Below are 72089 nucleotides of genomic sequence, written 5' to 3' on the forward strand. Positions count from 1 at the left end.
TTAAATTTTGAACTAAATTTAAATTCTAGCTCTAATCCTTAATAGTCATGTGATCCTGAATGACTTTCTTCTATGTGCCTGAGTTTCCTTATGTGTAAAGTTGAGCTATAATACCTAGAGTACTTATCTCAGAGTTTGTTATGGAGAAAGACAGAAGAGCTAAAGAAATGGGAGCTATTATAATTGTTATGTCTTCCTTTACCAGTATTGATGGTCAAGGGTCACATCTCCTGGTTATAGTAATGTAAAAAGGAATTGGATAAATATCAGCAGCAACATTTCAGCTGACTTTTAATAGGAAAGAGTGATCCTGATCCTAGGCCTTATATTATTGAATCTAAGAAAAACCCAGAACCTAAATAGAGGAACTGATACTTGCCAAAGACTATGGTGGTTACTTAGGAAAGAGTTGAGAACTCCCTCTTGGGTTCATAGTGAACGTTTCCCAAAATTAAAAAAAAAAAAGTTTGCTTAAACTGACCTTTCTATCATAGGACCGATTAAAGATGGGAACTAAGGATAGATACCAGACACATGCTTCCATTGTTATGTGAGACTCACAGGTGAGGAAACTCCTACTAGCAATTCAGGTCAAGATGTCCTCTGTGACTTATAGTCTTAGAACATTACTTGGAGCCCAAAGAGATTAATTGAATTGCCCATGGTCACAAAGACAGTATGGGTCAGAGGCAGGACTTGAACCCAAGTCTTCCTAGTGGATGCTAATCTTGCAAACTCACCAACAGGATTGTGAATTCACCAGTATGCTAGAGCCAGGTTGAACCAGCTTGCAAGAGTTGATAGTTATTTTCAGTGTCAGCATTTGCACCTCTGAAATCATCAAGCTACAGATCAGAGCTTGACTATTTAGGCATGAGAAAGTGATGCAGAAAATGTTAATAATTCAGATTAAATTTAAAAGTATGTTGTTCATATTCTTCCTTACCCCCGCTCCCAGGGAATCACTTGATCGAAATTTACCGTTGAACCCTTACTATAATCCCGATATTCGTAAAGGCTTATAAATAAGACTGAGGTTAACTTGTCCAACATACCTTTTAATGTGGCATTTAAGTTAACTGGGAAGGATCTATCTATGAGGTACTGTGAACAGAGGTCTAGAATTCAAATGAGAAGGAGCTGGGATTAGATTCTGGCCATTTACTACTTGTCTGACTTTATTCAAGTTTAATTAAAGTCTATTTAATTAGGTCATCATTTGTTAGCTGCCTGATATGGACCAAATATTAGACACTAGGTGCTGGAGATACAAATACAAAGACAAAACATTCCCTAACTTTGAGCACTTTATAGAATGTTCTAGAGGGGAAAAAACAACACATACACTGATAAGCAGATAAAATATTACTGTAGACACACATTGGGGGCAATCAGGAAAGTGTTCATGTAGGAAGTGGCACTTGCCTGTTTCTTCATCTGTAAACTAAGGAGATGACCTAGAGAATTTCAGAGATCTTTACCAGTTTTACATCTGTGATTGTGTGATCATTGCAGGGCATTATTGAATCCAGCTAGGTTCTGTCAAACCCAGAGAGGGTTCTGTCAAACAGTGTGGTGAGGGGAAAAATATTAGACTGAAAAGAACCCGAATTCTAGTCTAGAGTCTTTCATTAACTTACTACGTGACCTTAGGAAACTTATTTCCGCTTTCTGGATGTAGTTTTCTCATCTACAAAAAGTAATTGTTAGACCAGATTGATTGATTAAAACAATTAAGTGCCTTAAGTGTACACCGTACTGGACATTAGGGATATATTTAAAAAAAATTAAATATGCCTGACCTCAAGGAGTTTACATTTTATTTGGGGAAAACAATAGTGTAATTCAAAGTAGATACAAAGTAATTTATGCAGGGAAGGACCCTGCAGCAACTAAGGAAGAGAAGCTAAGCCAATTTTCTTAAAACTGTGAACTAACCTATAATATATTTAGGCTCTTTTTTTTAAAGAAGGAAACCTAAAATTATCCCCTTGGTTTGTGAATCTCTCTTACTCTGAATACATTATAAAGCAAGGGTTCTTAAACCAAAGTCTTCAGCCTTTTTTATTGATAGCTGTATTTTAATATTATTGATCTCTTTTACAATCCTATGTATTTTATTTTGCACACTGAGGCATACTCTTCAGTGAATGGGTCCCAACGTATCACCACACTGGTGTCCACCACACATACACACACACACACACACGCAATGAAGAACACCACTCCTTACTAGCCCCCCTCAAGCCAACAAGTACTTGGTAACAAGAAACTCAGGCTTACCTCTATATTATATTCAAATCCTGAAGAATAAATCTATGGTAAACCATCCACTACCAAAAAGGACACCATATCATCTCTAACTGTGAAGTTCCTGTACTTTCAGGGTCTGTGCACTGACCTGGTGTCTGGAGATATTGTAAGGTTCTTAGAGTGAGTAGGAAGTATTTATAAGGTCCTATGCTCCAGTCTGATTTGAATCATTTTCTCAGGGGAGATCACGTTCTTTGAGAAGACAGTTATTCATGTGAATGCTCTTAGAAGCTTTTGACTCTTGTGACTTCCTCTGCAGAGCAAGTTCCTTCCAGACTTTATGTAAATTCGCTGGGGAGAAACATAATGAAACTGATGCTCTCTATCTCTCCTCCACCCCCAGGGAAATGGGTTCCCTGGTATAATCTGAAATCCTACCACTCTTTCTAATACAGGAATATATTGGGGAAATGGTGGAAATAAGTGTCCGTTTTTGCCACATCCCACCTTTAATATTAAAAAAAAGTTTTGAAGAAATGGTGGTTTTAGATAACAAGATAATATATTCTGTGTTATTGTTGGGTCTATTTTAAGATGCTAACAAGTGGGGATATTGGGAAAGATTTCACAAAACAGGAAGAGTGGAAATAAGCCTCAAAGAAAGTCAAATACTCTGAGAGGTAATAATAATAATGATTACAATAGGACAAGAACAACAACTATCCCAGCAGAGGAGATCAAAGTTACGTAGGAATATGAAGAAGGAATGTCATGTCAATACTCCTGTTGGCTACTGACATTATAACAAGGATGTTTTCATTTAAGCTACAGAGAATTAGCTTACATTCTAAATACCTTTATTCAACTACAAAAATGGCTATTTATATCCACTTGCATTAGTCTGTAGAATATTAAATAATAATAATAGCAGGATCACTACTTTTCCTAGGACTATTTCTAACTGAATCCGACCAAAAAGATGAGAAGAATGAAATGATGATGAGGAGGAGGAGGACAATAATTAGGTAGAGAGGCTGTCTGCTGTAGCCAATAGAGATCTTGGCTCAGATTGTGGCAGATCTAGGTTCAGGTCTTGCTTCTAACACATATTGGCTCTATGATGCTGAGTAAGTCACCAAACCTTTCAGTGCCCTAGGTAGCTATATGGTACTGGAAGCTGAAAATTCAAACAACAGCAACAGATTTGCATTGGTAGAGGTATTATCCTTATTAGAAGCTTACATTTCACAGATAAGATTATAAGTCCAAACAGACAAACAAAAAAGGTAATGTTTAAATGACATTGATGTAGAAAGGAATTGATTATAATCTCATTATATCATTTCAGGCACTTATTAGCTATTTGACCCTGGGTTAGTCACAATGTCTTTGAGCCTCAGTTTAATCAATCATAAAATGGGTACATAAATGCATTTGCATTGTAGATTTGTTGTGAGGATCAAAAGAAGCAGTAAGTGTAAAGCAGTTTGCAGACCTTAAGAGCATTATTTCAGTGGGTTGTTTTATAATCACCATTATATTATTATCAGCAGCAACAGCATAGAAACTGACTTATGAACATGTTTACAGGCCAGAAATGATGCATCAAGTTCAAGAAACAGCAAGTTATCTAATTTATCTAGGAAGTAGAGTTTGTGAAGGGGTATAAGATGTGTTTTTTTATTTTTCTTTTTTGTATCATAAGATGCAATAAAGAAGGTAGGTGCAATAGAAGCAAGATTATGGACGGATTTAAATTCCAGTCTGAGTTTACAAGAGGCAATGGAGAGCTACTGAAGATTTTTGAGAAGGGGAGTAACATGGTCAGATCTGTGCCTTAGGAAGATTATTTTGTCAGTTGTATGGAAAATGGATGGAAAAAAGGAGATTGGAAGCAGAAAGGCCAATTAGGAGGCTATTGTAATAGTATAAGAAAATGGTAATAAGGGTTTTAAGTAGGGTAGTATTCATGTGACTAGAAAGTCTGATCTTGTGAGATGTTATGGAGGTAGAAAAGCTACTCTTTCACAGCTGACAGCAACAGAAAGGAAAGATTCAAGAATGAGTCTAGTTGAGAACCTTGTTTACTAGAAAGATTGTGATACCTTCAATATAAAAACAAAGTTTTGAAGAAATGGTAGTTTTAGGTAACAAGATAATATATTCTATTTTCCATATGCTGAGATTAAGATGTCAGTGAAATATTCAGGTGGAGATTTTTAGCAGGCAGTTGGCTATTGCCAATCCTGGAGTTCAGAAGAGATATCTGGATGAAATTTGTAGATTTTGGAGTCATCTGTGTAGAGATGATAATTGTACCCACTGATGAGATCATGAAGAAGGAGAGTGTAAAGAAAATTAAAACAAAGATCACATAGGATAGACTCTTGGGTAGTAGCCATACTTTAGAAAATATAATATAGATGACAATCTAGCAGAGGATTCTAAGAATTACTGAACAGGTAGTATAAAAGTCAATGTCCTTAAAGTCAAGGAAGCTGAGAATATCCAGGAAGAGAGGATGATTGGCAGTATTAAAAACTGTAAAGATATCAAGGAGAATGAGAACTGAGAAAATGCTACCAGATTTAGTGCCTAAGAGATTGTTGATAATTTTGGAGAGAGCCTATTCAGTGTGTTGTTGGCATCTGGAAGATAGGATGATAGGGATTGAGAAATGAATACAAAGTGAAATATCATGGGTGATGACTATAAATGACTTTTTCTAGTTGTTTGGCTATGAAAGAGAAGAAATATAGGTTGATGGTTTGAGGATGGTGGGAAGGGAATGCAGGGTAAAGATTATTTGAGTATGAAGGAGACACAAGCAATGGGTAAGGAGTTAGTAGATAGGGAAAAAGAGAACGTGATAAAAGAATAAGTTCATGGAAGAGATAGGAGAGAATTGGATCCAAGTTACAAGTGGAGGCCTTGATTTGCACAAGGAGAAGTGCCTTTCTACTTCATGGATGAAAACAACGGGAGAAAGAATGGAAAGGCTAATATTGACCGTTTTTATGGAGTAAGAACAAAGAAACAGTAGAGTGCAAAAATATAATAGAAATTGTCAATTATATGTTGAAGACTCTGAAAGTAGAAAAGGTAGGTCTGAGCAGGAGAGGGAGGGACCGTTGGATTGATAATAGTGGTAATGATGAAGAATGCATTTTAGGGGAATGAGATGGGGTAAAGATAGAAGGATAAGAAATTAAGATCAAAGAGAAATTTCAGAATTCAGTATTATGGAGGTAGCACAGTTACGGCCAATGCTGAGGTATGTGGCTGATGTAGACTAGATGCAAAACATGGGAATTGAAAATCTTGATAGATTTGGGGGGCAGGATATTTGAGTTGGCATCTGTGTAAAAATGCATGTGTGCACATGAGGGTAAAGTTTGGGACAGAGGGGAATACAATGATGATTGTACTGTCCTAAGAATTATGGGTGAATGACCTTCCTTGTCTGAGGCTTGTAGATGACTATAACAACTATCTGGACAAAAGGTTGTAAATGTATTATGTGAATCTCAGGGGAGGAAGATACTGAGTGATGACAGCTGAAGCAAGGTCTGGAAATAAATGGTAAAAAGAGAAGGACATTGGGGTGTTTCCTCTTTCTCCCTGCCCAGTTTGTAAAGCATGAGAAAAAGAACTTGGTTTGGAGGAAGATGGCCAGGGAAGTAATGTTTTCTAAAGGGAACCAGGTTTCTATAAAGGCAAGAAAGAATGTCAGAGGAAGAGATCTAAGATAAATGGAAATTTGGTAATGAAAACATGGATATCAGAAGGCACATGGGAATAGAATGGCTAGAATTATTGGGACTGGAAATGGGGGAGGACTGAGGTTTGTGGAATAAGAAGTACCAAGAGTCAGTAGCAGGAGAAGAATAATTATACCTCAACATATGTATACCTCAACATATGGTGACTAAATTAAAGAGAGGAAGAGAGGAGACTTTGCTAGCCATGGCACGGTGTATCAGCAAACCTAAGGGGCTAATCTGGCATAATAGCATTTATCATTTGATATCGTCCATGAGGTTTTCTTGGCAAAGATACTGGAGTGGTTTGCTGTTTCCTTTTCCAGTGGATCACCTTTTGTCAGAACTCTCCATTATGACCTCCCATCTTGGGTATCCTTACGTGGCATAGTCACAGTGTTGTTGAACAATGCAAGCCCCTCCACAACAAGACAGTGATTTAGGAATGGTTCATAGCATGGGGGAGGTAGAAAGAGATAATAGCATGTGGTCTTTTTTCCATAGCTTAAATATCACTTAAAAGAATAAAAAGGAAGAAAATAATATTCATTTGTGAAGGAATCTACATTTTAATTAATGGAAACAATTCATATAGGAGAATTTAGCTCCAAGGCAGTTTAAAAAGTTTAATATTTTTAGGGTGCACAAACAGAATAAATAGAAAGGCCCAGTAGTCCTTAAACAAGTAGGGTAAATATCTATGCCAAGGGGTCTGTAGAGCAATATTGTAGGAAATATGGCAAAGTCTGATGCTTCCTAGGGTGCAATGCTCTAATGAACCCCAGATCTGTTGGGAAGCCAAACCTTTGTCCACAGGGATCATTTATTCTGATATTAGGGAGACCCAATCCTTACTCTAGATGAGTTCATGATGGAAAATTGAAGATAGAACCAATGGGGATTTGCAGACATACAAATATGAATATACATACATACATATATACACACACATATGCATATGTACACACACATATATATATATATATACACAGATGACAGAATAAAACGTTTATGACCAGTAATATATGGAATACATGATATATATATATATATAATATGAATATATATATGTATGTATGTATCCAAACAGTTAACTATAAACTATATTATAAACATAGAGATGTTTTTCATTTTGTTTGTAAATACCTCTCTTGGGGCTTACTGGCCAGATTTCTTTCTTAAAGACCATTCCTTATACTCAATTCACCCTGTCTCTAATTGATTGGACAATAGGTCCTTGCCCAAGCACCACTTAATTGTTATGTTTTGGGCCCTCCTAGCTCAGAGTGAATGTAAATAGTAACTGTTTCTCTTTTGGCCAGCAATCCTGAGGGTCTTCCACTCCCCGTTTGATTTTTTTTTTTTTAATTAAAGAAGCCATCTCTTGACTCACTTCTTAAACAGGCCTATTCATTGAATGGGTGTTGCCTCACTCAAAGTGAGGATCTGAAAAGACCTTAGCTTAAAGAGGCCAAGGTCTCCCACTACATCCTGAGCCATCTCCAGTGGTCTTAATAGATATCTGGCCACTGGACCCAGATGGCTCTGGAGGGGAAAGTGACGCTTGTGGCTTTGGACAGCCTTCCCACACTCAAATCCAATTCAATTGTAAGTCATGTTATTATCTTCCTGATGTCATGGTCATCTCAAGAACGAAGGATAAGGGTGCTTGCTTCCACAGCACATATACTAAAATTGGAATGATACAGAGAAGATTAGCATGGCCCCTGCACATGGATGACATGCAAATTCGTGAAGAGTTCCATATTTTTATAAGGTAAATTATCTCACATAAAGCAGACAAGAAAAGACTTTTGCAGTGGAGGGGAAGTGGGGGAATGTGAAAGGGAATGAATGAATCTTATTCTCATCAGATTTGGCTCAAGGAGGGAATAACACACATACTCAATTGGGTATGGAAAGCTATCTTACCCCACAGGAAAATAGGGGGAAAAGGGATAAGAGAGTGGGAGGGGAGGATAAGGAGAGGAAGGGCAGATAAGGGGGATGATAAGGAGAGGAGAAGGCAGATTGGGAGAGGGGGTAATGAGAAGCAAACATTTCTGAGGAGGTACAGGGTCAAAGGAGAGAATAGAATAAATGGGGGATGGGATAGGATGAAGGGAAATATAGTTAGTTTTCCACAGCATGACTAGTATGGAAGTGTTTTATGTGACTACACAAGTATAACCTGTATAACAAGTATAGCTTGCCTTCTCAATGAGGGTGGGTGGGGAGGGAGGAAAGGAGAAAACTTGGAACCTAAAGTTTTAAAAACAAATGTTAAAAAAATGTTTTACATGCAACTGGGAAATATGATATACAGGCAATGGGATATAGAAATCTATCCTGCCCTACAGGAAAAAAGAAGGGGAAGGGGATAAGAGAAGAGAGTGGGGGGAGATAGAAGGGAGGGTAGATTAGGGCAAATGGGGAGAAAATGTGGAACTCAAAACCTTGTGGAAGTGAATGTTGAAAACTAAAAGTAAATAAATTAATGAATCTTAAAAAAAAAAAAAGAATGAAGGATAATGGGCAGCTAGGTGGTGCAGTTGATAGAGCACTGGCCCTGGAGTTAGGAGGACCTGAGTTCAAATGCAGCCTCAGACACATAACACTTACTAGCCTGTGTGACTCTGGGCAAGTCACTTAACCCCATTGCCTAAAAGAAAGAAAGAAAAAAAGAGAGAGAGAGAAGAGAGAGAGAGAGAGAGAGAGAGAGAGAGAGAGAGAGAGAAAGAAAGAAAAAGAAATTGTACAGATTCCTTAAGAATCTGGCCTGCTTGTATTGGCATCACAAATATACGGACTCACTAGAAGTCTGGCCCCACTTCTATTAATGTTACAATAAACTCACTACTTGGACTGAAAGAAGGCTTGAGTGGTTGAATTCTTTCAAGGCAGACCTTCTGCCCTGTACCCTTGCATTCTAGGGTTCCTAGCATCCCTAGACTGAAACAATGACATAGAGAGAAGCAAAGCTTATTGGCAGAGAAAGGCCAATTAGGATCTCAGGTCCCTTGGGATATTTAACACGCAGGCTAATTATGAAGATAATGAGCTCTCCCCCTGGATCAAGCTTCCCTACTAGGTAAATGATCCCCACCAGGATAAATCTTGCCCCCTTATTAATACTTCCACCCCAGAGTACAATTGGCTTAATCTTTGATTTTCTGGTGCCACAATGATGACAAGACAAGACAGGACTGTTGTCTCCTCCATGCTATATAGATTCTGTAAGTAAAACAGTTGCAGATGTGGTTAGATGACAGATGGAATATTGTATAGAAAGATAGTGTTGAGCTTAAGATATATAGGTTCATTTTAACTAAGAAAGATACACTTGACATGGTGGGCTGCTGGAGACTGAAATGGGCAACTTGAGTTAGGTTTTAAAATCTTGTCTTCCCTGGAAGCCTGAACAAACATCAGTGATATTCACCTGCATGTCACTGTCCTGGTAGCCTGCCACATATTAGTACAGTAATTTATGGCATGGTCCAACTAAGTTTTCATCCTAATGGTAATAGTTTTAGACCATGTAGTTTTGCTCTGCTCCACAGCTAGAGACAAACACGTATTCTCAACTATTTCACCAGTACTATGCCACTGTTCCCAAAAGTTTGAAGGAGAGATTATGGATACTTCAATGTAGTCTATCTCTACTTCTAGAGATGAAACTCAAAGATATCAAGTTCTATTAACATTGGGTTAGGCTTATCAGCTTTATATAGTAAAGAGTATGTCAATAAGATTTAATGGTTTAATGTGAGGTCCTACTTAGGATGAAATGAATGGAAAAGACAACATATTTAGGATTCTAGGGTCCCAGGAAATCCTAGGGGGAAGTATAAAGAAATACATTGGATGGGAAGAAGGGGAGCCCGTATAGTTGAGTCCAAAATCTCTTTGTGAAGGTTTTTCTTTTCTTAGTATTACTACTGCTACTACTATTAGCTAATATCTATATCTATATATCTATATACATATATAGATAGATATACATATCTATATATAGATATATGTTTCTATGTATACGTATACATATACATATATGTATGTAAATGATGAATCATATGTGTGTACATATGTATGTATGTATGTATACGTATATATACACACACATATATATATATATATATATTTATGCTTTATCATTTACAAAGGACTTTCCTTATGATAGCTTTGTGATTTTTGTTGTTCAGCTGTTTTAGTTGTTCCTAACTCTTTGTGACTCCATTTGGGATTTTCTTGGCAGATACCAGAGTGGTTTGCCATTTCCTTCTCTAGCTCATTTTACAGATGAGGAACTGAGGCAAACAGGGTTAAGTGACTTACTCAGCTAGTAAGTGTCTAAAGCCAGATTTGAATGCAGGAAGATGGGTCTTCCTAACTCCAGGCCCAGCACTTTGTCCACTACGTGCTGCCCCCAATATTATATGTGTGTGTATATATACATATATACACATATACATACATATGTATGTATATGTGTGTATATGTATGCATGTACATATGTATATGTATATATGTATGCATGTACATATGTATATGTATATAGGTACATATATACATATATGTATATATATGTATGTGTGTGCATGTGTGTGTGTGTATATATATATATATATATATATGTAAAATGAGGTCGAGGGGTGCTAGGAACCCTGAAATGTAAGGAAGGGTACAGGGCAGGAGTCTGCCTTAAAAGAATCTGACAACTCAAGCCTTCTTTCAGTAAGAAACAAGATTTATTGTGTCACCAATAGAAGTGGGCAGGATTCCTAAGGAATCTGTACGTTTGATGAGGATGGGGACAGTTGGAAATAACCTCTAGTGCCCAAATAGGCACAATAAGTTAGTTAGACTCAGGTTGAGTGAAACAGTGAAACCTTTAATATGGTTCCCTAAAGAAGCAGGTGTGGAACTTGAGATGAGCACACACACCCTGCAGAAGCAAGAACAAACCTTATATTCCTATTTCTGGTCACAAGTCCCTCCTAGCTGACTTTCATAGGTAGAGGTCAGCACAAGTCACAGACTTCCTGAAATACCCACCACATGTTCCCCTAGGTAAGTTTCAAGCGTGCACAATCTAAGTGAAGCTTAACCTTTGTCCTCCTTCCAGCTTCTTTAATCAAACAACGAGTTTCAGCTGGTTTCTGACCCAAAGGTACTTTCCTTTCAATTTCCTTATATGGAAATATAATTATTTCTTACTTTTCACAGGACTGATATTTTTGTACAGAAAAAAGACTGAAAAAATCTGGATGGGATCTAGGAGTGGCAAGTAGCCTGGGGAGGGGTCGGGGGTAGACAATGGAAGGAGGTAAGTGAAAGGGCAGTTAAAAGGATGGTTGACTGAGATGGGTCAATTGCCTCAGGCAAAAGCCAGGGATCTGGGTTCAGGGGCTGGGTTCCTGAAATTTTTGGAAAAGTTCAGGGGCTTTTCCTTTTATGGATCCATCATTAGCACCCCATCATATATACATGTATATATGTGTACGTATATCTATATCTATATACGTATACACACACATACATATGTATATATATATATATATATATATACACACATATATGCTTTAGCATTTATAAAAGACTTTACTCACAATAGCCCTGAGATATTAGTATTATAAATCTTACTACCCTTATTTGACAGAGGAATCAGACTGAGAAAGGTAAATTGTCTTGCCTATAGTCACACAGCTTATAAGAGTCAGAGATGAGCCTTAAACCTTGAATTCCAGTGACCTTTCCACTCCCTAACTCTCTGACAGCCTCAATCCACTGTGGTACTATCCTCCTGGCTTCAATAATACTATTCTTACCTGATCCTCTGGAATACTCTCAACTACCTGGGCTAGTGAGTAATGACTAGTTTTCAACAATTAATCTTACAGAGACCTGGCTGGGGTACAAACTTTATCAAGAAATTAAGAAAGCAAATAAAGGCACAGAATTTATGATTGCCAAGATTAGAAAGGCTTATATTACTCTTCTGCTCAATCCTTTCTGGCCTTGCTATCCATGTGGCTTGAAGTCCTCATTAAAAATCTCCAAATTCTCCTTGTTTGTCTATAAAAGCAGCTACAGGAGAGAGAAGACTGGAATAAGTCTTGTTTTCCTCTACTTTTTGTCAATTGAGATAGTGGATAGTTAAGATGTTATAAGCTGCTCATGGATGATCTGCAATTGGTAATGCTCAGGAATAATTCTCTCTGACAGACATTATGTACCAAATGGCCTGGAAAATACTGAACAGCCCCTTCTGTTGGGATGGAGGTTAATTAAAAGCATTAGGAGGAAAGGAGAAAATGCTATAGGGGAGAAGTAAATTTTTAATCATCATAGTTTTTGCCATATTGAGTATCCCTGAGTATTAGATGTACATATGCATTAGTTATTGAGTATTTGTGTTATGGGTATGTACCATAACATGCTAAAATATATCTAAAATAAAGTGTAGAAAAGGTAATAATAGCTGGCATTTATATGGCATTTTGAGGTTTGCAAACCACTTCACATATGTTATCTCACAACATCCTCATGAGGTATATGCTCTTATTATCCCCACTTTAAAATGAGCAAATTTAGGGTGAAAGAGGCTAAATTACTAACCCATGAATACATAACTGATAAGCATCTGAGATGATTCACCCTCTGGTTTGTCTGACTTGAAGTTCAGCACTTTATCCACTAAGCAAACTTACTCCCTTTAAGGTAGAAATAGAATGAGCTGGGATCTTGGATTGGCTCAGGTGAGGTCCATGATCCACCTATTCTTTGGTTGGCGTTCTTACGTTGAATTTCCATTGTGAGATTCCTTATTGACTCAACCTAGGGCAAAGCTGGTCATGATTAATATGACTAACAATGTGCACCATAATGAAGACTGAGAGGGAGGTGATAATTCTGAATAAAGTGCATGGGAAATGTGATTTTTTCCTCTTACTGGGCTCAGCCAATATATGAGACTCTGACCATAGTCCCATATTCTGCCTTGGGATCTCAACTCAAGTGGGATGTAGAGAACTTGGTGAGAGGTGGGAGTAGAGTTTTGGTGAGAGGCGAAAGCTTTGTGATCCTTATGAAGAGCCATGACAGGTAGTGTTGTATAGGAGATAGAGAGCTAGCTTGGAATCCAGAAAAAGATCTGGTTCCAAGTCTTGCTGCTGATGCATATTCTCTGTATGATGATGAATATCTTGTCAGGTTTGTGGAGAAAGAACACAGGTTTTGGGATAGTAGGCATAGTTTGTTGTACTGCTGTTCTTCACCACATGGAACTCTTTCAAAGAAAGACTAAGATTTCTTCCTAAAAACTCTTTCATTTCTGAACAATTGCCAGCAACTTCTCTACAAGGCATGCTGGACTTTTTGGGAAGCTTAATTGAGAGCAGAACAAGGACAAGCACTTTATTTTCTCTTTTTTTGAATACTCCAGGATCATCACATGGGACCACTTGCATTGTAGGTGAATAGTTTCTCTCTTTTTTTCCTTCAGGATTTGAAATTTCAGCGGGGAGTTTTGCCTCTTCTGCTCAATATGCCACCTTTTATTAACACCACTTCTTCCCTCACCTTCTTTCTCACTGGTGTTCCTGGACTGGAATCCTTTCACAGCTGGATCTCCATTCCTTTTTGTTGTCTTTATGTAACTGCCCTTTCAGGGAATAGCATGATCCTCTTTGTCATCATCACTGAACCAAGCCTCCATGAGCCCATGTACTATTTTCTCTCCATGTTGTCTACCACAGATTTGGGTTTGTCTATCTCTACCCTGGTCACCATGCTAGGCATATTTTGGTTCAATGCCAGAGAGATCAGTTTTAATGCCTGCCTGGCCCAGATGTTCTTCATTCAACTCTTCACAGTCATGGAGTCCTCAGTACTCTTGGCTATGGCCTTTGATCGCTTTGTGGCCATCTCTAACCCATTGCAATATGCCATCATTTTAACAGAATCCAGAATTGCCCAAATTGGAGTGGCAATTGTCACACGGGGGACAATCATACTTATGCCAATGGTCCTTCTTCTTAAACGCCTGTCCTACTGCCACAGCCGTGTGCTCCATCACTCTTATTGCTTCCACCCTGATGTGATGAAGCTGTCATGTACAGATACCAAAATTAACAGCGCAGTAGGATTAGCTGCCTTGATCAGCACTGCTGGGGTGGATTCCATATTTATTCTCCTCTCCTATGTCTTGATCATTAAAACTGTTCTCAGTATTGCGTCTCCCATGGAGCGGCACAAGGCTTTCAGCACTTGCATCTCCCACATTGGAGCTGTTGCTATCTTTTACATCCCTCTTATCAGCTTGTCCTTTGTCCACCGGTTTGGGAAGCAAGCCCCTCCTTATGTGCACACACTCATCGCCAATGCTTACCTGCTCATACCCCCAGTGATGAATCCAATCATCTATAGTGTGAAGACCAAGCAAATCCGTAGAGCAGTGCTCAAAGTCCTACTTCCAAAAGGGTCCTAGGTGTGACTAAGGATTCAAACCCTTCAGTTCTACTCTTTATGGGAAAAATTCAAATATGCTGTGTCCAATCAATTAAGATGAACTTTTTTTCATTTATTTGGGGGACAACAGAATTCAACTCACCTGCTCAGTAAGGCATCAGCAATATCTCAAAGTGAGATGGAGAATAAAAAAATATATGTCAGTTTCACTTGGTTTAGCTTCACTCCGTAAAAGACAATGTGACATTACCAGAGTAATCAATTTCTTAGTCAATCTGTGCCATACAGGACAGGCAAGTAGTTATAATGTGTGATTTGTTAAAAATTAAATTGCTCATATTTTTCTTTCCTGTTTCCAGATTTTCATTCAACAATCTTCCTTCATATTAGCAAATAACCATTTTTGACAAACGCCACTCTGTAAAAGTCACAGCTGACCTTTTCTACTGAAATGCCTCCAAATTTCAATCAGCAAATATCTCCTGAAAACCTGTTGTGTTCAAGGTGCTGTGATTATTGTGAGGAAATGTGATGTGTCCTCTGAACTCAAGGAGCTGAGCTATATAGTTAGTTGAAGTGGGGAATGTAGGAGCTGAAGAACAAGGGTTTGAATGCTGGCCCTGTCATTTGGAACCTATGTAACCTCAGGCAAATCACTTAATCTTTTGGCTTCAATTTCCACATCTATAAAACAAGAGGGATATGACCCATTGTTCCCTTCTAGTGCTAAATGTATGAACTCTAAATTGTGTGTATATTGTTATTATTATGTAATATTATTATTATTATTGTACTATATTATTACACGAGGTTTGAAGTCTAGAGTATGGATTTAGAATGACTATTCTGTTTTTTTTCCTTTCTTGTTTTCTTTTTATTAAATAACACTTCCTATTTTTCTGTCTCTTGGAGTAAAATTAATTGGTCAAACACCATAATATATTGATCTTACTGACAATCAGACTTTGCTCAGGTTATCCAACCATCCATCTATCCATCTATTCTCTTGTTGGCAATAACACATATTTAAATAGCACTTTTAAATTTAGAGGACTTTATTCATAAACATCCTAAGAGGTATACAGCATAAATAATATTAGCCTTATTTTATAGACAAAGGACCTGAGGTTAAATGACTTGCTCACAGTCACATAGATTTAACTCCACATCTCTTGATTCCAAGTCCAGTATTGTGTCTACTATACCTCACTTTACTAGCTAAGGGCACATAGCTAGTAAATATTAGAGTTTAACTAACATTTATTAAGTGCCTACAACATCCATTGAACTTCACCAATAAATGGTCAAAGAATAAGAACATCTAGTTCTCAAAGGAAGAGATTCAAGTTATTTTCAGACATATAAGACAATTATCTAAATTATTAATAATTAGAGAAATACATATGAAAATATTTCTGAAATTTGCAAAAATCACACACATAAAAAGGAAAATTACAATCGTTGGAGGCACAGCAGGAAGGTAGGCCCACTCATGTGTAGAACTAGAATATGTAGGTTCATATATTTAGTAAAGCAATTTGGAAAAAAAAATCTCTAAAATATGCATATTCATTAATATCCTGATACAGCTTCTAGGCCTATATATGAAAGAGATGGAAGAGCAAAAGGATCCATGTGGTCAAACAATATTTACAGCAGCTTTTTCTATTGTTATAAAGAGCTGGAAAGTATCCATCAATTGTGGCATGGCTAAACAAGCTATGGTATGTGAATGTAATGGAGCCTTATAGTGATATAAGAAATTTTGAAAGGAATCATTTCAGAGAAACTTAGGGAGACATGTATGATCCAAAGCAAAGAGAAATAAGAAGAACCAGGGGAGAAAAATAATGATACCCTAACAACCTTGTAAGGAAAAAGAGTGTTGAAAGACTTATGACTCTGTTCAATGAAATGATAAACCATAATTCCAGAGGACTCATGAGGAAGCATTCCAATTCCCTCCAGATAGAGGGATGAATGACTTAAAATGCAAAATGACACATTGGTTTTTGATTTGCTAATTTGTTACAAGGATAGTTTTATACATGTGTATATATAGATACATACATACATACATATAGATAGATAGATAGATACATAGATAGATACATAGATAGATACATAGATACATACATACATACGTATATATATATATATATTTTCTCATTGAAGGGTTTGTTAGGGAGGAGAGGTAGTGATATATCTACTTAAAAAAAGAAAAAAGAGGGTCATTGGTACACTTCAACAGGCACAGAAGAAAGTTAAAGATAGATAAACAGGACAGTTTTGAAAGTAACATGTTGAAATTTTACATATCTATACATAAGTACTGTATGTGTATATACTCACACATGCATAAATGCACAGTGCATATACATATATGAGAGATAAACATGTGTGTGTGTGTGTGTGTGTGTATAAAACCAAGCTATACATAAAAGAAATTTGTAGTTTTATATATAATCCCTCCTTTTTATGTTCTGCTTTCTACATGGAATTATTCTCTCTGCTTAGACGTACCTTGTGAAACAGTGGCTAGAGCATCGAGTTTGGAGTCACAAAGACATAAGTTAAAATCCTGCCTCAGATACTCACTAGCTGTGTTATTCTGGGCAAGTCACATAACCTCTGTTTGCCTTAGTTTTCTCAGCTGTAAACTGGACATAATAATAGAAGTTACCTCACAGGATTGTTGTGAGAATCAAACAGGATAATATTTGTAAAAACATTTTCGCGCTTTTCCTGGCATGTAGCAGGCACTACATAAATGCTTATTCTCTGCCTCCCCCACCACTGCTTTTTATTGTTTTAGAAATTCTGGATTTTAAAAAATGTAGCAATAACCGGTACTGAGGACATATGCAAAGATAATAAAACACAACTATTGTCTTCAAGGAACTTATGGCCTAGTAAAGAGTTGCTTTACAGAAGAGCTTTAAACCTTTGTTGTATCATGGACCTCTTTGTCAGTCTGGTGAAACTACTGGACCATTTGTCATAATGATATTTTTAAATAAATGAAGGAATCATTAAATTACTGTTAGAAGTTAGTGAAAATAGGGGCAGCTAGGTGGTGCAGTGGATAAAGCTCTGGCCTTGGGGTCAGGAGGACCTGAGTTCAAATCCAGCCTCAGACACTTAACATCTACTAGCTGTGTGACTCTGGGCAAGTCACTTAACCCTGATTGCCTCACCAAAAAGGAAAAAAAAAGAAGTTAGTGAAAATAAAAAGATAATCTCTATTCACATTCACAAATCTCTTCAAATCTATCTATGAACCTGTTAAGGATATATTAACCCAAGATTTAAGAACTCCCATTCTAGCAGCTTATATAATTCCCTTTCTTCTAATTTTTTCTAAATTTTTCCTCACTTATTCATTCATCAAGCATTTATTAATCACCTACTCTGCCATAAGGCATTGTACCAGGCAAAATAATCTTAATCCGCATGTCTAACCTTTTCACTCCAGTGCTAAAAAACAAACAAAACCTTCATTATCTCTTGTCTATAAAAAACTGACCTGGGCATTCAAGGCCTTTCACATTCTGGATACAATGTGCCTTTCAAACATATCATAGTCTTTATTCCTTCACATATTCTGTGGTTCAGATAAACTTAATGGCCTGCCACTCAATCTCACCCTGACCTTTACCATTATCCTGGGTTATGCCCTCTCTCAATCCTGGAATGGTCTTTAGTTTTCTTTTTTTTTTTTTTAATCTCATCCTTTTTTCTTCCCCCCCCCCCAGCTAGGCACTGGGGTTAAATGACTTGCCCAGGGTCACACAGCTAGTATTATGTGTCTGAGGCTGGATTTGAACTCAGGTCCTCCTGAATCCAGGGCCAGTGCTCTATCCACTGCACCACCTAGCTGCCCCTTGGAATGGTCTTTTCCCACCTGTATATTTGTCTCAAGCCTTCCTTTCCTCAAGGTCTAACTCAGCTACCATTTCCTCTATGTGTCTACCACAATCATAACAAGTAGAAGAAATTTCCCTTTTCCATAATCTTCTATAACCTTTTATTGTTTGTTTATTTTAAACCACATTTAACATAGGCTAACTTATATTATTCACTTGGGCAGCTAGGTGTCTCAGTGGATAAAGTGCAGGGTCTGAAGTCTTCTTCCTGGGTTCAGACATTAACTGTGTGACCTTAGGCAAGTCACTTACCCCTATTTGCCTCAGCTCCTCATCTGTAAAATGAGCTGGAGAAGAAAACGACAAACCACTCCAGCATCTTTGCCAAGAAAAACCCAAATGTCGTCATGAAGAGTTGGACACAACTGAACAACTTCTATTATAGTTATGCAATCTCTTCTAGTCTAAACTTCCCCCTACTGGTTGATAAATTCCTTAAGGGAAAGGACTGGACTATAATTGTCTATATCACTGTATCTAGCAGAGTGTCTATCCTGTTGTTATTGTTCAGTCTTTTCAGTTGTGTCTGACTCTTTGTGACTCCATTTTGGATTTTCTTGGCAAAGACACTGCAGTGGTTTGTCATTTACTTTTCCAGCTCCTTTCATTTATTTATTTATCTATTTATTAATTCATTCATTCAATTATTTATTTATTTATTTTTGAGGCAGTCAGAGTTAAGTGATTTGTCCAGGGTCACACAGTTAGTAAATGTCTGAGGACAGATTCAGACTTCGGAAGATAAGTCCTCCTGATTCCAGACCAGCACTCTAACAACTGTGCTACCTAGATGCCAATGTCTACATTGTAGGTGTCTTTTAATGAATGTTTTTGAGTTGGTCAAAGATTTTGTGAAGCACTATGTGCTAGGCACTCTGATAAGCACTGAGGATACAAAGAAATACAAAAATATGGAACCTGCCCTCAAGGAACTCACACTACAGTGGAAGAATCAACAAGGAAAAAATATGTATATATCCAAAGATTTTCAAGTAAATGAATGAAATGATGAATTAGGTAACTACAAACATTATTATCATTTTATAGATGAAGTTCAGGATGGAACCATTTCAATAGAGAAAGCAAATGAAGGAGGAAGATAAATGGCCTGGTAGTCAGTAGATCTCCATTATAGCATCAGCTGCCAGTAAATTTACTGAGTGATTTTGAAGGAGTCACATATTTCTCTAGTCATCTTTTAGGAAATCAATGATGCTATACAGGCCGTGGCAACTCAGAACTCAGAACAGTTTTTAGAATTAAGTGAGATAACACAACATGTAGAGTAATTCAGGAACTATAAAGTATTGGAAAAATGGAAATTTACTTCTCTCTCTCTCTCTCTCTCTCTCTCTCTCTCTCTCTTCTTTCTCTCTCTCTCTCTCTCTTTTGTTTAGGCAATTGGGGTTAAGTGACTTGCCCAGGGTCACACAGCTAATAAGTGTAAAGTGTTTGGTCTGAGGCTGGATTTGAATTCAGTCCTCCAGACTTCAGGGCCAGTACTCTATCCACTGCCCCACCTGGTTGCCCCAGAAATTTACTTCTAAAAAAGGCTAAGGCAGAGCACTTTGCCATTTACAAGTAAAACAAAATTAAAAAAAAATCTACTTTAACATTAATTATAACAAAAGTCCCATAAAACCTTTTAAATTGAACAAGTTAGGAATGACTATGCTGCCATCACTCATCCCCTAACCTATTTTACAGGTGTGGGAATTGAGCCTCGTCCAACTGCAATGGGTTGATCAGGGAAACACAGCTATTAAGCGATCTTTGGAAAATTGTAGAGGGTAGGATAGATGCTTCAGGATTCAGGAAAGGCAAACTCCATGTTTATTTTTAAGAAAGGACAAGAATGGAGTACAAAAACTATAGGCCCATGAGCATGACTTCATTTCTTGGTGAAATTCTAGATTGTCTTATTTAAGGGATGATAAGTGGACATCTAGGAAAGGATTAATGTAGGAATGAAAAAAAGAAGAAGCCTTTATGATGTGCATACTATGTGCCAGTTACTATGTCCCAGTCCCTGTGTGAAGCATTGAGGGCTACAAATACAAGTAAATGAGAATTTTACTTGGAAAGTGAGAAAATAGCTTAGTAGGGGTTCCAAAAGAAAAAATAAAAGGCTTCACCAAGGACAATATATGCCAGATTAATCTAATTTTCTTAGGATTATCATACTGATAATATAGGAAAATGCTATAAATGCTACATGCCTAAATTTTGCGCTTCATAAATTATTTTATTCCATCCTGGCAAAAGTGGTGAAGAGATGTGAACTGGATGATTGTACAATTAAGTAGGTACAAAACTGGTTAAATGGCCAGATGCAAAATGTAATTATTAATAGATTTTATGTGAACTTGGAAGGAAGTGTCTAGTGAAGTGATCAGGGGATTAATATTTGTCCTTGTGTAGTTTAACATTTTAATAAATAATTTTATTAAAAGCATAGATGTCATGCTTTCCAAATTATCAAGTGGCAAAAGCTGAGGATAGCTAACAATGATTGACAGGATTCAAAAAAGATTTTTATTGCAAGTGGGTCAAATACGATAAAGTGGAACTTAACATTCATTTGCCCATTCAACAAGCATTTATTAAGTACCTATCATATTCCAGGAATTATCAAAGGAAAGACAATAAAACACATCAACTCCTCAAGTAGCTTACATTTTATTGGGTACAAATGTATACGGAAAATTGAATAGAAGGTAATGGCTGGAATGAAAACACTAGCAACTGAGGAAATCATAAGTGACCCCCTGAAGCAAGTGATATTTGAACTGGTATTTGAAGGAGCTAGAGATACAAAGCAGAGGTGAGGAAGGACTGCTTTCCAAGTATATGGGTATATATAGCCTGTGCAAAGTCAATGAGAAGGGAGGTAGAATATCACGTACAAAGAATAGCAAGCAATTAAGTTTGTTTAGAATATAGAGTCCTGGAAGGATAGTAATGTGTAATAATCTGGAGAATGTCCACAGGCACGAAACCAAGATGGTGAAGGGCCTTAAGCTCATGCCATAGGACTCAAATGTTGAGTCAAAGCCTTTGGTTATGGTTTTGGCACTGGTACTTATAATTTTTGTGAGACTTGGTAAGTCATTCTCCTCTCTGAGCCTCAGTTTTTTTTAATCTGTAAAATGGACAATAATTGAAATAACTACTTAATAGATATGTAAGCATTTATATAGTACTTTATTTTACCCTTTTAGAATGCCCTTAATGTAATTATCCTTTTGGAAACCTGTCACATTGACACTGAACCAGATAGAGTGCTATCCTGGAGTCAGGAATACTCCAGTTCAAATTCAGTCTCAGATGCTTCTTGGTCAAGTCATTTAACCTTTCTTTGCCTCAGTTTCCTCAATTCTAAAATGGAGATAACAGCAAGTACCCATCAAGGCTGTTATAAGGATCAAGTAAGATAATATTTATAAAAGTGCTTAGCACAGAGCCTGGCACATAGTAGGCACTATATAAATACTTATTCCCTCTTTCCCTCCCACTATTGACAATTAATCTGGTCATCCAATCAATTCTATCTATCTGAACAAATCAAATCTATCTAATTGTATCTCTCCACCTTCTCTCTCACACACACATAAGAAATAGGATAAAAATTTTTGCCAAAAGCTAGGTCAAATATATCTACAATATTCACATCATCTACTTGTTAGTAATCCCATGAATAAAAAAGAAAATGAGGTTAATTTGGCATAATCTGTTCTTGATGAAGCTACACTCCTTTGTAGTCACAGCTTTCCTTTCTATATGTTTGTCAATTGTCTTTTTAATGAACTTTTCTTCAATTTTCCCAGGAATCAAATATTCTAAGTCTTGTTGATTTAAACCCCACAACTTTCAGATCCATCTTCTTATTCCTATTAACACAGTCATCACCTTATTCCAAGTCTTCATCTCCTCTTGCCTGAACTATTGAAATAACCTTCTAATTGGACTTCCAATAACAATAGACCTGACGTCTTATCAATACTTCCTAGCTCAGGAGTCCAATTGGCCAAATCTTATATTCTCTGATCCCACCATGATAACAACATAAGGAAAGTCTGTTTTCTGCTCCATCCTATGTAAATTCTGCATGTAAAACAGCTGCAGATATTGTCAGACCATAGCTGTTTGAGAAACATTGATGTCTTCCTGTTACCTCTAGGACAAAGTGCAAACCTCTTAGCTTTGCATTTAAAACCCTTCACAAATCTGGCTCCAACCTATCTTTCTAGGCTTATTGCAAATTACTTTTGCCTACAAACATGCCTAAATCCTCCCTATTCCAAAATGGAAAAAAAAATATTCACTAGGTCCTAGTGTTACATTTACCTCTTGTCCTATATGTCTCCTTCCCTGCATTGCAAACCCACCAAGGCAGTCGTCTACACAGAAGACTCCAATTCTTCTCTTCTCCTTGTCTTTCAAACTCTCTGCATTATGGTTTCTAAACTCATCATTAACCTGAATCTGCTCTCTCCAAAGACACCAATGACCTCTTAATTGCCAAATGTAATAATTTATTCTCAGTCCCCATCCATCTTGACCTCTTTGAAATATTTGACACTAGTGAGCACTTTCTTCTCCTAGAAACTTTCTCGCCTCTGGATTTTTGTGACCCTGCTCCCTCCTTGCTCTCCTATCTGCCTGACTGCCCTTCATGGTTTCCTTTGCCATGTCGTACTCACTAATTGGCTTTGTTCTTGTCCCTTCCCTCCTTATTTTTCTTTATATACTCTTAGTTGATTACCTCTGGTTTCCAAGAGTTGCATTGCCAATCTATATGGATTACTCCCAGGTTTATATACCCAGCCCTAGTCTTTTTGACATGCTCCAGTCATATATCAAAAAACTGCCAGTCAGGATTAGTTCAAACTAGAAGTTCCATGGATATCTGTAATTCAACATAACCAAATTTGAACTTCTTTTCTCCCCAAACTCATCTCTCTCATGAAATTCCTTATTCTTATTTCAGATACTACCATTTTTCAACTCACCTAAGTTTGTAATCTTTGTGTCATTCTCGACTTGTTGCCCTCACTCAGCTCACAATCAAATCCGGTCCATAATTAAATCAGCTGTTCTGTCTCTATCTTCCTTAAAATTACTGAAGTTATTTTCCTAAAGCACATGTAACCTCACTTGAACACTTGATTAATAAACTCCAGTAGCTCTGTGTTACCTCTAGGATCAAAATATGTTTTTTCTTTATCATTTAAAGTCTTTCATAGTCTGGTCCCTTGCTGCCTTTCCAGCCTTCTTATAATTTACTTCTGTCCAAACATTCTATGATTTTGCCATACTAGAATACTTGCTATTCTTTATAGAGTACACCCTATCTCTTGTCTCTGAGGTTTTGTACTGGCTGTTCCCTATGTGTGGAGTATACTCACCCCTCACTTTTGCATCTCAGAATCTCTGCCTCAAGTCTCAGCTAAAGTGCTACCTTCAACATAGAGGGTATCTTGGCTCCTCCTCCTGGAACAATTTCTTCCAAATTCCTTGTATTTATTTGAATATGCATATCTAAAAGTATATATTTTTATATATGTATATATACATGCACATATATACATACACAGACACATATACAGTTAAATGTACATTTTGTCTCTCTCACTAAAGGTCAGGTAGGTGGTAGTGGATAGAGCACCGGGCCTAGAGTCAGGAAGACTTGAATTTAAATTTGACTTTAGACACTTAGTGGCTGTGTGACCTGGGGAAGTCACTTAACCTTCGTCTATTTCAGTTTCCTCTACTACAAAATGGAGAAAATTATAGCACCTACCTTGCAGCAGCTTTGTTGTGAGGATCAAATGAGATAATATTTATAAAGCTCTTAGCACAGTGCACGACACTGTTCTTATATAGTAAGAACTACATAAATGTGCATTTCTTTCCTTTCCCCTTAGAATGTAAGACCTTTGAGGGAAGAGATCAAAGAAAGGGGAAAGCGTCCCACTTCACAAAATATTCATACAAGCTTCCTTTTTGGTGATGGCAACAATCTTTGAACCCAAGGAAATATTTGTCATTTGGTCAGTGTCTAAACAAATTGTGGTATGTAGATGTAATGCAATTATATTATTTTGTAAGACATGAAGAAACTGATGATTTCAAAAAATATGGAAAGATTTGTATGAACTGATGCAGAATGAAGTAACAGAACTAGAGCACTGTATACTGTAACATCGATATTGTCAAAGTGAATAGTTCTGTAAGACAAGAACTCTGATCAATGTTTAATGATTAATAAATGATCTGATACATAATTAACCATGTTTTCAGAGGGCTGATAATGAAGAATACTGCCCACCTCATGATGGAGAGATCATGAACTAACACACAGAATAAGAACCACCTTTTTAGATGTTACCAATGTAGGAATTTATATTATTTAACTATGCTTATGTGCTACAACAGTTCTTTCCTTCCTTCCTTCCTTCCTTCCTTCCTTCCTTCCTTCCTTCCTTCCTTCCTTCCTTCCTTCCTTCCTTTCTTCTTTCCTTCATTCCTTTTTTTCTTTCAGTTGGAGCAAGGTGGAAAGGAGAAAAATTCTTGATAATTAGAAAGAAAAGAATGTAAGTTCCTTCATGACAGAGAATTTTAAACTTTTGTCTTTGTGTCCTAGCACAAATAAGGTTCTTAATAAATGCTTGTTGATCAATTGATTGATTCATGTCTCTCATTTACCTTATGAGGAAATTAAAACCAAGAAAAGTTAAGTGATAGCTAGTACATATCAATGAAGGGATTTGAAGCAAATCTTCTGACACCAGACCCAATTTCTTGTTTCACTGTATGATATGTAGTTTTATCATTAAGTCACATTTAAATACCACTTTAAAATTCATAAAGATCTACCTTGTGTGGTAGGCAGAGGAAGGAAAGAAATTGGCATTTATAAGGCACCTGTTTCATGCCAGGCACTACACTTAGCATTTTACAAATATTATCTCATTTGATACAACAGCCCTGGGAGGTCAGTGTTATTATTACCCATATCTTATAGTTGAGGAAACAGAGGCACACAAAGGTTAAGTGACTTGCTCAGATTTATACGACTACTAAATGTCTTAGGCTGTATGTGAACTTAGGTTTTCCTGACTCCAGATCCAACATGTGGTGTGTGTGTATGTGTGTGTGTGTGTGTGTGTGTGTGTGTGTTAGAGAGAGAGAGAGACAGAAGAGACAGAGGCAGAGACAGAGACAGAGAGAGCAAGCATATATGAATAAGAAGCCAAAAAGGATATAACCAGGACAGGTTTTGGTGCCTTCCTAATGGACCTCACACAGGACATACTACATTACTAGATTGGATGATTTGGTCATGCAAATAACATTTAATAAATACCTACTATGTTCCAGCACTGTGCTAAATGCTGGTTTTTGAATGTTAGATTAATGAGTTTGGACTTTATTCCAGAGTACACATATTGACTTTGGCTATTGTCGTTCTGTGTGTAGATCTTTATTTTAAGTCCTGTTATTCGGCCATTTTTTCTTTGTTCATCCCTTATAATAAATAGCCTTGTCAACAACAGGAGAAAAACATTTAACAGCATTCTACTCTGTGTTACATTGAGACCTCACTTCAGAATAGAGATTACATAGTATTTTCCCAAAACCCTTTGTCAATGAGAATTCACAGTGGAGCAAATACACCTGATTACCTTGGAAGCTGAAACTCCTTTGGTTATATGGGGGAGAAATTAGTGTCAAACCTAGCTTCCTGTGGGAAGGAGAACTTTGCGAATGGCTTTGCGGATCTGCTTGGTCTTCACACTATAGATAATGGGATTCATAACAGGAGGAATGAGTAGGTACATATTTGCCATGAGTGTATGTACATATGGAGGGGCCCATTTCCCAAATCTGTGGACAAAGCACAAGCTGATTAGGGGAATGTAGAAGATGGCTACAGCACCGATGTGGGATATGCATGTGCTAAAAGCCTTGTGACGCTCCTCTGGAGAGGCAATGCTTAGGACAGTCTTAATGATCAGAACATAGGATAGCAGAATAAAGACAGAGTCCACCCCTGCAGTGATGATGAGGGCAGTTAGTCCAAGCACACTGTTGACCTTATTGTCTGAACAAGATAGCTGGATGATGTCGGGATGGAAGCAATAGGAATGGTGTAGTACACGGCTGCGACAGAAAGCTAGGCGTTTCAGGAGCAATGCCAGAGGCATTAGTATTATTGTTCCTCTAAAGAGCATTGCCAACCAAACTTTGATGATGCAAGAGTCTGTTAAGATGGTGGCATATCTCAGGGGGTTACAGATGGCAACAAAACGATCAAAGGCCATGGCCAGAAGCACTGAGGATTCCATCACAGTGAAAAGTTGAATGACGAACGTCTGGGCCACACAGGCATTGAAGCTTATCTCTCTGGTGTTGAACCAGAATATGCCCAGCATAGTGACCAGTGTAGAAATACACAAGCCCATGTCAGTAGTAGATAGCATGGAAAGGAAATAGTACATTGGTTCATGGAGGCTTGGTTCAGTGATAATCACAAACAAGATCATGCCATTCCCAGAGAGAGCTGTTAGGTAGAGACAGCAAAAAGGGACAGAGATCCAGGCATGAGCATCTTCAAGCCCAGAAACACCAGTCAAGAGGAAGACCAAAGAAGAGGAAGTGGCATTAGGATAATAAGACATGATGACTATGGAGAGAAAATTCTTTTGTAGCAGGATGTCCTAGAAAGAGAAGTTTTGTTTTAATACAGTAAAATAGAAATACCTTTGATTCATTATGGGTGCATTTATCACTATTGCATAGCTGCATTAAGTCCTACATACTCATTCCCTACTTGCCCCCCTCCCAAATGTGTGTGTGTGTGTGTGTGTGTGTGTGTGTGTGTGTGTGTGTGTGGTACATCACAATTACTCAGTCCCTTTTGGAACTGCCTTGCCTCCCCTATGAAACATTTTGTTTGCCTTCCTAATTGGCCTTCTATCTTCAAACTTATTAATAAGCTCTTTCCCCCCAGAAATTCTTCTTCTTTCCCTTCCTCTATGTCTCTTCTCTCCTCAACCAGATAAAAAAAGGTCCCTTTGTCTTTTATCCCCTGTATTATATGAAGGGAGAGACACAGAGAAGATGGGAATGCCATTTAGTGTCTACTAATATCCTCACCACAACTTTCTGATTTTAGACACAATAGGAAAATGTAGCTTGGGATGATTTTTTATCCTTCTAGTATGAAGGATAAGCTGATATTTTAAACATCTGGAAGATATGCATGTAACTAAAATAACATATAAAGTTTGTTGTTTTTGTTATTCAATCATTTCAATCTTGTCCAACTCTTTGTGGCCCCATCTGGGGTTTTCTTGGCAAAGATACTGGAATGGTTTGCTATTTCCTTCTCTAGATCATTTTGCAGATTAGAAAACAAGCAAAAAGCATTAAGTTGCTTGCCAAAAATCACATAGCTCTTTGAGTATCTGAGGCCAGATTTGAACTCAAGAAGATGCGTCTTCTTAACTACAGGCCTAACACTATCCACTGTGTCACTTAGCTGTTCTGATACCTAAAGGGGTATATCTAATTCTGGGTATCGCATTTTGGGGGAGAAAAACTATAGGATACCTGCTAGATGACTATCAGGGAATTGGCAGCATATCACATAGATAGTGATTGAAGGAAGTAGGGATTTTTCCCCTGACAATGTAAAGCATTGGATAGGATATGTCAACCATCAGGCAGCTACATGGTGTGGAAGGAATGATGGATTTGGGATCAGAGAACCTGTATTTGAATGCTGAGGCTGCTGCTTAGTTCCTGTATAACCTTGAACAAGTCATTTACCTTGTCTAGAATTTCCTCATTTTAATTTATTATTTTTTAATTTTAAAATGAACAAGTATTTATTTTTATCTCCTCCACCCTGAAGAAAAAGGCAAAAAAAAAAAATTCTTATCATAGTTGACAAAATAGTTAATATGACTTGTAATATAGTTACAAGAAACAAAAAACCTCTTACGTGGTTAAGAAAAATGTATTCCCACATTAGCCTTGTCTGACACTGTATGTCTCATTCTTCAACAACATTGTAAAAATTAACAGCTTTAAAAGACCTAAGAATTTCTGCATTTTTAATCCTTATGGTGTTTGGTTGGACTAGATAAACTTTGAGGTCCCTTCTAGCTTACTCTTACAGATTTAAATATTTGAAGAATTGTTATATAGGAAAGGGATTGTTTTTGTTTTCATTTTTGTTTTCCCTTGGCTGCAGAGGGCAGAGCTAGAGGCAACAGGTGCAAAGTGTAAACAGGAAGTTTTAGCTTGAAAATGAAGAAAAACTTCCTAACAGTTAGAGCTGTCCAAAAGTGAAATGTGCTTCCTTCAAAGAGAGAGTAGATCTCTCTTTACTGGTGACCTTCAAACAATATGGATGACCACTTAACAGGGACTGACCATTTAGGTGATTCCTGTTCTGATACAGATTTTTTTTGGGTGGCATATCTAAGCTTTCTCCCTGCCTCTCAGGTTCTGTGATCTTTGGTTCTCTTGAGGAAAGTTCGCTGGAATGAATCCCCAGAAGACCTAGATTTTAACTCTGGTTCAGATACTTACTGTCTGTATTGGCATTGGGTAAGGTCCTTCCCTTCTCTGAGTTTCAGTTCACTCATTTGAACCTGATGCCTCATGATAATCTCTTGAGCCTATGAATGAAATGGATAATAGCTTCAGGCAACCTAGATGGCACCTAGTATAGAAAGTTAAGCCTAGAGTCAGGGAGACCTGAGTTCAAATATAGCCTCAGACACTTAGAAACTCTATGACCCTGGGAAAGGCACTTAACCTCTGTGCTTACCTCAACTCTAAAATCAGTATAATAACAGCACCTACCTTGCTGGGTTGTCATGAGAATCAAATAAGATAATTTTTGTAAAAGTGCCTAGCACAGTATCTGGCACATATAAAATGCTTATTTTTGCCCCTTTTGCCCTTTATAAAGAAGGCCATTCCTTTATTGGACAGCTCTTAATAATAGACTACCCACCATTCCATTCAACCAAAGTCTACCATCTAACCTTTTGAGATTTTCTTTAAAAGTAGAATCAAATTTGAAAGACACATGGGAAGGATGCATAGTTTATCACCTGACTCCAACAGGCCCTTCTGAACCATAAGTGACACATGAAATTCTCTTGTTTTTCAAGGACTTAAAAGAGAAGGAGATCCATAGATTTAGACTTGGATAGGATGATAAGTGATTTTCTAATTTCGATGCCCTAGTTTAACAGGTGAGGAAACCAAAGCACAGAGAAGTTAAGTCATTTGCCCAATGTAACAGATAGTAAGTGGCAGAGCCAGGATTTGAACCCAACACCTCTGATAATAGATGCAATATTTCTTACACTGTAACCTATTTCCTCTCCTAACCTCTTCTTAGTTCATTTAAACATTGGTTGTTTTAAAACTTTTTCATAAGGAATTCTTCATGTCTAGCATCTAATTTTAAGATTTTAAAAAATTTTGCTGAGTATCTTCAACCTTCCAAAGTTCATGAACGTTCTTAGGTCTTAGCACTCTATTTCACTTAATTATGATTATCCATTGAAAGGAGAGAAAAGGAGGACACTTCTTCAGAGTGGTGGACACAAACCTGGGGATGGAAATCCCGTTGGATTCCCAGAATGGTGAATATTTATAAAGAACCATGAGCCACCCTGGCTGGAATCATATTCTCAGGGGAAGCCTTAATCTTAAGGGAGTTCTCTGTGCATCTGTGCCCTGGTAACTTTTTGAGACTTTGTGATTTATTCTGTAGGGAAGGTTTTGTTTTATACTCTGCCTGTACTTTCTTATCTTACGTGTGTCCATAAATTAGCATAATTATGAATCTCTTCTGTCTTACTTACAGTGATTGATATTGAAGATCTCTATTCTTGTTGGTGGGAGAGAATGAAATTTGAAATGTAAATTCAACAAGTAAGCAAATCCCAAGAATTCAGTTCATTTCAATGGGCCCTTCTTACTTTTGCATTCTTATGCATTATGCTCTTCCACAATTCTTTGCAGTCTTACTTTGCAGCCCAGTGCTTTGCAGCCTGCTTTTTGCTGCTCATACCATATGCTTGATCTTGCCTCTAAATGCCATTATGTCTCCCAGATGCCTGACATGCTCTCCCTTCTCATTTCTACCTCTTGGAATCCTTGTTTTGTTAAATCAGCTTAAGCACCACCTTCTACATTAAACCTTTTCTGATCTCCACCAACCCAGCTGCTAACTATAATAGCTCCCAGGGCTTAGCATAGCACCTGACACATAGTAGGTACTTATAAATGCTAATTGACTGAATATTAAATGTTAGCTGACTTTCTTTTAAAACTCTATTTTAAAAAATATATCCTGTGCATACATGTTGTATCTGTTCTTAGTATATAAGCTCCTTGAGGGCAGAAACTGCTTTCAATTTCCTCTTCATATCCCTGGTGCTTAAGATAGTGCCTGGCACACAATAGATGGTAAATAAATGTTTTTCAATTGATTGGTTGAACTTAGTAAACACAACTCTGAGAAGAAACCACTGAACATATGATATAGGTCAGGATAAAATGAGTTGAGACTTCATTTGAATTTATTCCCAGACACATTTTTCAATATTTAGTATTATGAAATGATGAAATAGTATCTTTGAAATCAGAGATGTAAAGTCATGTTACCTAGAACAGGGCATAAGGCACAATGTCTGGTAAAGGAGAAATGACCTCTGTTCTCGCCTTTACTTTTTTTTTTCCAAATCACATTTGGAATATTGTATATAAATCTGGCTATCATTTTTAAGAGTGATGTCTACAAGCTAAAACACATCCACAGGAAGGTGACCAGGAAGGTGAGATTGGAAACAAAATTCAAACCTGGTGTGTAGAAGAGAAATCTTGGGGTTTTGGATCATTCTAAGTGTCTTCAAATGTATGCATGGAAGAGAAAGTAAACAGTCTGTTACTAGATAATTGGCTCCATGAGGGTAGCAAATATTTTTTATCTAACGTTTGCATTTTCCCAGCACTGAGAACAGTGCTCTACACATAAATCTTTCATAAATATTTACTGAATTGAACTGAATTCTCTTTAGGTCCAGAGGGCAGAACTAGGAGCAATAGGTGGAGAGTGGTACAAGGGAAAGAGTACTGGCTCTAGTCAAAGAGCTTGAGTTCACATCCTGCCTCTGATATTTACATGTGTGACCTTGGGCAATCCATTCAACTTCCTGAGATTGAGTTTCCTCACCTGAAAAATCAAAACCTCTGTGATGTCTTGCAGCTACGGATCTGTTATTTCATGACCCAAAGTTCAAGAGTAACACATTGTTTTCTAAAAAAAAAAGATGAATTTCATTTAAAAAATATTTCTATTTTTATTATGAACTTAATCACTAGCATATATACACACATATATACACACATACACATATACATATATATTACAAGATATTCTTTATAAGAAATTGAGACCTGTTATGTACCATTTTATTTTAAAGAAATTTGCCTTGTAAGATTTATGTATACTTTTTCACATCTACATACATGTATACAAATACACAAATATATGTACATACATATGTGTATATAACATGGTAGAAAGTATAGGTATAGTTTTAAACTTTAAGCATTTAAAATAGCACTGGGACTTTTGAGACATATTACATATTCATATACCTATATACACATTCATATATATATATATATTTGTATACATATACATATACATATGCACACACATTCATATGTAACAAATCTGGTCCATTTCTCTGTGTCCCCTTCTGCACTTTGTGCAATTAATAACAATTAGAACTATCAAAAAAATAGAATACATTGGATGATTCTTTATTCTGGAGATATTCTAGCTGGACAAGCCACTTGATGGCCACTTGTCTGGGATATTATAAAGAGGCATTGATTTTTCAGTTAAGGTTTTGAAAAGATAATGAGAGTTTCCTTCAAAATCAGTGATTCAATGGTTCCAGCTCCTCAAGCTTGTGCAACTTTCTCTTGTATCAGTTCATATAATTTGTCTCATGCTTCTTTTTTTTTAAGCAGTTGGGGTTAAGTGACTTGCCCAAGGTCACACAGCTAGTGTGTGTCAAGTGTTTGATCTGAGGCCAGATTTGAACTCAGGTCCTCTTGACTTCAGGGCCAGTGATCTATCCACCGCGCCATATATTCTGCCCCGTCTCATGCTACTTTACAGTCTTTGTGGCATTCCTTTCCATTCCATTTATTTAATTTGATTCTATAATCACATTTTAGACTTTGCTACATGTAATATATCTCATCAGAAAAGTTGCATTAACATTTCATTTTTTTAAAAAGGTGACTCAATTCACAATTTAATTTAGAGATTTTTTTTTAGTTTGTTAATGACTTCTACTATATCAATCCTGTAGCAAAATGTTTTAAAATATAGAAAGGAACATTTCTAAAAGTGAATCCACTTTTGTAATACAGATGATCTGACAGCAAGGTGTCACAGTGGATAGAGTGCTGGGCTTGAAATAAGGAAGACTTGACTTTATGAGTTCAAATTGGCCTCAGACACACTTACTAGCTGCATGACTCTAGGCAAGTCATTTACCCCTAACCGCCTCCATTTCTTCATCTGTAAAATGAACCAGAGAAGGAAATTGCAAACCACTCCGGTATCTTTGCCAAGAAAAGCCCAAATGGTGTTGCAAAAAGTTAGGCACAACTGAAACGACTGTACAAAGGAAGATCAGAGTTGAGTGCATCTCTGGACCAAATCTGAACTAAGAAAGAAAATTACTTGGTAAATAGAAACAATGAAAGTTTTGGAAGAAAATAACCACGTCATCTTCAGGTTTACGATAGCCAAAGAAATGACGCTGAACATATCATATATGTTACCTTAACATTAGCAAAGGGAATAAGCATGTATATAGAACCTACCATGTGTGAGGTGCTGAGCTAAGAGCTTTTACAAATATTTCATTTGATCTTCTCAAAAACCCTGCAAGGAAGGTGCTGTTGCTATCTTCATTATACCATTGAGGAAACTGAAGCAAATACAGATTATGTAATTTCCCCAGGATCACACAGCTAATAAGTATATGAGGCTATATTTGATCGCAAGTCTTCCTGACTGCAGGGAGTCTTTAACAACTATGCTATCAGCTACCTTCACTTTAAATATAGCATTTTCAGAAAAGAAACATATGCTTATAGATTTGTGGACTCTCATAGAATCTAAGATTTTCAGAAAGAGAAAATACATCAGAGACCATTAAGTCCATGCAATTCCAGAATAGGTGTCCCTTCTATAGAATCCCTGACAAGTCATATCCAGTTTTCAAATGAAATGTTTTGAAGAGGTAGGTTCTGAAGCAGCACATCACACTTTTGTATAATCATAATTTTAACAAATCTGCTATATTTTGTTTTTATGTAACGATCATTTACAAATATATTCCTCCCCAATCCTCTGCCAAGAGAGTCATCCCCAGCAACAAAGAATAAAAAAGAAAAGAAGAGACAGGAAGCAATTCAGAAGAGCTAACCAAGACATCAACCAAGTCTCACAATATATGTAGTGTTTCCCATCCATAGTGTGCCACCTCTTCAAAGAAAGGAAGTTGATGCATTTTTTTCAAGTCTTCCTTTTAGTGGGAAGTTTAGTCATTATACTTGTAGCATATAAAGCTCTTTTTTCCCTCTCCACTTTCACTGTTGTCTTCTTTGGGTATATAGTTTTCTTTTGTGTATATAGTTTTGTGTATAACATCTTATATACTTTCATAAATGTTGTGCCATGCTTTTTTACAGTCTTCATGTCATCATTATTTCATTTTTCAAAATTCAGTTATTTCCCAAATGGTGAGCATATACATTCCTTCGAATTATTAAAAAGTTCTGCTATGAATATTTTGGTATATAAGAGACATTTCTCCCTACAGTTGAGCTATTTGGGATTTATGTCTACTTTTTAAAATCTCTAAGTCAGTCTTACTCCAATTTCAAATTTCTTTCCAGAATGGTTATATTAATTCATAGCTCTGCTAATAGTGCCTGTCTTTCCTTAATCAATCCAACATTGATTATTCCCATTTTTTTCTGATCTATGCCAATTTTCTGGGTGCTTTGAGTTGTGATTTACATTTCTCTTATTAGTAGTGAGGTGTAACATTTTAATATGGTAGTTAATAGTTTGCATTCTTCTTTAGAGATGATTTTTTTTCCAGATACATTGACCACTTGTAAATTGGAAAATAGATTTTATTTCTATAGGCTTTTGTCAAGTAAGCTTTTGTTATGTGACTATATGCCTTGAATAGCTATGGTGAGTGTGTAATAAATGGTTGTTAATTATTGATTTTTTAAATATCAGAATACTATCAAAATATTTGATGAAAATAATTTTCACCAATAAAATGTTCCCTTTCATACTACTTGTAATGGTTTTGTTCATAACAAAAATTTTCAATTTCATGTAATTGCAATTTCCAATTTTATCTTTTGGATTATCTCACTCTCTGGTTTTATTAAAAACTCCATGTAGTTATAGCTGTGAAAGGAAATTATTTGATTCCCATCTATTTTAAATAGTGACCCATAATATCTAGATCATAAGACAAATCTAATTGTGAGTAAGACTTTTCTTGCAACAAGTACCTATCTCCCTCTACCTCTTCCACATATTACTCTTGTTTTCTGTAATGTCAAAGCAAGAACAATCTATTGCTACTTCTGCATAACACGTCTTCAAATATGTGAAGAAAACTATCATTTCTCCCCTTTCTCCCCAGGACAAGTATTCTCTTCTTTATGATAAATAGCTTTAAATCAATTATTACATAAAATTTACCAGGGTAATTCCAGTTTGTTATAATCTTTTCTTGTATCACCAAGAATAGAATAAAATATTTTACACATTTTCTGAGCAGGGAAGCACACAGTGGGATTGTCTTCTTCTTCCTTTTTCTTTCTTTTGGTCACAGAATATCTTTTAATGCCACTTATAGATATATTTTCTTCTTTCGTTGCCCTACAACAATATTAGTACATACTCAACTCATAGTATATTAACCATTACTCTTCATTTTCACTCTGTTTCATTTATTTCCCTCCATTCCTCCATTTTCCCCCCATGTACACTGATACTTCTATTACTAGTTTTAAATTTTATGCTGATCAAGTTTATGTATGTTATAATTTGGAAAAAAAAATGCCACAATGTCCAAAGTTTCATCAGATATTTAAGTCCCTATTTTCTGAAATGTCCAAGTAGAGTCCAGGTTTTCATGGTTAAGGGATACTGTAATAGGGAATCATTTTTTAGGTAGGAGATTATACTAAATGACCCTAAAAATTCCTTCCACTTTTGTGGTTGTAGGATTCTGGGAAACATACCTTAAAAACTACAAATTGGTTGCATTTGAATGCAAAATATTTTAATTGTCAAGTTTTGAGAAAATTTAGTAAGAAAGCTGCTATATTAAAATAATAATTGTATTTATATAGTTCTTTAAGGTCAAATTAATATTGTAACATTTTATGTGTTGTAATATTTCTATAAGTGTGAAAATCGTAAATCATAGAAAATGTTATAGTGAAGCGGTCAATGATTCTTAATAACGTGGAATTCAGAACTGGATGGGAATCTTTGGTAAATCTGATTCAGATATTAACTAAAATTTAATGATGGTTATTACTGAAATGACTTATTGGTATTTAAATTTTCATAAATTTCTGGAACCATTACACTCCCTTTGAGAATAATATCAGAGGTATCTCCCTCTATATCAGGAGAGAGCTATAGCTCTGAGAACAACTTAATTAAATGATGGTGTTGTGTTAAACTGAGACAGGACTCAAAGACTCCCAGTCTTTGCTGTGGTAGAGATCAAAATTCAGACAAATTGAGGGGGAAATACAGAGGAGTCATTTATTTAGGAAAAAAAAAACTATCTGAAATTGAAGTGGATTGTCTGGAGAGGCAGTAACATCTGTAACTGAAGGAGTTCAAAGCACAAGCACATTGTCATCTTTAAGATGAGTGGTGAATGGACTGACATTAAGGTTCTATAACTCTATCATGAAAAATCCTATTGTCAGCAGAGAATTTTTTTCTTTCTCAAGATTGCATGGAAACAGCAGTTATCAGATCAAGACTCCCTTGCAATGAAAGACTTTGAGAATAGCTTTACGAATCTGTTTGGTCTTCGCACTATAAATGATGGGGTTCATTGCAGGAGGAATGAGAAGGTAAACATTGGCAATGAGAGTGGGCATATAGGGTGGGGCTTGTTTCCCAAATCTATGGACAAAGGACAGGCTGATCAGAGGAATATAGAAGATGGCTACAGCAGTTATATGGGAGATGCAAGTGCTGAAGGCCTTTTTGCGCTCTTTTGGAGATGCAATGCTAAGGATAGAGCTGATGATTAGAAGATAGGAGAGGAAGATGAAGATTGAATCTACTCCAGCAGTAGAAATTATTGCAGTCAGCCCTAATGCACTGTTGATTTTGGTATCTGAACATGAAAGTTTCATGACATCAGGATGAAAACAATAAGAATGATGAAGCACACGGCTATGGCAGAAAGACAAGCGTTTGAGAAGACAGACAAGGGGTATCAAGATGACTGTACCTCTGGTAATGATTGCCACACCAATCTGGGTTATTCTTGAGTGGGTGAGGATAGTGGCATACCTCAGTGGGTTAGAGATGGCCACAAAGCGATCAAAGGCCATGGCCAAGAGTACTGAAGACTCCATGAAAGTGAAGAGATGAATAAAGAACATCTGAGTCAGGCAGGCATTAAAACTTATCTCTCTGGCATTGAGCCAGAATATTCCCAAAACAGTAAACAGAGTAGAAACACATAGGCCCAAGTCAGTGGAAGACAGCATAGAGAGGAAATAGTACATGGGCTCATGGAGGCTTGGTTCAGTAATGATGACAAACAGGATTATACCATTTCCAGAGAGGGCTGTTATGTACAGACAGCAAAAGGGAATGGAGATCCAGGCATGAGCAGCTTCTAGCCCAGGAACACCCGTCAGAAAGAAGATCAGGGATGGTGGTGAGGTGTTGTTAAAGAAAACTGACATGATGGGATGAAGAAGCAAAATTTTCTTATTGGAGAATTTATACCCTGAAACAATAAATTAAATTCTTTACAACTGGAACATAAACTTCCTAAATTCAAGGTTATTTTATTTTTCTTCAATAATCCCTATAACATATTTGATGCCTTGCACATAATAGATAGGTGCTCAGTAAGTACAGATTATGAGAAATATAAGTCCTCCTCATTTTCTTCCCTTTCTTTCTTTCTTTCTTTCTTTCTTTCTTTCTTTCTTTCTTTCTTTCTTTCTTTCTTTCTTTTTTTTTTTCTTTTTTTGGTGAGGCAATTGAGGTTAAATGATTTGCCCAGAGGTCACACAGCTAGTGAGTGTTATGTGTCTGAGACTGGATTTGAGCTGAGGTCCTCCTAACTTCAGGGCCTGTGCTCTATCCACTCCCCTTTCTTTCAAGATTTATCTTAATGAGTTATTTCACAGACGCAGTTAAGTGGTAGTGATAGAGTGCCAAGCCTAGAGTCAGTAAGACCTGAGTTCAAATCAGGACTCAGAATCTTAGTAGCTGTATGACACTAGGCAAGTCACTTAACCCTGTTTGCCTCACTTCTTCATTTGTAATATGAACTGAAAAAGGAAATGGCAAAACATCCCAGTATCTTTACATTAAAACAAAACAAAACAAAACAAAACAGAAAAAAAACAAAAAAATGGAGTCATGAAAAGTCAGACCCAACTGAATAACAACAACAAATTTCACAGAAAGGAAATTTGCTTACTTTCCCTGGGAGGTGGGGGTAAGTGATATAATTCAATACAGAGACTTATATGGAGTATGCTTCTCTAACTGGGAAAAGGTCAACCCTCTTCATGAGCACAGAGATCATTAGCAAAAGAATAGTGTACAGTATTCTAGTCCATCCAACATGCACTTACTAGGGTTAAGGAACTAGAGGCTTAGCCTTCACAGGATGGTTTGCCCTTTGTGGGATGAAGTAACAGTTCTTCAGCTGTATTGCAGGTAGAAGGAGCACTATACGCCCATCTCAATTCATTTTGACTGATTGTTCCTCATGTCTGCAATGTTCTCCCTCCTCATGCCCACCTTCCTGGTTTCTTTCGCTTCTTTTAAGTTTTTTTTTTTTAATTTTCAGGCAATTGGGGTTAAGTGATTTGCCCACGGTCACACAGCTAGTAGGTGTCAAGTGTTTGGTCTGAAGCCGGATTTGAACTCAGGTCTTCCTGACTTCAGGGTTGGTGCTCTATCCACTGCACCACCTAGCTGCTCCCTCTTTTGCTTCTTTTAAGATTCATCTTGGGGGGCAGAGACAACATGGAGGACTGAAAGCAGTGACTTGCTTGAGCTCCACCGCAAACCCCTCCAAATACTCATAAAAAATGGCTCTAAACAAATTCTGAAGCAGCAGAACCCACAAAAAGACAGAGTGAAATAAATTTCCAGCCCAAGACACACTGGATGATTGATCAGAAATGTGTATCGCGCCGGGCTGGGAGCACAGCACAGCGTGGGTGCGCAGGCCCCAGCGAACCTGGAGCAGGCCTCAGAGGACTGAATCATGGGCAGCTGTGGAGGTTTCCAGACTCCTCAATCCACGAATGCCAAAGACAACTTAGGTCAGTGGGAAAAGTCTGTTTCTGAGGTGCTGATACAGGAAAGATGGGTTTCAGCTCCACTCCCCTAGAGCGTGGCCCTGGGGGGGCATCAGCTTCCCGAGCTTCCGGCCCACAGACTAAGGGGGAATCCAGTGGCTGATCAGAGAGAGATTGCAGGGATCTCTTTGCCAGTGCTGAGGCTGGAATCTTTTACTTTGCCTGTGTTTATATCTGGGTCACAGTTCTGGGCAGCAGTGATGGGGTGAGGAGGACTGCTGACATGGTGGAACTTGTAGTGGCTGTGAAGAGAAACCCCCTCCTCACAGTTACAGGACAGAAAGGAGTACTTGTGGTCACAGGCCAGGAAAGGAGCAAACACCTTGCCCCTTATCATACCACCTTGGAAGAACTGAAAATTTACAGGGCCCTACAAGTATCTCTGAAAACAGCTATACAAACCCCTGAAGCTTGGACAGTACATTCTCCACATTGAAAGCAGACTCTTACCTTAACAAAGAGTTTAAAACTCAAGTAATTGGCTGGGATCATGAGCAAGTAGTGCAAAAAGAGTCAGACTGTTTTATCTTACTTTGGTGAAAAAGATCAAAATATACAACCAAAAGACAACAAAGTCAAAGACTCCAAGAAAAATATGAATCAGTCCCAGGCCTTGGAAGAGCTCAAAAGGGATTTTAAAGAAGCAAGTAAGGGAAGTAGAGGAAAAACTGGGAAGAGAAATGAGAGTGATGCAAGAAAATCACGAAAAACAAGTCAACAGCTTGCTAAAGGAGACCCAAAAAAATACTGAAGAAAATAACACCTTAAAAAATAGCCTAACCCAAATGGTAAAAGAGGTCCAAAAAGCCAATGAGGAGAAAAATGCCCTAAAAAAAAAATTGGCCAAATGGAAAAGGAAGTCCAAAAATTACTGAAGAAAATACTTCCTTAAAAAGAATAGAGCAATTGGAAGCTAGCAACTTCATGAGAAATCAAGACACTGTAAAACAAATCCAAAAGAATGAAAAATTAGAAAACAACATGAAATATCTCATTGGAAAAACAACTGACCTGGAAAATAGATACAGGAGACAGAATTTAAAATTATTGAACTATCTGAAGGCCACAATCAAAAAAGAGCCTAGACATCATCTTTCAAGAAATTATCAAGGAAAACTGCCCTGATATGTTAGAACCAGAGGGCAAAATAGAAATTGAAAGAATCCACACGTCTCCTCCTGAAAGAGAGCCAAATTCCAGAGTTCCCAGGTCAAGGAGAAAATATTACAAGCTGCCAGAAGGAAACAATTCAAGTACTGTGGAAACACAATCAGGATAACACAAGATTTAGCAGCTTCTACATTAAAGGACCATAGGGCATGGAATATAATATTCCAGATGGCAAAGGACGTAGGATTACAACCCAGAATCACTTACCCAGCAAAACTGAGTATAATCCTTCAGGGGAAAAAAAAATGGTCCTTAAGTGAAATAGAGGACTTTTAAGCATTCCTGATGAAAAGACCAGAGCTGAATAGAAAATTTGACTTTCAAATACAGAACTCAAGTGGAACATGAAGAGGTAAACAGGAAAGAGAAATCATAAGAGACTTATTAATATTGAACTGTTTACATTCCTGCATGGAAAGAAGATATTTGTAACTCATGAGACCTTTGTCAGTATTAGGGTAGTTGGAGAAAAAAAAATTATATGTATGTATAGATAGATAGATAGATAGATAGATAGATAGATAGAGAGAGAGAGAGAGAGAGAGAGAGAGAGAGTACAGGGTGAGTCGAAGATTAAGGGGTCATATCTAGAGAATAAAATTAAGGGATGAGAGAGGATTATACTCAGAGAAGAAGAAAGGGAGAGGTAGAATGGGGCAAATTATCTCACAAAAAAAATCCAGAAAAGAAAAGTCTCTTACAGTGGAGGGGAAATGGGGGAAGGTGGGAGGGAATGAGTGAATGTTATTCTCATAGGATTTGGCTTAAGGAGGGAATAACATACACATTCAATTGGGTATGGAAATCTGTCTTACCCTACAGGAAAATAGGGGGAGAAGGGGACAAGAGAGCAGGGGGATGATAAAGAGGAGGGCAGATTGGGAAAGTGGGTAATCAGAAGGAAATACTTCTGAGGAGGGACAGGGTGAAAAGAAAGAATAGAATAAATGGGAGGGCAGGATAGGATGAAGGGAAATAGAGTCAGTTTTTCACAACATGTCTACTATGGACGTGTTTTGCAGAAGTGCACGTGTACAACCTATATTGAGTTGCTTGCCTTTTCAATGAGGGTGGGTGGGGAGGGAGGAAGATAGAAAATTTGAAACCTAAAGTTTTAAAAAGACATGTTTAAAAAAATGTTTTCACATGCTACTGGGAAACAAGAAATACAGGAAATAGGGTACAGAAGTCTATCCTCCACTACTGGAAAATAGAAGGGGAAGGGGATAAGAGAAAGGGGGAGAGATAGAAGAGAGAACAGACTAGGGGAAGGGATATTCAGAATGCATGCCATCTTGACGTGGGCAGAGGGGTGGGATGGGATGAAAATTTGGAACTCAGAAAGTTGTGGAAGTGAATGTTGAAAACTAAAAATAAATAAATTTATAACAAAAAAAATTAAAAAAAGAAAGATATCAAAAAAAGAAAGATTCATCTTAAATTCCATGTTCTACAAGAGTCCTTTCCCAGTCCCAATCACTGCTTGTGGGAGGCCGGGTCCTTATGGAAAATCTCTAAGTCCTTATAGACTTTAGGGTTCAGTATGTATAGGGGCTTGCCTGGGGATAAACGCTCCCATGACTCTTGCCCTAGCTCCATTTGTTAAGGTTTGTTGATTCTAAATTCTCACTCATGCTTAGCCTTGAGGCCAGGTGGCTGACTCAGGCAGACAATACTAAGAACTGGGCAGGGAAAACAACAGATATGAAATTTGGTATTAAAACTACTGTCTCATGAGAAAATGAGGATCTTTAGCTGCTTAGATTGTTTATGTTATTAATTAGCGCTTGTAGATCATTTCTCATGGTACAAAGCTGTTTCCTATAGTATGTAATCTTGTAACACCTGAAAATAAACTAGTCTTATGAGCATTAGTCTCAGACTTGCTTAGCCTGACGTTTCTTTCTCCAGTTCCCCTTCCCTTTTTTCTTTCACCACTCTGTCTTACATCACGCCAGCTAGCAGCAATTGTTAGTGTTTTCCCTCTGAAGGAAAATTTAATTCCATTTAATCTTAGCATATTTTTTATTCACATAGTTATTTACACACTGTTTCTCCTTTTAGGATGGGAGTTCATTCAGAACAGTGACATTATTTTACCTTGCTTTATAGCCCTAATTCTTGAGGCAATGTATGACACATAGTAAGTGCTGTGTAAATGTTTGTTGACTGACTGGACTTGGAGTAAGTGGATTATGACATTGAAGAAAGTATTTCACCTCTGTGAATCTCAGTTTATATGTAAAATGGAAAAAAATATGAAATAATTTCATGACTAATTCAAAGCTTTGTTAAATAGAGCAAATGAGAAAATGTGGGCCATGTGCTCTGTAAATCTAAAGTATTATATAAATAGCATATGCCTCCATCATCACCACTACAGTCATCTTCCTTATCATCACCACTACTTCATACCTTTATATTGTTCGCTGCAACAGTAGAAGAAAATCAGGGTAAAAATGCTTTTGTAAATATCAAGAGTCCCTGAAATAAAGGGCAGTAGTGGAGGCTGTATCAGTAGGAAATGAGCTTCACTGTCAAGTGCTTCAGAAATGGAAGAGAATTCTCTTCTTTCACTAACACATGCCTCCTAGATCTTTATCTGCATATCAGACATTAAATACTGTAGAAGAGTGTATCTAAGAACATCTAAAAACTGACTTTTAGCTTCCTACAGAGTAGTTCAAACAAGATACAATAATTTACTTGAGTCAGAAAAATAATCAAAATCATAGTAATAGATTATACGCTATTACCGCTATTATCTTGCTTGATGCTCAGAACATCTTTGTGAGGTAGGCACGAACATTATGGTCAAATTGCACAGATAAACTGAGGCTAAGAGAGCTTAAATATTTAGTCCGGGATCACTTTGTTTGTTAAGAGGTAGAGCAAATACTGAAACCTGGGTCCTTTCCACAGAGTTTCCTCTTGTTATGTAGAAGATACTTTCTACCTCTCTCCTTTCTTTTCCTTTCCTTTCCTCTCCTCTCCTCTCCTCTCCCCTCCTTTCTTGTCCTCTCCCTTCTTTTGCAAAGCAAGATAGATTTGGACCTGTGATTTCATCAGTGGGGAGAACTCCCAGACTCCCAGTATGGAAATTTACTAACGCAAATCAACAACTTGTTTGTAATTTATAGTCCTCAAGAGTTTCCTGGCGCCACAGAGCAATTATGTGACTTGTCCTTTCTTAGACAGATGGTATTCTTTAGTCATATAACTTCAACCTAGGTCAGGCTGATGTCAATATTCTTTATCTGCTAACTCTCTCTCCATCTCCATCTCTCCCTTTCTATCCCCTCCTCATATTTTGTCTCTTTCCAGATCTCCCTTTATAGAAACAGAGTGGGTAGGTATGTTTAATATCGTCTCCAGGGACTCTTGAGGATTCAGTGTATAAAATATGGCTATGAAACAAGTGGAGTTATTTCACAAGAAATTCTTTTAACATGATCCTGATAAATGTTAATTCGGAAGGCATCCTTTTGTCAAATCAAACACTTATTTCAAAGATAACTGGCATTACACTTATCGAAATGACTATCCTTGAGGCATTGCTTTCAGAGTTAGTTTATGGGCCAAACAAGAAAAGACAGTTCTGTTATCTCCTAATCACAACTTGATTTCGATCCTAAATGCTAATATGTACCTTCATCACTCACCTGATTCTACCAAGTTTTTGGCCCTTGTAGAAAGTTACATCCAGAAAGTTTATCAAATGTTAAGGCATTCAAGCAAAACTGTAAGAGATTCTGAACTTAAATACAATTCACTTTCAAGTCATGATATCACCTTCTTGATAGCATAGTCCTCTTCATGACAGGACACACAAAAATATTGTTTGCAATGCACTTTACATGGTATTGTTTCATTTGATCTTCAGACTAACATTATGAAAGAGGAACTAGAGTTGTTATTCTCATTTGATAATTGAGATAACTCAGCTTTGATGAATTTAAATGATATGCCTATTGACACACGACTAGTTAGTGTTAAAGGAATGAATGGAACTCAAATTTCTCCTCACTCAAGTCCAGGAACCTTTCTACAATATCAGCCATCTCAGGAAAATTATTTCAAAGAGTGACTCTAATTAGGGCATGGAACTTCTGAGTTCATGTAAAAAAGTCATATATCTTTATAGTAACTGCACATTTTAAGAAGATTGAATTAGATGGTATTGGAGTTCTATTTTATCCTTAATATTCCATGATGTTGTGAGATTATGAACAGCAAATATAGTGAGAGAGCATTCAATTTCCAGTCCTCACTGTAAACATAATTAGAAACGAACTATTTTTTAACAATGGATTACATATATATACATATATATGTGTGTATATATGTATATACATATATACATATATGTGTGTATATATGTATATATATATACACACACATACACATATGTATATATATATATATATATATATATATATATATATGTACATATTTGTCTCCCCTGCTACATGCTTAGTATAACACAGTTGACTTTGTAAGTGGGATAATTGCTTCTTTTGATATTGATGGATTATGCTACGTGTATTAATTGCTCCTTCGTCATGATCCTTGACAGTCTAGAGTCATAAAATTATTGGACCTGAGATTCATAAAGGATATAATACATTATCTAGAGAAATGTCTACTTGACTCATAAACCTCCCTTATGATACCCCTGACAGTTAACCATCCAATCTTTACTTGAAAACTTCACATAACTATAAACTCACTACCACATGGGTTATTCCATTTCACATTTAGTCACCTTCACTTTTCAGGAAGTTCTGCTTTATGCTACCTTATACCACTCTTCCCAAAGACTCCTGTGGACAGCACTACATCAATTATTATTATTATTATTAATTATTGTTATAATAACATATAAAACCAAAAGACTGCATTCTTACAACTTATAGTTTCTATCTTTTGGGAACAACATTTCTTAGCTAAGGAAGTGACAGTATCTCTGTACTCTGCCCTAGTTAGACTCATCTCAACTATTAATTTTGGCTCTGAGTGTTACAAGTTAAGAAGGACATTGATTAACTGGAGAGTCTTGAGAAGAGAGCAGTTAAGATGGTGAAGTGACTCAAGTACATAACATATGAGAATAGGTTGAAGGAATAAAGGAGGCTTAACAGGAGAAGAGAACCATGCTGAACATGGCAGATCTTTAAATACATGAAAGATTCACATAGAAGCAGGGTTAGACATATATTATGTCATCCAGAGAAAGAGGTAGAAATAATAAACAGAATTTTCAGAGAAAAACTTACACCTGATGTCCAGGAAAAAAGTGTCCTAGAAATTAGAACTATCCATAAGTGGAATGGAATGCCTGGAGGGTTAATGTACTTCTTCTCATAGAAGGTATTGTACAATAGTTTGGAAGAATCCTTCTAGACAGGATGTTGATAGGATTCGTATAGGAGTAGGGGATTAGATGGCCACTGAGATGTCTTTTAACTAGATTTAATTTGATTCAATACAATTCAATAAGCATTTATTAAACATCTCAATATGTGCTAGGCCTGGTATTAGGCACTAAAGATACTGAGGCAAAAGTACAGTCACTTACCTGGAGGAATATATATCCTCCTTCAGATCTGTAATTCTGATATATCTCACATTGACAGTGGAAAATGGGAATTAGAGAACCAGGATTGGAGATCTGATAGGGCATCAAAAAATGAGTGTAGAATTCTCACTTGAGGAAAACTTACCTTTTGTATTGGGAAGTTGAAGAAGCCACTGATAGAAATTAAAGGTAAGTTTATAAATTTCTCCAGATAAGTTTTTTTTTCTTGTGTCTAACCTAAATTTCCCCCTCTTCAATTTAAAGATCATCTGATACTTGACGCGATGAAAAGGCAAATACCCGGGGCTGAATCTAAAAGTTGTCTCTTGATTTATTCCCTAGCATAGGGGAAAAAGAGCTAACTGACCTATCAGCACAGAGAAGGAATCTGGAGGGAAGTCCCACTGGTATCCTCACTTGAATGTCTTTATAAGGAACCGTTGGCTGCTACAATCACGTGGACATCAATCTATTCCAATGGGACAGCTCTGTGCATTTCTTTCCTATTAACTCTATTCCCTTTGAGGGCATTTTCTTGCTTACTCAGGGGAAAACAAATTTTCTGTTTTTCTCTATCTGAAGATTAGAAAGTTCAGGCACAAATGTCTGATACCTTTTAGTCCTTAAGGGCAGATTATCCCTACCATGTTCAAATTTTTTGGGGAGAGGTAACAACACTATTTAGAATCACAAAATCTCAGAGTTGGACAGGTTGTGAGAGCCTATCAATGACAATCCTCATCTGAATAAGAAGCCTATCATATTTCTCACATGTGGTTATCTAGTCTCTGCTTGATAATTTTCTGTGATGAAAAACCCCATTAACTTCTGAGACAACAGGTTTCTATTATTATTATCATTATTATTAAACAAAAATATATTTTTGAAAATTTCTCTTAATTATTTCCCTCCCACATTGGGAATATAAGAAAAACAAAACCATATAATATGTATAAATGAGCAAAGCACATTTCTACATTGACCATATCCAGAAAAAATATGTCTCATTCTTCATGAATCTTCACCTCTTTGTCAGGAATTAGCTGGAATTCTCCTTCATTGGTCTTCTGAAATTGAAGTGGGTCATTGCTTTGATTAGAGTTCAAAAGGCTTTCAAAATTGTGTACATTTATAACATTGTTATTGTGTAAATATTTTCTGGTTTTTCTCATTACACTCTCCATCAGTTTATATACATCTCAAATTTCTCAAGAAACCATATCATTCATAATTTCTTGAAGACAGCTAAAATGGCATGGTGGATAAAGCATTGGACTCAGAGTCAGGTTACCCTGTGTATAGTCAGCTTGAAGTCATAGGATTAGTTTTAGATCCTTGCTCTGCTCATGTGACCGTGCACAAATCCTTAAACTCTCCGAGCTTTAGTTGTTCTCATAAATAATGTCCCTTCCTCCTCTAAATGTGTGTTCTATAGGCTCCTAAAATCCTATTTCTACCCTTTGAGAACAAGCAGTACAAAACTTACCTCATTTCTACATAACAAACTTTCACACATCTATCAGAAAGGTTTATATTATGTACTCCCCTATGTGCTAGCAATTAGGAAATAATGAAGTTTTTTTTTTGAACAACTGAATGATATGAAAAGTACATCAGGACAATTAATCTGGTAGGTAAGTGTAGCATCACCATCATCACCATTGTAACAACAACAACAACAACAAAGTATCTACTAACTGCAAATACTTTACAATATGATCTCATTCATTTTCACAATGTCCCTTCAAAAAGGTGCTATTATTATCCCAATTTTACATTTGAGGAAACTGAGGAAAATAGAGGTTAAATGTGTTACCCAAGTCACTCATGATAAGTACTTTCTGAGGGTGAATCTGAACTCTTCCAGAACCAGAAGATAAACTTCAGTCCAAGGAGAGGACCTGTATGAAGGCCATTGGAATAGCCCAGCTAATTGTGACAAATATTTGATCTAGGCTGCTGACAGTGAGAATTAAAAAGAAAGAAATATGTTGGGAAGGAAGAGTAAATAATGCTTGGTGATTGCATGGATGCAGGAGAAGAAATAGAGAATGGAGTCAAACATGACTCCCAAGTTTCTAGCATAGATGACGGGAAGAATCATGGCACCCTAAATAAGAATATCAAAACCAGGGAATTTATTGGATAGGGATGTTGATTTTAAACATAAATTAAAAGTGTCAATGGGACATCTCAGTGGTAAATTCAAGCCAGCAGTTGGAAATCCAGGACTGAAACTTAGGATTGAGTTCAGGGCTGAAGATATGGATTTGGTTCATAAACTTTAAGAGTGTATGAATGAAAACTACACTTTTTACCTGAATCTCCAAGAAAACTGAAGCTGGCTCATACTGGCTCATAAGAGCCAACTGTTAAATTTTTAGGGTGAGCGTTTACTCATTAATAGTTAGACACCATGTATGAGGCTTGGCTTGTTGTCCTATTGATTGTCCAGACTTAAGAAAGTGATAAAGAAAATGTTAACAATACAGGTTAAATAAAATTAAAGTTGTTTGCAGTGTATATTTTTTTTAATATAGAGCCATTTGTAAAATATTTATGTATACACCCCTGTATTCAATTTCACAACAAAAATTCATAAATACCATAAAGTGACAATTATTATGTTTGATTCTGAAGATATGATACAAAACCAAAATAGTCACAGACATCAAAGAAATTACATCCTACCAGAAGATAAAACGTAAACACAGATAAATGAATATGACATGTGCAAGCATAAAATCTTTTACCAGGAAGGGAGTGCTAAAAACTAGGAGAATGAGGAAAGGCCTATTGCCAGACGTAGCAGATGAACTGAGCACTGAAAGAAGGTTTCTAAGAGATGGATTTTTGGAGGCAAAGCCTTGCAAGCATGGGGGCAGCAGAGGGCAAGGTGTGAAGGGTGGAAAAGAATATCTAGACTGTGAAGAGACACAAAGGTGGGTGATAGTATGTCATATACCAGAAAAAGCAAATATGCCGGTTTGGCTAGAAAGCAGAGCACACAAAAGGGAGGAAAGTGCGATCAGTCTGGAAAGATAGGCTTTGAAGATTTATGAAGGACTTTAAATACCAACTGAAGAGCTTCAACATAATTCTAGAGTCAATAAGTAGCCAGTGAAGCTTTTTGAGCAGTGAAGTGACATGGTTAGACCCATGTCTTAGAATATCAACTTAGCAACTCTGTGGTGCATGGGTTATATAGAAGAGAGACTTGAGTCAAGGATACCTTTAAGAAGACTATTGCAATAATTTAAGACACTGATGTCAAACTTATATAGAAACTAAACTATACATAAGGATTCATCTATGCTATATATTCTCTTAGAAAATCACATATTAATAGTATGCATATTGTATTGCATTTTTAAAAAATATTACATTTTAATCTGCTTCAGGCTGACTCAGGAGTGTTGCTAGCCAGGCATGTTTGACACCTTTGGTCAAAGAGATTGGAAGTTTAGGGAGAAGTGCTGGTGTAGAGTGGTTACAATGTGAATGAAGAAAAGGGGAAGGAATTAAGCAGTATCATGGAAGTAAAATCAAAAGTTGTTCAACAACATAAGTGCCTTCTACCTTTCCAGTTTTCTTATACCTTACTCCCCAACTTTGATCCTGTGATACTGGCCTAGTGGCTATTCCATCTCTTGACTCTGGGCATGTTCTCTTGCAGTTTCCCATGCCTAAGAGTCTCTACTTCCTCCTCTCTGACTTTTGACCTCCCTGGATTCCTTTAAGTCTTAACTAAAATTCCATTTTTACTGGAAGTCTTCCCCAATTCTTTCTAATTCTTGTGCTTTCCCTTTTTTAATTATTTCCTTTTTATCCTGTATATTGTTTACTTTATATATATTTGTATATTGTCACTCCTATTAGATTGTAAAGTCTTGGGGCAGCTAGGTGGCACAGTGGATAAAGCACTGGCCCTGAAGTCAGGAGGACTTGAGTTCAAACCCAGCCTCAGACCAAACACTTGACACTTACTAGCTGTGTGACCCTGGGCAAGTCACTTAACTCCAATTGCCAAAAAAAAAAAAGATTGTAAAGTCTTTGAGGGCAGGGACTGCATGTATTTTCTCCTTTCCTATCCTCAGTGCTTAGCACAGTGCCTGGTACATAGTAGGTTCTTAATAAATGTTTAATGATTGATCAATTAATATGAACAATGAGTAAGAGTGATAGATCTAGAATAATTCCTAGGTTTCAAATCTAGATAACTGAAAGAATTCTTCATTTTTAACAAAAACGGAAAAGTTAGGATAAGAGGATGGTTTAGGGGGAATGAAAATGAAATAAATTTTGGACATATTTGATATGCCAAAGAGGAATTCATGTGCAATGCTAGTAGGCAGTTGGAGATATGAGATTGGAGTTCAGTAAAGAAATGAGTACCAGATATGTGGATTTGGAAGTAATCTACATAGAGAGGATATTTGAACACATGGGAACTAAAGAGTTCAATAAGAGATATCTGAGGTATACCCACAGTTTGTTGGATGGATATGGATGAAGATTCAATAAAAAAGGCTGGCAGGATCATTTCTACAAAATCTCAGAAAGGAGATAAGAGGGAAGTCAATAGAGAGGTCAAGAAAAAAGAGGAGAGAAAAAGATGTTGCTGATTTATCAATAAATGATCATTGGTGACATTGAAGAGATCAGTTTTAGTCAAGTGTTGCATGGGCTTGGCAATTCAAAGATAGAGGAGAAAGTCAAAGTGACACTTGTTGACTGTTTTTTCTAGGAGTTTAATTTTGAAAAGGCAATATATAGGATGACAACTATAGGGCTTGGTAGAATCAAATGGCTTTTTTTCCCTATAGGTCAATATCTGTTTATATTTGTTAACAATGGGCAAGAAGCCAGTTGATAAGGAAGGGGTATATATTAGGGTGACAAAATAATCAAAGGGGTTTTGACTTCATTTATATGAAAAGTGGGGAATCTTGAGTTAGAAGGGAGGTTGTATTAAATGACTTCTAAAGTCCCTTCCATCTCTGAGTTTCTAAAACTTGAGAAATTTTACACTTTAACAACTACAAGGAGATTTAAATGGGAAAGATGCAATTACGTTCTCTAGATTAGATTAGGCTTTCAAAAGTGACTTTAGGAAAACAATTATATCAAGAGAGAAGTAAGGGAATGGCGTAGTTAACATTTGGTCAAATAATTGTGTATCGTGGTAGTTTGTACTTATGGATGTAGCAATCAAGGTCTTGATCATGAGTTTGTGGAATCCAAAGCCATATGGGAATTTCAGGAGAATAATAGATTTACAAATGGATTAAAGTGTGTTAAACAAAAATTGAGATGATTTATTAGCATTTGCATTTTTTGGAGATCTATGAGATCATCAATGTTTTACTGGGAAGATATTAGAGCTATTTTCATCTCAACAAAGAGGGAACTAAAGGTCCAGAAAAGACAACTTGGTTATACTATGCCTTTCATATTGAATTAAGATTCAACACAAATAAATCTATACATTATCCTGCTGAAGAAAGTAAGGGTAGTTCCAAGTGGTGGAAACTACAGAGAATCATATTTGTAACAATTAGAACCATCTTAAATTTTAAGAGACTGCATAGAAGATCTTATTGCTCCCTATGGCTGGCAAAGTTCAAAAGGAGAGCAGATAATGATATGAAATGGGTATTGTAGAATCTTCTTGAATGGAGGTTGGGCTGACTACATAATTTCTATGATTCTTTCTAGTTCTAAGATTATAAAGTTTTACCAAAAAATTAAACTCTCGTGGACGAATTTTTCCTATGCTTGGGTTTATGAAGATAGTGATGGTTAGACTTAGACTGCCTTGGGACCAAGAACTTTGAGCAAAGTTCTATGGATATCTTTGGTCTTTATACTATAAATGATGGGATTCATCACTGGGGGGATGAGTAGGTAGACATTGGTAATGAGTGTAGGCAGGTAGGCAGGAGCTTGTTTTCCAAATCTGTGGGCAAAGGACAGGCTGACCAATGGAATATAGAAGACAGCCACAGCAGTGATGTGGGCGATACAGGTGCTGAAGGCTTTCTTGCATTCCTTTGGGTTTGCAATGTTGAGGACGGAGTGGATGATCAGTATATAGGAGAGCAGGATTAATGTTGAGTCCACCCCAGCAACTAAGATGATTGCAGTCAATCCAAATGCACTATTGATCTTGGTGTCTGAACAGGAAAGTTTTATTACATCAGGATGGAAGCAATAAGAATGTTGAAGCACACGACTATGGCAGAAAGAGAGGTGTCTAAGAAGCAGGACAAGGGGTATCAAGATTATTGTCGCGATGGTGACAATTGCCACTCCAATTTGAGTGATTCTGGAGTTTGTGAGGATAGTAGCATACCTCAGTGGGTTAAAGATGGCCACAAAGCGATCAAAGGCCATGCCTAAGAGTACTGAAGACTCTATAATAGTGAACAGATGAATGAAGAACATCTGAGCCAGGCAAGCATTGAAGCTGATCTCTCTTGCATTGAACCAGAATATTCCTAATAGAGTCACCAATGTGGAAATGCACAATCCTAGGTGAGTGGTGGACAGCATAGAGAAGAAATAGTACATGGGCTCATGGAGTTTTGGTTCAGTGATGATGACAAATAGATCATACCATTTCCAGAGAGGGCTGTTATGTACATACAGCAAAAGGGGATGGAGATCCAGGTATGGGCAGCTTCTAGTCAAGGAACACTGGTCAGAAAGAAAATCAAGGATGGTGGTGATGTGCTATTAGAGAAAGCTGACATGATGGAATAAGGAAGATTTTTTTTTCTTATGAGAGGTTAATATCCTGAAATGAAATATTTAATTCATGTTAATTGCATTACATGCCTCTTAAATCACTGATTTGTCATGGTGGAGGGACTTATGTGCTCAATGAAACTGTGAGCTATGCCATTCGGGGTTACCAGAGAGTTCTAACAAAAGGTGATCCACTGGAGAAAGAAATGGCAAACCATTCCAGTATCTTTGCCTAGAAAACCCTGTATGTTATCATGGAGATTGAAACATGACTAATGACTAAACAACAGCAGCAACAATAACAACAACAACAACAACGAGTGTAAACTCCTTGAGTTAATGAACTACTTCTAACTCTTCTTAGCATCACCTTCTTTGCCTTATATGGTTCCTTGCATGTAGCAGTTTCTCAATATTTTTTTTCCTTCGTAAAGGCAAATGGTGGCACAGTCAATAGAGCACTGAGCCTGGAGTCAGGAAGATTTGAGTTCAAATATGGACGGAGACACATTCTAGCTGTGCAACCCTGGGCAAGTCATTTCACCTTTATTTGCTTCAGTAAAGCATTTAGTACAGTGCTTAGCACATAGAAAGCACTAAATTGGTGTTAGCTACTAAGTGCTATTATTCAAATGAATTTCCTCTCTTTTTTCTCCCCTTTCCTGTAGTATTAATTTTAAGCAGCTATGCTTTAGGCAAGGCCAGGAGCTGATTTTCTTCCCCAGAATTGAAGTTTAATGGCACACAAAGACAATGTAGCTCCTCACTGGAGCAGGAAACATGATCCAAGAGTATGTTCTAGAGAAGTCCAGTCTACCTTGTCTCTTGGGATGGGATTTCTTGGGCCTAAATATTAGGGTATTAGGGGGTACATAGTTAATCTCCTGCTAGGTTGAAGTAAAGTTTCACTGGAGTTGGGGTCATGATAGTTTTATGACTTTTCTGCCACTTGCCAGAGTCATTTTTTTGGCTAAGACATTTCACCTTTGTGAACCTTTGGTTTCAAATTGAAATAATAATGCCATATTTTAATGATTTACTTCAAAGAGCTAGTGTTCAGATACAAGCAGAACATTTGAGATAATGTATTACATGCTTATAGATGCTATATGAATTCTAGCTGTTACCACCACCATCCTCACTCTGGGATCCAATAAAATTGCCATCCTCTGTATTTCTTACACATAGGACTTCACCTCCCACCTCCATGCCTTTGCGCTAGCCATCTAAAATAACTGGAATAAATCTCTCCTTAGTTCTGCCTTATAGAGTCCCTCTCTTCTAAGATGCATTTCTGCACCATATTCTGTTGGAAGCTCTTTCTGATTCTTATAATTAATTAATTAAACTATTTTAAATTTAACTACTTTGCATATACTTATATTAATGAAATTTATATTTCGACTGTATATATGTTTTTATGTGTACCTATTTTCTCCCCTTTCAAAACATAAGCTCCTAGCAAGTAGAGATTGTTTCATTCTTCTGCCCCCAGTACCTGGCACAGTGACTGGAACATTGTAGGCATTTTGGAAACAATTATTGATTTATTATTTATTTCTTCCTTATTCTTATATCTTGTTTGGAAGTGGGAAAAGCAGGGGCAGAATTGACTTTGCTAAATATCAAGGACTTATTCAACAGAGGGAGAATCAGCTCCACAAATTTTATTACCCCATCCTTACCCTTTAAAAGAAGAAAAATATTTTCCATTATTATCACATTCTTCAGAATTATCAAAGATATTGTCTTCAAGTTTGTGCTAATTACGAGATAGATCTAAAAATATACGTATGTTCAGCTATGTAAACAAAATAATAAAAATCATGATAATTCCTGATTTAGGTAGTACTTTTTAGTTTATACCCTGATAATTTGTTCCTTAAAAGAATCTTGTAAGAAAACATTTATCATGATCAGATTTTACACACAGCAACAGACTCAGGTTACATGATTTGCTGAATGGTTACAAGGTTGGCTCTGAAACTCATAAGACATACTGGTGGCCTCTCTCCTCTCCCTCTTTCTCTCTTTCCTCTTCTCTCTCTGTCTCTCTGTCTGTCTCTCTCTCTGTCTTTTGGTCTCTTTCTCCATTTTTCTCTACTCATATTAATAATGTATATAGATTTATATTTGTACATACATTAGTAATATGTGTATGTAATTCGTATTTCATGTTTATATATACAAAATTATATATGTACACAAAATAATGTTAGTAGCATTATTACTAGTTTTCCTAATGTTTAACACCATATTACAAGAGAATTTTATTCACTCTGAAGTAACAATAATGAATTTTTTGGAAATGTATCAAAATTCATTATCCAAGTGAATATCATCTCAAAGGCATTCTCTTTAATGTCCACTGCCACTTTCATTGCTCAAATCAATAAAAGAATAACAACCTTCAGAGTCTAATTATGAAGTACGTAACAAGGTCAGTCTTGTTACCTTATAGTCACATCTTGTCATTGACCCTGAAAGATGTTCCCAGATTCATCACTCACCTTATTCAGCAGGCTTATGACCATTTCCAAAGTTCGTATTTAGTAATTTTAATACCTTTCATAACATTTTAATAAATTTGCAGCAGAGTCTAACAGCAGGTTCCAAAATGGTTTGAATGATGGCATTATCACTGAAATAAACATGAGAAATAAATGGATGAATAAATGATTAAATAAATATTAGTGATGATGGTGATATTGATAAAAATGTTTGTGTCTGAACCTGCAGTTTCATTGTTGGGGGGGAACTATTTGTGGAAATTGCTTTCACCTATTCAGATTGGTGCCTTGTTAAATAGTACATTCATAGATTTATAGAGGTACCTGGGATCACAAAGAATTTAAGGAATTTGCCTGTACCCACCCAACTGATAAGTGTCAGACCCAGGGATTCTTGACTCCAAGGTCAGGTCCACATGCATTATGTTCCATTGCTGTAAACATAACAATAATAATTGATATTTATATAGTGGTCTAACATTTTCAAAGTACTTCACATATCTCATTTGATCCTCAAAGTAATCCTATTGGATAGGTCCTGTGGGTTTACTGACTCCATTTTACAGAAGAAGAAACCCAGATTTCAGGGATTTTAAATGACTTGACTATTGCCCTAGAGGTAGGAATTGAAGGAGCCATGATTGGAATTCTATTTTTTCTGTTACCCCAAATCAAATTCCTTTTTCATTTTCTCAGGCATCCCAAAGGGGTAATTGTAAAGGGTAAGACTCATTTGAGTGTGTGCATTCTGGGATAGTTGTTTAAAAAAAAAAGCACATACATTTAATTAGAGCAGCAGTTCTCAATCTTTTTGGTTTCAGGATTCCTTTTCACTCTTAAAAATTATTCAGGACCACCTTAAGAGCTTTGGCTTATTTAAGTTATATCAATCAATATTTTCTGTATTCAAATTTAAAATATTTGGCATTGTTATGAAAATATATTTGACCTCATTGACCTTCCCTGAAAGAATGTCAGGGGTTCCTGGACCACCCTTTGAGAAATACTGCTTTAGAATCACACATTTATATTGCAAGGCATACTTTATAGAATATTGAACTAGATAATACATTCAACAATTTTCCATTCCTCTGATTCTATGATACTGAGATTGTGGATGGTTATTCAGGGTTCACTATGAAGCAAAAGAGAAGCAAATTGTCTTTCTATGATATTGTGATCACAAGTTATACCTCTTCGATATCTCTCTACACCCCTATACCCTATATACTATACCCTCTATACCCCTCTCACCTTGAAAAGACTATGGACCCTGTGTGCTTCAATAAATACTTCTTGTTTGAAAGGATGCTAGATCATGTCACTATGTGTCTATTCCCAGATTATCAGTGACACCCTCAACAGATCCCTAGAATAATTTAAAAAATCAAGTATTCTGAAAGTTAGAAATCTCTTCATAGTTCACCTAGACCCATCTCTTCCTGAAATATAAATCTCCATTATAATATTCCTGATAAGGTATAACACTTGGCACATAGTAATAAACACTTATTGGCTGACTGACTAACAAGTGACCACCCATCTTATGTTTTTGTTTTGTTTTGTTTTGCTTTGTTTTTTGGCTAGGCAATGGAGTTAAGTGACTTGTCCAGGGTCACACAGCCAGTAAATGTTATGTGTCTGAGGCCAGATTTGAACTCAGGTCCTCCTGAATCCAGGGCCAGTGCTCTATCCACTGCACCATCTAGCTACCCCAGACCATGTGTTTCTAATTATTGACTTCCAGCAGACAACTTTAGAACCCACTGTTTGTGAAGTATCCCATATACCACTTAATAGTCCTAATTGTTAGGAAACTCTTTCTTAGACTATTAACCTCACAGAGTGGTTGTGAGCAAAGAGATAGCTACACGTAAATCATCATTGTAATGATGTTATATATTATTTTTATCAGGACCTGTGGTTTCAACAGCGTGTGGAAAACCCAACAAGACATTTCTCTCTAGCAATTAGAATTCAGGAAGAGGAAAGGAAATAAGCATTTATTAAGTACCTACTATGTGCCAAGAACTGGATTAAGTACTTTATAAGTATTATCTCATAACTCAAGGGGAAGCATGTTACAGTGGAATGAGTACTGGCCCTGGAGTCAGAGAATCTGGGTTCAAATCCTACCTCAGATGCATTCTGCCTTTGGGGTAATTTGACATGCCTAGGCCTCAGTATTATCATCTGTAAAATAAGGGGGTTGGACTAGACAGTTTCTGAGTTACTCTCTAGATTTTTTATTTTTAATTTATAGAATAAAAAAAAGCATTTCCATAATATAGATTGATGATCCTATGAATTTTTGAATTCTCTCTCATGAGAAAAGCAAATTTTTTTTTTTCTGAGAAGGAAATAAGTATTTCATGGTCAATTACAAGTTAAGTCCAGCACTATGAAACTAAAAATAATAGGAAGATGTAACAGGATTCAGGAACTAAGGTTTTGGCTGAGTTAGAAATTGGAGATCAGTCAAAAACAACCAGACTAAGAGTAAAAATTTCTTTAGCCTTTTTTTCTCTTCATTGAACTTTACTACTACTACTACTACTACTACTACTGCTACTGCTGCTGCTGCTGCTACTACTACTACTACTACTACTACTACTACTACTACTACTGCTACTGCTGCTACTACTACTACTACTACTACTACTACTACTACTACTACTACTACTACTACATTAAATATAATGCTTACTATGCTGGGGACTTTCCAAACACTACTTCATTTGATTCTCATAACAACTCTGAGAAGTAAGTGCTAATCTTATCCCTCTTTGACAGTTAAGGAAACTGAGGCAAAAAGAGGTTAATTTACTTGCCCAAAATCACACAGCAGGTAAGTGTCTCAGGCTACATTTGAACTCAAGTTGTCCTGACTCCAGAACCAGCATTCTATAACTCTATCCAGTGTATGACTTAGCTCGTGCCTTCTAAATCCCCATGAGGAAGTTCATGTATTTACAAAACCCATCCAGAGATAAAGTTATAGGGATCAGGAAAAGTGTTTTATCTGTTAATGATACAGATGTGAAGACGGGTGACAGGCAAATGGTTTAAGGACCTGTCAAACCTGATAGTTTGTTTAAAGGAAAATTCTTTTATCTCATTTATGTATCAATCAACAATAGATTTATCAATATATATTTATAATAAATGCCAGACACATGAGAGAATCATAATATGATAGGATGTTAGCAGAGAGGTAGCTAATTATTCACCTTTAGATTATTTGGGAAGTAGAGGAGCCACTGAGAGATATAGAAGGAATGACTGAAAATGAAAGCGTCTCAATCTTCATGGCTAAGAAATTTTTTTCTTGTATATAATTTAAATGTTTTTTTTTGTATAATTTAAACTTATCTGAAACATTACTGGACAAACAAATAAATATGCAGGGCTGCATCTGATGATAGCTTTCTGCTTCAGAAATACCTTAGAGAAAGGAAAAAGATCTTACCTATCTGAATAGGAAAACAGCTTGGAGGAGGAGTACTGGCTAATTGGTTGGAGAGGATTTATATAAAGCCATGATTTTTTAGGCTAATAAAGTAGCCAACAGAAAGATCTATTCCTATGGGAGAACTTCATGAATTTGTGGTATTTTAAGAGTCTATATCCCTGGAAGGATATGCCCTGGTGACTTATTGAACAAAAAGATTTTCTCTTTTTCCCTTTCTATAGCTGTGAATGTGGAAAACAGAGACAAGGTCCTTGTTAGCCTTTAAGGACATCCTCTCACAACTGAAACTTTGGACATTTGGAAACTTAGAACATTTGAAAAGAATGTTCTAATACCACAGCTTCTTACAGTTGGATAGGACCATTGGAACTAACTCATTCAATCCAAACTGAAGAAAGAATTCCCTCTATAAGATTCAAGAGATCCAGCTTCCACTTGACTTTCATCGATAGGGAATTTATTCTCTTCTCAGGCAACTCATTCTAATTTGGGACAGCTCTATTTGTTAATGAATATTTCTAGCCTTTATTCATCTCTATGAAAATATCACTTACTACTCCTATATATATATATATATATATATATATATATATATATATATATATATATATATATTTATGTTAAAGGGTACAAGACTATCTCCTTTTCAACATGAAAGACCTTTAAATACTTATACACAACTGTGATGTTCTGGCTAAGACTTGCCTTCTTCAGGCAAAGTCTCATACATTTCTTCAATTGTTCTTCATATATAGTATGGTGCTTACACTATCTTGTTCTCCTTCCTCTGAACTTGCTCTAATGTGTCAATGTCCTTCTCAAGATTGAATGTCATAAACTGAACAAATGCACGGACTATTTAAAATGTTCATACATTGCTACCTAGACCTGAACACTCCAATGTGAATTCTAGAAAAAAAAAAGTTGATAATATGAAATTAAGCTAGTAAGCTGCATATAGGCATTCAGACAACTTTTAAATGGAAAGACCATACGTACTTCTGTTTTTAGAAGACATGATTGCTAAGATAAAGCTCTTTTCCCAGTGTATATCATGCTTAGAAATAAGCAGGGAAATTTAGTGTGGCCTCTGGATAAGGATGACACAGAAATCCAAGAAACAGTCTATATTCTTTAGTTGGAGAAGAGGGTAGGTGTTATGATGTACTATGAGATAAAATTTGGAAAATATGTTGAGACAATATTTCAAAAAGTCTGTAAATCCAGCCTAAATAAATTAGACTTTATTCTATGAATAATGATGATCTGTTTAATATTTCTGTATAATTGAGTGACCTGATTCAAGTTGCACATTAGGATAATTAATCTAGTGTTGTGTAAGATTACTTGGGAGACAGAGTCATAGTTTAGGAGAAATGCAAGAAAGATCTGGATGATAATAGGAGGGATGAAAAAAAGGAAGAGAAAAATAAGAAAAAAATCAAGAAGAAGGAATGAGTAGTACTTGGATGCTGCTTTGATTTGTGAAATGAGGGAAAGCTTGGGGTCAATAATAACTTCTTTATTTTCATTCTTGTTTACTAGATGATCAGTAGAAAGATTAAAAATTTTAAGAGGTTTAAAATGTGGAGAATAAGAATTCAGTTGTAAACATACTGAATTACATGGACAAATGAGACATCTGGGTAACAATTTCTAGAAGGTAATTGGAAATGCAGGACTGAATCTTAGAAGAGAGGTCAATGGGTAGAGTAAAAGATTGACTGGGAAGTAATTAACAGAGTTTATAATTGAAGATACACCAAAGAATGACTTACTATGGAAAATGTGTTTAAAGCACAGATATGAGAGGCAAGGAAAGACTTTCACAGGATGTCCACATTTCTGATATGAGAGAAGGAAAATACTTTATCATATGAAATGGAGGAGTCATAATAGATGGGAGAAAAGGGCTCAAGAATAAAGGTGGCCAATAGTGTTAATGCAATAGAGAGATTAAGAGAAATGCATGCTGAGAAAAGGCCATTCGGTTTGGTGATTAAAGAAAATAACACTTTATTGCCCTCAGATAAAACAGAAGCAGTAGTGTTGGGAAAAGAGGACAGTTTACTGCATTGAGATATAAATAAGTGTCAATATATTGAAGGTGTGAAATTTAGATTGCCCTTCTGATAAGTGTAGTCACACGTGTAAGAACAGAGGAAAGAGAGCTCAAAAGAGCAGTAGGATCCAAAGAGAGATTACTTAGGATAATAGAGCCCTGAGCATATTTGTAGGCAGAGGGGAAGGAGACCATGAAGAGGGAGATACTAAACATGCAAAAAAGCAAAAAGATGATTGTTGGATCAAGGTGCTATATAAGGGGGCAAACCAAAGAAGAGCATTTAAGGTTTATTGAAAAAACTTGCTCAAAAGGCTCTGGATATCTCAAGACCTAGGAGATGAAGGGAACTTGGAATTTGACTCCTCCACTGTATTTTACACCTTCTTTAGATTCCTTCATCTTCCCCAGCATGTGAAAGTAATAGGTCTTTGGAAATGTCCCCAAATACAAATATCAATAAACGTGCAAAAGTAGAAGGGCTTTTTCCAACCTGGAAAAACTCTAGTTGTCACAAATCTGTGCAGATGAACAACAACAACAATAAATGAAGTATAAGAAGCAGAAATAGCTAAGAGTGACAGCTCAGAAAAGCCAACTGAGCAACAATTGTTCTATCCTAATTTATATTATTTCCCCACAATGTACCTTCCAGTCAAACTGTGTTGCTCACCATTCCCCACTCTTAGCCAACCATCTCTTCCCACTGTAATTTTGCTCATGTGGTACTCTGTGCTTGCCAAAGATTTTTCCTCCTATTCAAAATCTTCCCTCTGTCAAATCTCAGTCAGGTACCACCTTTTTTCATTCACTTTTTTACTTAAATTGTAGCTACCCCAGAAATATATCATTCCTTCTAAACATCTTATAAGATCTTGCCCTCCCCGAGGTACTTATAGTGTAATTTTCAACATATTTATGTTTCCATACATGCCATCCCTTATGTGTCATACAAGCTTTCTGAAGTTAGGGAGTATGTCTTACTTCTTGTTTTCATTCTTAGTCCTTAGCTTAGGGGCTTGGATTTAGTAGGCACTTAATAAATATTTGTTCAATAAAATTGGAAGTTCCAAAAGGCTCATGATTAAGTTAACACAATCTTACCTTTTTTTAAATTTCAAAATGTTTTATCAGTACCTTTTTCTGTTTATATCACATTCAACTCCAAATTTAACCATTTTCCCCTGTCTAAACCCAGTAAGTCTTCCATTGAAAATTAATCCAATGTGTATAACATAACAAGATATACAACATCTTTGCCCATAATCTTCCATAACTTCAAGGAAATCTGCTATGAATTTTCTTATGATGCTTTCAGAGTCAAGATCAGTCATTACAATTACATACATCTTTTTTCCCACCATTCCTATTGCCTATTCCCACTGGCACAGATACACACAGACAGACACACATGCATACACCTACACACATGTGTATGTGCCTGTGTGTATACATGTATACACACATGTATGTATAAACATAGAAACATATATATGTTGTATATACATATACATGCACACATATGAATATATTTATTCATATATAGGGTTTTTGTTTCATTTGTATTGTTTATTCTCTTTCCACCATAAGGTCAGGTCATGGTTCTAGAAAGGATCAGAATCCATCTGAACCAACCCCCTCATTTTTGCCTCTGTGATTAATTTTTCTTATACCACTTCTAGTTTCTTTTTTTATAACTTATTTATTTTTAGTTTTCAACATTCATTTCCACAAAATTTTGAGTTCCAAATTCTCTCCCCATCTTGTCCCTCCCCCCAAGGCATGCATTCTGAATATCTCTTCTCCTAATCTGCCCTCCCTTCTATTGCCCTCCCCCTCCTCTTATCCCCTTCCCCTTCAATTTTCCTATAGGGCAGGATAGATTTCTATACCCTATTCCCTGTATATCTTATTGCCCAGTTGCATGTGAAAGCATTTTTTTTAACTTTCTTTTTTTAACTTTGGGTTCCAAATTTTCTCCCTTCCTCCCTCCCCACTCACCCTCATTGAGAAGGCAAGCAACTCGATACAGGTTATACATGTGTAGTCATGCAAAACACTTTCCATAGTAGTCATGTTGTGAAAAACTAAGTATATTTCCCTTAATCCTATCCTACCCCCCATTTATTCTATTATTTCTTTTCACCCTGTCCCTCCTTAGAAGTGTTTGCTTCTGATTACCTCCTCCCCTAATCTGCCCTCCCTTCTATTCTCTCTCGTCCCCCTTCTCTCCCTATTTTCCTATGGGGTAAGATAGATTTCCATACCCAATTGAGTGCATATGTTATTCTCTCCTTAAGCCAAAACTTATGAGAATAAGATTTACTCATTTATTCTCAGCTTCCCCCATTTCCTCTCCACTGTAAAAGCCTTTTCTTGTCTGTTTTATGTGGGATAATTTATCCCATTCTACCTCTCCCTTTCTCCTTCTCTCCATATAATCCTCTCTCACCCCTTAATTTTGTTCTCCAGATATCACACCTTCATCTTCAACTCACTGTGCTGTCTACCTACCTACCTATCTATCTATCTATCTATCTATCTATCTATCTATCTATCTATCTATACATACATACATACATACATACATACGTATGCACATTTTTCCCTCCAACTACTCTAATACTGACAAAGGACTCATCAGTTACAAATATCATCCTTCCATGCAGAATGTAAACAGTTACAACTTAATAAGTCTCTCATGATTTCTCTTTCCTGTTTACCTCTTCCTGTTTCTCTTGAGCCTTGTATTTGAAAGTCAAATTTTCTATTGAGCTCTGGTCTTTTCATCCAGAATTTTGAAGATCCTCTATTTCACTGAATATCCATTTTCCCCCTGAAGGATTATTCTCATCTTTGCTGGGTGGGTGATTCTTGGTTAAAATCCTATCTCCTTTGCCCTCCAGAATATCATATTCCAAGCCCTGTGGTCCCTTAATGTAGAAGCTGCTAAATCTTCTGTTAATCCCGATTGTGTTTCCACAATACTTGAATTATTTCTTTCTAGATGCTTGCAACATTTTCTGCTTTACCTGAAAACCCTGGAATTTGACTACAATATTCCTAGAAGTCTTCCTTTGGGGATCTCTTTCAGGAGGTGATTGGTGGATTCCTTCAATTTCTATTTTGCTCTGTGGTTCTAAAATATCAGGGCAGTTTTCCTTGACAACCTCTTGAAAGATGATGTCCATGCTCTTTTTTGATCATGGCCTTCAGATAGTCCAATAATTTTAAAATTATCTCTCCTGGATCTATTCTCCAAGTCAGTTGCTTCTCCAATGAGATTCTTCACATTGTTTTCTATTTTTTCATTCTTTTGAACCTGTTTTACAGTGTCTTGATTTCTCATAAAGTCACTAGCTTCCAATTCCTTCATTCTAATTTTTAAGGAAGTATTTTCTTCAGTAAGCTTTTGGTCTTCTTTTTCCATTTGGCCAGTTCTGCCTTCCAAGGCATTCTTCTTATTGGCTTTTTGGACCTCTTTTGCCATTTGGGTTAGGCTATTTTTTAAGGTGTTCTTTTTTTTTTTCTTTCTTTTCTTTTTCTTTTTTTTTTTTTTTTTTGGCTAGGCAATGGGGTTAAGTGACTTGCCCAGGGTCACACAGCTAGTAAGTGTTATGTGTCTGAGGCCGGATTTGAACTCAGGTCCTCCTGAATCCAGGGCCAGTGCTCTACCCACTGCACCACCTCGCTGCCCCTAAGGTGTTATTTTCTTCAGTATTTTGTTTTGAGTCTCCTTTAACAAACTGTTGACTTGTTTTTCATGATTTTCTTACATCATTCTAAGTTTTTCTTTTACTTCTTTTACTTGCTTCTCAAAACCTTTTTTGAGCCCTTCCATGGCCTGGGACGAATTCATATTTTTCTTGGAGGCTTTGGATGTAGGAGCTTTGACTTTGTTGTCTTCTGGTTTTATGGTTTGATCTTCTTTGTAACCAAAGTAAGATGCTATGGTCTAACTCTTCTTATGCTGTTTTCTTATGATCCCAGTCAATTACTTGAAATATACACTCTTTGTTAAGGTACAGGTCTGCTTCCAGTGTGGAGAATGTACTGTCCCAAACTTTGGGAGTTATATGTAGCTGTTTTCTAGGGACCTGTAAATTTTCAGTTCTTCCAAGGTGCTATGATCTAGGGTGAGGCGTTTACTCCTTTCCTGGTCTAGACTCTAGTCTATTAGTGACCACAAGCACTCTTTTCTGTCTTGGAACTGTGAGGAGGATTTTCTCTCTATCACCACTACAAGCTCTACCACACCAGTGCTCCTCCTTGCGCCAGGACTGCCACCCAGAACTGCGACCCAGATCCAAGCACAGGCAAAGCAAGAGAATCCTGCACCTGCAAAGAGATCTCTACAATCCCCCTATGATCAGCCACTCAATTCACCATCAGTATGTGGGCCAGAAGCTCTAGAGGCAGCCGCTTGGGACTGAGGCTGGTACCACGATGTGCTTCTCTCTCATCACTGCAGACACAGACTTTTCCTACTAACCTTCTAAGTTGTCTTTGGCCTTCATGGGTTGAGAAGTCTGGAAACCACCACAGCTGCCCATGATTCAGTCCTCTGAGGCCTGCTCCAGGTTTGCTGTGGCCTGTGTGCCTATGCAGAACTGCATTCCTCTCCTAGCCCGGCAAGATGCACCTTTCCAATCAACCATCCAGGTTGTCTTAGGCTGGAAATTTGTTTTACTCTTGTCTTTTTGTGGATTCTTCTGCTTTAGAATTTCTAAATTTACTATTTAGAAATGATAAAAAAAAATACCATTTTTTACAGGTATTTGGAAGGGTTTGGGGGAGAGCTCAAGCAAGTCACTGCTTTTACTTGGTCATCTTGGCTCCCTCCCCCATGTCTAGTTTCAGAGGATCTCTCACTGATCCTCACCTTGATTTTCTCTGTCCCAAGTTCCTCAAATTTACCAAATTAAATTTCTCCCTTTTTATTGTTTTAAGTTTTCCCATCTCTTTCAATTCTTCAATGTTTCCCAACAACATAAAAGTGTTTCCAAGTCCTGCCCTCTTCTTAGCTTAAAGTAATATTCTTTTAGATGAAATTTTAATTTATTTTTCCTCTTCCTTAGTTCTATCCCTTTCGTTATCTATGTCTTTATTTGTTATGTTTTTATTCTAAATCTCCCATGGACTTAACGCCTGTTACATACCAAAACAGAACTTCCTTTTCTATACTGTGCTGTCTAAGCTAGTTTATTTGTAGGTTTTATCCCATTTTCCCTTCATTGTGTGTATTTGTTTTTGTTGTTTATTTTGTTTTGTTTTGTTTATTTTGTTGTCCCTCCATTCTTCTTTTCTTCCTTCTTTCCTTCCTTCCTCCTGCCCTTCCTTCCTTTGTTTTTCTCTTCCTTCCTTCTTCCCTTCCTTCCTCCCTCTCTTCCTTTATTCCCTTCTTACCTCCCTCCCTCTTTACTTTCCTTCCTTCTCTTTTCCTTTCCTCCCTTTCTCCCTACATTCCCTCTTCCCTTGCCCCCTCCTTTCCTTCTTCTGTCCATTCTTCCCTCTTTTTCTTTCTTTCTAAATAGCCTATAAAAATGAGAAGGAACACAACTGTTAAAAGAGAACTATAAATGACATGACTACCAATCATATCTTCAGAAGGTATTAATGAATCTTCTTAGCAGTGAAGTCATGGAACTTGAAGTGTAAAATACATTATGTTCCTTTAGATATGGTTGATGTCTGGAATTATTTGGGTAACTAATTTTTTTTTTAATGGGGAAGACTTATTTACTCATTTTGGAGAGGGAAATTATGAGGAATAGAGGGAGTGATAGTGATACTTAAATAAAATAAATTCAGTAAGTCATTTAAAATACAAAAAAAGAACAAGACATTGTTGGAACAACCATGTTAAATTTTAAATATATATTAAACAAGTTTTATGTACTAGAGCATCAGAGTTCCATATACAGTACTTTTTCCCTCTATTCTTTCTACAAGGATATATTCATGTTGATGTCTGTCAAGTATATAATAATAAAATGAAAAAATAACTTTAAAAGATATAACCATCATTTCTTGCTTCATTTTAGACAAATTTTATATTTCTGTACTTTTGAATTTCAATTTATCATTTTATTTTTAGACTCTAATTCTTTGAAGTGATTTTTCATTATTTGTTCTACAAAGTTTATCTGTCTTTGTTAATACTGGAGCCCTCCCCTCTAGTCAGCTCTTGATTTCTCTGTCTTTTGCCACCTTCTCCCAGTCCTTATTGTTCATTATTTCCTTTGCATGTTGGGAAGAATCAGTATCTTTTCCTTCTCATTACAGGTAAAAAGTTAATGATAAGTTATTGTCATGAGGGGCCCAGCAGGGAGTCTCATAGCTTTACCTTGACAAACAAGACTGAGAAGATGTTTTTGTTTTCTACCTGTGTGTCAGGCTAGGGTCGGATTTCAGTGTTAATTCTTGTTGCTTTGACCCTGTGGGATGTTTTTGTCTTCTTACCTTAAAGCTTCAGTCTTAATTATTCTAGATTAAGCAAATACTTTCTCATTTTTGAGGTTGTTAACCTGTGCTCAAAACAATTACAATACATTATCATCTGGCTGGTCCTGTGATTTTGAGTTCTGTCCTACTCTTTTTTTTTATTTAGCTGCTTTTCAGAAAAGTGAGAGCTTCTATAGTTGCTTGACACAGTGAAGGAACCCAAAAAACATTCCCTTTTTCATTTTCCTCCAGTGGTAATGTTGTGGTTTCAAAGGTTCTTATGCTGTTTGCTGCTTCTCAGAAATAATCAAATTTAAATGATACTTGGTTCCTCAAAGTTCAGAAGCTTGTAGCTATATTTGTAACAAATGTGTAGACTATTTAAGATCAAATTAAATTAATCAGTATGTAATTCTCATCAAAATCAATTTTACTTAAATTCAAAAGGCAAAATATGATTTTGTGGCTGAACAAAATTGTGCTTTATAGCTCTAAGACTCAAACCTTTTGTGTGTATGAGTGAATGAGTAAGAGAGTGAGTGAGTGTGTGTGTGTGTGTGTGTGTGTGTGTGATATGTGTGATTCCCTTGGCAGTCTGGTGAAATCCGTGAATCACTCTCTGAATAATATTTTTAAATGATTGAAGGAAATACCAAATTTCCATTAGTGTTCAATGAAAATAAATGTGTATTTTTTCCCATCCAGGGAGTCTATCACTCCCTGGAACACAGATTTAGAATCTCTGTTTGGGAGTAACAAATGATGTTAAAACATTTTACCCCCAATGGCTTCTTTTCAGTTCTCAACTTTCTTTATCCTTTACAATTCCAGGTTTTTGTGACTCTGTAGTTTTTGTGACTATTCCTACTTCACTTTTGGGTATACTCTATCCATTTTATCTTTCCATTCTTTCTCAGTCTCCTATTTTAGATCTTATATTAGGAGCTCTTTCCTGAAGTCTTTTCTCTGTCTACACTCTCAGGGTGATTTCATCACCTTCCATGGGCTCATACTATGAAGATGACTCCCAAATCTGTCTTTCTCATATCTCTCCTCAGCTCCAATCCTTAATCACCAGCTGCCTGAAAGACATCTGCAACTAGATGTCTCATAAGTATCTCAGAATCAAAGGGTTCAAAAACAGGTTTAGATTTGCTGTCTGAGGACCTATATTCAAATGCAGGTTCTATTACCTTCTTTTTGTGTAACCCTGGGCAAGTTCACTAAACTTTCTGATTTAATTTGAAATACAGAGAGTGGTGTAAACAAGATACTTCCAGGTCCTTTTGAATTTTGACCAACATTGATTTGTATGTGAGATTGGGCATAAAAAAGCAGTATCAAAAATATGTATGTCCTGGGGGGTGGAGCCAAGATGGCAGAGTGAAAGCAGTGACTTGCTTGAGCTCTCCCCCAAACCCCTCCAAATACTCATTAAAAAAATGGCTCTAAACAAATTCTGAAGCAGCAGAACCCACAAAAAGAAAGAGTGAAACAAATTTCCAGCCCAAGACAGCCTGGATGATTGATCAGGAAGGTGTATCACGCCGGGCTGGGAGCACAGCGCAGCCTGGGCGTGCAGGTCACAGCAAACTTGGAGCAGGCCTCAAAGGACTGAATCGTGGGCAGCTGTGGAGGTTTCCAGACTCCTCAATCCATGAATGCCAAAGACAACTTAGAAGGTGAGTGGGAAAAGTCTGTTTCTGTCAGTGCTTAGAGAGGAAGGCGGGGTTCCACCTCTATTCCCCAAGAGCCTGGCCCTGGGGGGGGGCAGCAGCTTCCCGAGCTTCCGGCCCACAGACTGAGGTGGAATCCAGTGGCTGATCAGAGGGCAATTGCAGGGATCTCTTTGCCAGTGCTGAGTCAGGAATCTCTTGCTTTGCCTGTATTTGGATCTGGGTCACAGTTCTGGGCAGAGGTGCTGGGGTGAGGAGGAGTGCTGACCTGGTAGAGCTTGTAGTGCCTGTGAAGAGAAACCCCTCCTCACAGTTACAGGGCAGAAAGGAGTACTTGTGGTCACAGGCCAGAAAAGGAGTAAACACCTCACCCATTATCATACCACCTTGGAAGAAATGAAAATTTACAGGGCCCTACAAGTATCTCTGAAAACAGCTGTACAAACCCCTGAAGCTTGGAACAGTACATTCTCCACATTGGAAGCAGACTCTTACCTTAACAAAGAGTTTAAAACTCAAGTAATTGGCTGGGATCATGAGCAAGCAGCAAAAAGAGTCAGACTATATTATCTTACTTTGGTGAAAAAGAAGATCAAATATACAACCAGAAGAAGACAACAAAGTCAAAGCTCCTACATCCAAAGCCTCCAAGAAAAATATGAATCAGTCCCAGGCCTTGGAAGAGCTCAAAAGGGATTTTGAGAAGAGTAAGGGAAGTAGAGAAAAACTGGGAAGAGAAATGAGAGTGATGCAAGAAAATCATGAAAAACAAGTCAACAGCTTGCTAAAGGAGACCCAAAAAAATACTGAAGAAAATAACACCTTAAAAAATAGCCTAACCCAAATGGCAAAAGAGGTCCAAAAAGCCAATGAGGAGAAAAATGCCCTAAAAAGAAAAATTGGCCAAATGGAAAAGGAAGTCCAAAAGATTACTGAAGAAAATACTTCCTTAAAAATTAGAATAGACAATTGGAAGCTAGTGACTTTATGAGAAATCAAGACACTGTAAAACAAATCCAAAAGAATGAAAAATTAGAAAACAATGTGAAATATCTCATTGGAAAAACAACTGACCTGGAAAATAGATCCAGGAGAGAGAATTTAAAAATTATTGGACTATCTGAAAGCCATGATCAAAAAAGAGCCTAGATATCATCTTTCAAGAAATTATCAAAGAAAACTGCCCTGATATGTTAGAACCAGAGGGCAAAATAGAAATTGAAAGAATCCACAGATCTCCTCCTGAAAGAGATCCCCAAAGGAAAACTCCTAGGAATATTGTAGCCAAATTCCAGAGTTCCCAGGTCAAGGAGAAAATATTACAAGCTGCCAGAAGGAAACAATTCAAGTACTGTGGAAACACAATCAGGATAACACAAGATTTAGCAGCTTCTACATTAAAGGACCATAGGGCATGGAATATAATATTCCGGAGGGCAAAGGAGATAGGATTACAACCAAGACTCACCTACCCAGCAAAACTGAGTATAATCCTTCAGGGGAAAAAATAGTCATTCAGTGAAATAGAGGACTTTCAAGCATTCCTGATGAAAAGACCAGAGCTGAATAGAAAATCTGACTTTCAAATACAGGACTCAAGTGGAACATGAAGAGGTAAACAGGAAAGAGAAACCATAAGAGACTTATTAAGATTGAACTGTTTACATTCCTGCATGGAAAGATGATATTTGTAACTGATGAGAACTTTGTCAGTATTAGGAAAACTGCACATGTACAGCCTATATTGAGTTGGTTGCCTTTTCAATGAGGGTGAGTGGGGAGGGAGGAAGGGAGAAAATTTGGAATTCAAAGTTAAAAAAAAAAAGTTAAAAAAATGCTTTCACATGCAACTGGGCAATAAGATATACAGGAAATGGGGTACAGAAGTCTATCCTGCTCTACAGGAAAATAGAAGGGGAAGGGGATAAGAGAAGTGGGGAGAGATAGAGGAGAAGACAGACTAGGGGAGGGGGTATTCAGAATGCATGCCATCTTGGGCTTGGGGGAGGGGTGATATGGGGTGAAAATTAGGAACTCAAAAACTTGTGGAAGTGAATGTTGAAAACTAAAAATAAATAAATTTATATTAAAAAAAAACAATAGTAACTGTGAAAAAATTTGAAGCAAGTTTCTCTGATAAAGGCCTCATTTTCAAACAAAAAAAAATAAAAATAGAAAAACAAAAAACAAAAATATGTATGTCCAATAAAGGAAGTGCACTGCAGCAATAAGAAGAGGTGACAGGTAGACATCACAAAGGTTACATTGTGAAAAATGAGAGCTTTGGGCCTATATTACTTTGTTATGGTTCTATAGAATTTATCATTCCTGAAAAAGTTTATGGGTAAACTAGGTATTAATAAGCTGAAGACAATAAGCTGAAGGCATTTCTTTTCATGGGAAAACTTTCTGTTTCCAGGAAAGACATTGGAAATATAGTTTCTCAGCTTCCATTAATCAGTTATTTACTAATATTTTATTTTCCTAAGAATACTCCAAAAACTCCACTTAGTGACCCATCCTCTCTGATTGTCTTGGCCATAAATGTATACCCTCATCAGTCTCCTAATTTTGTACTTCAGTTTTTCAGTTAATGTTGTACCATTTCCCCAAGATTATAAAATATTTTACATTGCAAAATCATTTGCTTCTTTATGGCACCCAGACTTTCTGTATCTGTATTATCATCATTTGTGATTTCAAATAATAAAGAACAATGTCTTGGCTGAGAATAGAATTCAAATAAAGAATAAAATTCTTCAGCAGTTAGTATCTTCAATATATTTAGAGAAAATGGAAAAATACTATGCTTGTATTGAGTGGATCATGTTGGTAGGATTTATGAAAAGACAGTTAGAAAGTATAAGAAGATATGGTTGAGACTGGGCTCTGAATCTGTGGAGAGAGCACCTGCCTAAGTAGAAGAATGTATTTTTCAAAGTCCCAGAATGAAAGCTGCCTGGATTACCTTAGTAAAGGGAGCTGAACTATACGTATATACACATGGATATATCTATACCTATATCTATATCTATATCTATATCTATATCTATATCTATATCTATATCTATATCTATCTATATCTATATCTATATCTATATCTATATCATCATCTATCTGTATCTGTATCTGTATCTGTATCTGTATCTGTATCTGTATCTATATCTATATCTATATCTATATCTATATCTATATCTATATCTATATCTATATCTATATCTATATCTATATCTATAGGTGCATGTATATATGATAAGCACATATTTG

The 72089-nt window shown here is 36.7% G+C and overlaps 3 protein-coding genes, 2 non-coding genes and 1 pseudogene across 5 annotated transcripts; 3 read left to right on the forward strand and 3 right to left on the reverse strand.

Annotated features, from left to right (window-relative positions):
* The first annotated feature begins 7679 nt into the window (after positions 1–7679).
* LOC144454730 (U6 spliceosomal RNA) lies at positions 7680–7786 on the forward strand. The gene has a single exon (XR_013483232.1). It is a non-coding gene; the product is annotated as a U6 spliceosomal RNA (small nuclear RNA).
* Positions 7787–13548: 5762 nt separating this feature from the next.
* LOC110195199 (olfactory receptor OR51C1-like) lies at positions 13549–14505 on the forward strand. The gene has a single exon (XM_020967825.2). It carries the CDS (start codon positions 13564–13566, stop codon positions 14503–14505), a length of 942 nt encoding a protein of 313 aa, XP_020823484.1. The 5' UTR covers positions 13549–13563.
* Positions 14506–26151: 11646 nt separating this feature from the next.
* On the reverse strand, positions 26152–27096 carry LOC110195236 (olfactory receptor OR51C1-like). The gene has a single exon (XM_020967883.1). It carries the CDS (start codon positions 27094–27096, stop codon positions 26152–26154), a length of 945 nt encoding a protein of 314 aa, XP_020823542.1.
* Positions 27097–36565: 9469 nt separating this feature from the next.
* Positions 36566–37519, reverse strand: LOC110195200 (olfactory receptor OR51C1-like). The gene has a single exon (XM_020967826.1). The coding sequence runs from the start codon at positions 37517–37519 to the stop codon at positions 36566–36568; it is 954 nt and encodes a 317-aa protein (XP_020823485.1).
* Positions 37520–51716: 14197 nt separating this feature from the next.
* Positions 51717–52663, reverse strand: LOC110195128 (olfactory receptor OR51C1-like; annotated as a pseudogene).
* Positions 52664–59673: 7010 nt separating this feature from the next.
* LOC144454639 (U6 spliceosomal RNA) lies at positions 59674–59775 on the forward strand. The gene has a single exon (XR_013483149.1). It is a non-coding gene; the product is annotated as a U6 spliceosomal RNA (small nuclear RNA).
* Positions 59776–72089: the final 12314 nt, after the last annotated feature.

This window comes from Phascolarctos cinereus, unplaced genomic scaffold (assembly GCF_003287225.1).
Source record: "Phascolarctos cinereus isolate Bilbo 61053 unplaced genomic scaffold, phaCin_HiC Scaffold_726;HRSCAF=1367, whole genome shotgun sequence".
NCBI classification, from domain to species: Eukaryota; Metazoa; Chordata; class Mammalia; order Diprotodontia; family Phascolarctidae; genus Phascolarctos; species Phascolarctos cinereus.

Coding starts and splice junctions, on each gene's coding strand:
- LOC110195236 (XM_020967883.1), bottom strand. CDS start 27,096: ATGTCTTATTATCCTAATGCCACTTCCTCTTCTTTGGTCTTCCTCTTG.
- LOC110195199 (XM_020967825.2), top strand. CDS start 13,564: ATGCCACCTTTTATTAACACCACTTCTTCCCTCACCTTCTTTCTCACT.
- LOC110195200 (XM_020967826.1), bottom strand. CDS start 37,519: ATGTCAGTTTTCTTTAACAACACCTCACCACCATCCCTGATCTTCTTT.